We start from the raw sequence: 72089 nt of genomic DNA, 5'->3' as shown, positions 1-72089 counted from the left end.
GTGGTTTTTACCATGTGCCTGTGCCAGGGTGTTTGGTGGAATGGGTTGTTTGTAGCCCTGCAGTTGAATAGCTGTTTGCACGGCCGTCAGTGATCATTACTCAAGTTAATGTTTGACATGTTGGCGACTGAGAATTTTTTTTATATTGCATAAAACCTCAAAACTGCCTTCTGCCTATTTTGATTGGCCTTGACAACTCCCTAAAACCAAACAGGGATCAATATAGGCTGATGGGACTGTTGGTTCGCTTTTAATACTAGTCTCCCTAATGTGGGGGTGGCAACTCTTAGGACTACCATGCTTTTCTTAAGTCACTGAATAATTTTGTGGTTTCTTTACAGCAAAGCCCAGATGAACCTATGCGCAGCCGTAAAGTGTTTGTCGGCCGGTGCACTGAGGATATGACGTCTGAGGAGCTTCGCCAGTTCTTCACACAATATGGAGAGGTTGTAGATGTGTTTATCCCGAAGCCTTTTAGAGCATTTGCCTTTGTAACCTTTGCAGATGACCAGGTAAGAGGACGTTGACTGTCAATATTACATGTCTGTATGAGTGTGTTAGTCAGACTCCCTTGTGTTTAAATAAGAAACAGAACAGATAATATAAAACAGAACTGAGGCAAGATCAGTAGTACCAGCCGGGCATAAGAGGGTGCATGTGGTCACATTATTTGTCTTTGCTTTCATATCGGATAGCCAGTCATTGCCATGAAAAGTCAACTAACATTGCATTGCTGAGTTCTAGCAGTTTTGTTGCACACGCCAGTGATGTGTATATAGAAATGAGCTGCCCCAGTTTCTTTGCTCCTACATGCCAGCCATTTTTCACTGGTTACCTAGCCTGTTCTGTTGGCACTGTACATGGCTGAACTGTTTAGTCCAGAAGACTGCCGGCCTGTTCATGAACCTGGTGCTGTGTGGGTGTTTATGGAGCAGAGATGGCATTGTCCCCACAGAAGTGATAGGTTTTGATCCTTGTATATATTGTACTGTCATTACTATAACCAGTCTATTGTATCCCTTGTGGGCACTGTGAGACATTGCAGGTGTGCTAAGAATTTTTTCATTACTTACTGGCAGCTAATATTCAAAAACTCAAACTGCAGTTTTTCTAGTTAAAGGAAAAATGCTATGCATGCTGCCTGTCTGCATTGTCTGACTCCACATGCGGGCACAGTGATGTTTTACAGACCTGGAACTCATTGTGGACTGAACACGCATGCTCCTTTACCACTGCAGCTACATGCCTATCCTGTGGATAGGGGACAAGTTAATTTTTTTTTTTTTTCCCTGGACAACCTATAGGGTATGTTCACACTGAGCAAAATCGTCAATTCCTATAGCGGAGGTGCGCAGTGACATTTTGACACTCATTTTGACACTCAGAATTCCAATTTTGCTCAGTGTAAACATACCCTAAAGGTTGAACAGGTCAAGCAATATATGGTCGGTGTGGCAACTTGTTTAAAAGCCAGAAAGTGCAAAGACCTTTTTTATCTCAAATTTAGTGCTAAAACTTCAATTTTTCTCTTTCCTAAGGTTGCCCAGTCTTTGTGTGGAGAAGATCTCATTATTAAAGGAGTCAGTGTTCACGTATCTACGGCAGAGCCTAAACACAATAATAACAATAGGAGCCCATTGGAGAGGGGTGGCAGATTCCCGGGACCCAACTTTGGCAATCAGGGGTACCCTAATAACAGGCCAAACAGTGGTGGACTTGGTAACAACCAGCCTAATAACATGGGGGGTGGCGGTGGCATGAATTTTGGGGCATTTAGCATTAATCCTGCAATGATGGCTGCAGCACAGGCAGCTTTACAGAGCAGCTGGGGGATGATGGGCATGCTCGCTAGTCAGCAGAACCAAGCTGGTCCACAGGGTAATAACCAGGGCCAAGGGAATCAGCCAAGAGACCAGTCACAGAGCTTTGGCTCTGCCAGTAACTCCTACGGCTCTAACTCTGGAGCAATAGGCTGGGGTTCTCCTAATGCAGGCTCTGGTACCGGGTTCAATGGAGGCTTTAGCTCAAGCATGGAATCAAAGTCCTCTGGTTGGGGCATGTAGATAGTATGGCTTAGTAGGGGTTAATTCATTTCCTAATTTTATGGTAAGTACAATGTAAAATGAATCTACAGTCCTTTCTCCGTAGAAGTTTTCTTCAAACTTGCAGATGGTTCGGCTGTATATCCTCTATGAAGGAATCTGGGTGGTGTGATCCCATAGCTAAGTAGTTTATGAACCCTAACTGCACTTTGAAGAAAACCACTTGCCTTTGGCATTGCCCAGTTACTAACTTAACACCATGATATATATATTTTTTTCTTTCTCTTTTGATGTCAATGAGAATCACGTCTTGTTTAGAACAGTCTTCCTCCCCTCATTGTGTTCACTGCTTCAACTACTGATCTCTGCTCCGCACATTTGTCTCTCTGGGACCTGGCACTCAGTTTTATATCCCGCCCTGGAATCATTCCTTCATAATTTCCATCAAGACGTCTTCTGCTGCACACGGCGATTCTTAAGACGGTGGGTGATGCAAATTTTTGTCCACTACTTTATTTCGTGGAAGTCATACCAGCGCTTTGAGAACGCACGGCTGTGAGATGGATCCAGAAGGCTGTTTGAACTGTGGGATTGTTGGTACCGAAGCATGAGAGGCTTGAGGTATGAGCGAGATCCAGAGAGCGTGCAGAGACCTGGTGGTGCATTATGGGATTTTTATTTTTTTTTTCTAAACGTTGGAGATGTGTCTCGCGATCCAGTGGCCATAAGTGAGCGTGTGCAGAGAGCAGTGGGAGCAAGTAACGTACGAATGTTTCTTGCATTCAAAGGACTTGTTCATTTGGAAGACTGGAGCTTATTTTTTTTCCCCGCCTAAAAGCTATAACTGTTTGAAGTAGGTTTGTGTACAAAAAAGTTTTTCCCTCTCCTTGAAATGTCTACTGCTGTGAATGCTGTATGAGGTGTGCTTATTTTCTGTTTAATGACAATGTGAGTCCTTGTGAACTGCATATGATGCTGGTGGGGGTGGGTGGTGAACGCTCTGGAGTGAAATGAACAATGCTCCTGTTCCTAGAGTGTTGGGACTGTTTTGGTTTGTAAGTAATAACAAGAATGCTGTTTGCTGCAGTCATGTGTTCTGTGTTTGGATGCTTTTTACAAGACTTGTCAATGTAGGATTCTTAAATAAAACAGTTTAACTAAGACGTGTTGGTCTTTTCTTTTGGATGTTAAAAAAATAAATAACTAAATCGCACTCCTCTAAGGGCCCTTTTTACATGGCCTAAATTAACCAGAGCCTTTATGGGGCTCAATAAACTGCAACATTTACTTAGGATAGTAGCCTACACATTCCTGTTCATACCAATTTAATGCCCTCACAAAAGATGTGAGAATTTTGACCACTGGCCAATTGCATCTGTCATTACATTGCCACAAACCTTTGCTCTTAGCATATTAATACATTGTGCTGTTTGGGGAATACTCCAGGACATAGATTCCAGTTTGGTACCCTCCATTCACAGAGTAAGCATGGGTCATTTGAATGAGACCTTGCGGTGCGTTTACACAGATTCTGACAGATTTTTGAAGACAAAGCCAGGAATAGATTTGAGAAGGGATAGATCCCAGTCTTCATTACCTGTTCCTGTTTATAATCTGTTCCTTGCTTTGGCTTCAAAGATCTGTCAGAGAATCTGTGTAAAGGGCCTATTACACGGGTCGTTAAGAGGAGCAAACGAGCGCTCTCAGCTCTCGTTTGCTCCTCATTCCCCGCTCGCTGCCGCCGCTATTCGACGCGGCTGCAGTGGGCGGGGTGGCTGCCCGGATGATCGCTGATCGTCTGGGCAGCCCATAGGATATAGCGGCATCTGCTGCCGACGCTCTTATTCAACAGAGTGCCGGCAGCAGATCGCTGCTATATCGGTCGCTTGTTTTTCAACATGTTGAAAAACAAGCAACTGCAATGATCAGCCGACATGAACGATGTCGGCTGATCGTTGCACTCTATTCCACGTAGGGCTGGGCGATATGGCCAAAAAATAAAAAAAATTTTTTTAAATTTTGGACTATTCTCAATTTAAATCTCGATTTTTTTTTTTTTTTTTATTATTTTTTTTTTCTCTTTTTGCTAAACAGGACATTTTTCTCCCTGCAGCATCAGAAACTATTTTATAGACGTTTGAGACAACAACCATATTGCTTCCCAGTGTAACAGTGCTCCTCCCGTGCCGCTATGTAGTAGACAAGCCCATTGTGTGCCCCATATAAGTAGTTTTCCCAAATATGTGCCCTATGTACTAGTGTATTAGTAGTACAGATGAGGGGATTAGCAGTACAGGTAAAGATGAGGGGTGTAGTAGTGGTACAGATGAGGGGTGTAGTAGTGGTACAGAAACAGATGAGGGGTGCAGTAGTGCAGGTACAGATGAGGAGTGTAGTAGTAGTACAGGTAAAGATGAGGGGTGTAGTAGTAGTACAGGTATAGATGAGCCTGGTGTAGTAGTAGTAGTACAGGTATAGATGAGCCTGGTGTAGTAGTAGTAGTACAGGTAAAGATGAGGGGTGTAGTAGTAGTACAGGTAAAGATGGGTGTAGTAGTAGTACAGGTAAAGATGAGTGTAGTAGTAGTAGTAGTACAGGTATAGATGAGGGGTGTAGTAGTAGTACAGGTACAGATGAGGGGTGTAGTAGTACAGGTAAAGATGAGGGGTGTAGTAGTAGTACAGGTACAGATGAGGGGTGTAGTAGTACAGGTACAGATGAGGGGTGTAGTAGTACAGGTAAAGATGAGGGGTGTAGTAGTACAGGTAAAGATGAGGGGTGTAGTAGTAGTACAGGTACAGATGAGGGGTGTAGTAGTAGTAGTACAGATGAGGGGATTAGCAGTACAGGTAAAGATGAGGGGTGTAATAGTAGTAGTACAGGTACAGATTAGGAGTGTAGTAGTACAGGTAAAGATGAGTGGTGTAGTAGTAGTACAGGTACAGATGAGGAGTGTAGTAGTAGTACAGGTACAGATGAGGGATGTAGTAGTACAGGTAAAGATGAGGGGTGTAGTAGTAGTACAGGTACAGATGAGTGTAGTAGTAGTACAGGTAAAGATGAGGGGTGTAGTAGTAGTACAGGTACAGATGAGTGTAGTAGTAGTACAGGTATAGATGAGCCTGGTGTAGTAGTAGTACAGGTACAGATGAGGAGTGTAGTAGTAGTACAGGTACAGATGAGGGATGTAGTAGTACAGGTAAAGATGAGGGGTGTAGTAGTAGTACAGGTAAAGATGAGGGGTGTAGTAGTAGTACAGGTACAGATGAGTGTACAGATGAGTGTAGTAGTAGTACAGGTATAGATGAGCCTGGTGTAGTAGTAGTACAGGTACAGATGAGGAGTGTAGTAGTACAGGTACAGATGAGGGATGTAGTAGTACAGGTAAAGATGAGGGGTGTAGTAGTAGTACAGGTACAGATGAGTGTAGTAGTAGTACAGGTAAAGATGAGGGGTGTAGTAGTAGTACAGGTACAGATGAGTGTAGTAGTAGTACAGGTATAGATGAGCCTGGTGTAGTAGTAGTACAGGTACAGATGAGGAGTGTAGTAGTAGTACAGTTATAGATGAGGGGTTTAGTAGTAGTACAGGTACAGATGGGTGTAGTAGTAGTACAGGTAAAGATGAGGAGTGTAGTAGTAGTACAGGTATAGATAAGCCTGGTGTAGTAGTACAGGTACAGGTGAGGAGTGTGGTACAGGTGAGGAGTGTAGTACAGGTGAGGAGTGTAGTAGTAGTACAGGTAAAGATGAGGGGTGTAGTAGTAGTACAGATGAGGAGTGTAGTAGTAGTAGTACAGGTAAAGATGAGGGGTGTAGTAGTAGTACAGGTATAGATGAGCCTGGTGTAGTAGTAGTACAGGTATAGATGAGCCTGGTGTAGTAGTAGTAGTACAGGTAAAGATGAGGGGTGTAGTAGTAGTACAGGTAAAGATGGGTGTAGTAGTAGTACAGGTAAAGATGGGTGTAGTAGTAGTACAGGTAAAGATGGGTGTAGTAGTAGTAGTACAGGTAAAGATGGGTGTAGTAGTAGTACAGGTAAAGATGGGTGTAGTAGTAGTACAGGTAAAGATGGGTGTAGTAGTAGTAGTACAGGTAAAGATGGGTGTAGTAGTAGTAGTAGTAGTACAGGTAAAGATGGGTGTAGTAGTAGTAGTACAGGTAAAGATGGGTGTAGTAGTAGTAGTAGTACAGGTAAAGATGGGTGTAGTAGTAGTAGTAGTACAGGTAAAGATGGGTGTAGTAGTAGTAGTACAGGTAAAGATGGGTGTAGTAGTAGTAGTACAGGTAAAGATGGGTGTAGTAGTAGTAGTAGTAGTACAGGTAAAGATGAGGGGTGTAGTAGTAGTACAGGTAAAGATGAGGGTCAGGGACATAGCTAAGAGCATGGGGTACACTGGGCTGGAGAGCATGGGGCACACTGGGGGGAGTAAGGGGCAGACTAGGGGGCAAAGGCATGGGGTACACTGGGGGAAATGCATGGGGCACACTGGGGGGAGTATGGGGCAGATCGGCAGGGGCATGGAGCAGACCGGGGCAGGAGGAAACATACCTCTCTAATGAGGGCTGAACGTTCCCTATCCCTGCTGTAGACGATAGTCATTCTCAAACCAGATCCTGCATTTCAACCTAAGGGTCCTATTAGATGAAGCGATTTTTAACGATAAACTATCACAAATGAAATTGTCGATAGCCTGAAATCGTTCACCATACTACACAGAATGTTAGTTGCGATCGTTAATACAATCATTTACTCCATTTGATCCCAGCAAAAGAAGGAACGATTTGTAATTGCACGGAACGATTATTGTTTAAATTCGAACAATGTAACGATTTTCCGCAGGAAGATTGTCCCGTGAAATAGGGCCCTAAGGTTGTATTTGTTTCCACAAGTCAGGAAATCTTCCCTTCTCCTGTCAAAACACTAGCAATGAAAAGAGGCGGTTCCATTGTTTTAGATGTAGAAGAGCTATTTTTTTGTATCTAGCAGTCACTAGCTCTTGGCGGGTAGATGACAATCTGCAATATCAAGATGCAAAAAAAAAGTCTATAAAGACGCCATAGTCAATAGGCTAAAATCAGGTATTATATAATCTTAGGAACTCGGGGCAAATCTGAGCCTGTTGTCGGGATTCATTGAATTGAACTAGAGATTAGTGAACTTACAGTACAAGAGAATTGCTTTGTTAGCTTAGCAGTCAGCTGGCGAGTCAGTGCTGCTTAGCTCCAGGTGCCTGGAAAAGCTGGATCCAGTCCTGGGAAACCTAGTTTTTTCCAGGACTGTCGAGCTAACAAAGCGACTCGCTTGTAAATTTGCTCATCTGTAGCAGAAACCTCAACTGAACGATTTTGAACCACACGCGATATTGCGGCAATCTATTTCTAGAAAAGTTCTGGTCTAGCCCTTGATCCAAGATGAGGATCCTGCTCCATACATAAGAAAACCACCTCCAAACACGGGTAATAGGGGGCGGGTCCGACACAAGCGTTGGGTCTCTGCAATAAAGCACTTTTCATTTTGTCCTACGGCAGCACAGTGAACAATAGGGTTAACTTCAATATCTCCTACTGCCAGGCAGAAGAAACAAACATAATTAGAGTAATTAGACCAATTAAACCGGCTCTATAATACGACTCCAGGGACCAAGAGACATTGTGTTTTTGTTTCTTTTGCTCTTGCTCCTGCTCTTCTACAGAAACATCTAAAGTGATTTTCAGGGTTCTGTTAATCAGCACTTGGCCCCTATGCTCCTGCTTTCTGTCAGTTGAGCTTGCTGGTATGTGTAATTCTATCATCTAGCATTAAGGGAGGCCCCAATGCCTCTAACTGCGGGGGTCTCCATTGTGATGCACCATCTCCAGAGCGGTTCTCGGTTCTGGGCTGCCGTCATCCCCGTTACCTGGCTAACATTGCTGCATCCTTGTTCTCATACTGCGCAGGATACAGATAAGGGGACTCCCGGTCACAGCTCCATTACGGCCCAGGTGAGTGCCACAGTCTCCGTGTACGGTCGAGAGTTCTCTTCCGGTAGTCAGCATGCCAGTGGGAGTGATGCGGGACTTCCAGGTCGTTTCTGTGGCGGCCCTGTTACGCTTCCGGCTTCCTAGTGAGGGTGGAGGTGACGCAACAGTATCCAGGATTTGTTCTGGGGCGCGGACGCTAACGTTATCCAGGGGGTAAGTTATTTAAATGTTTGTCCTGGCTGCTTTGCTGTAGCACTCTGCCAGGCAGCACATACTGTTGGATTCAAAGGTATGTTGGTTATTATATGGCAATCCTCGGCCTAGTACCTAGGTATACAAATACCCGCAAAACTATCAGATGCGTTTTCTCTTAATTAGCCGCCGCTGCTACAACTCCTCAAATCAGATATAGAGAGGTGGGAGAAGAAGGACTTCTCGTGGCTGGGATGTATCAATATAATAAAGATGAGTCTTCTTTGAGACATTTGTATAGTTTTCAGACTATTCCTGTACATCTCCCGAAGGTCCTTCTTCTCCACCCTCGATAAATTATTTTCTCACTTTGTTTGGGCGGGTAAACGCCCCCGCATAGCCAGAACGATCTTAATCAGGAAAAAAGCACACGGGGGACTGGCTTCACCTGATCCCCGCCTTTATTATTTTTCAGTTGCACATTCTAGGATCCTTGATTGCTTTCTTTTCCGAACTACTAAACAGTGGGTAGAGATTGAACGCTTCATTTCTGGTAGGGAACCAAGTACCAAGCCTTGGTTGCCTAGGCAGGCCACAGGGGATCGTCTGCCCCCGGTTTTGCGATCGGTCATGAAAGCACTTGCTTCTGTACCTGTTTCCTGCCGCCTTTTTACTGCAGGCCCGCTCTCGCCTGTATAAGGTAGCCCTGCGTTCCCCTCGGCCTTCGCGACCTCCTCATACCTAGGTTTCCCATATGGAAGTACGTTCAGCTGAGCCACTTCTTCATCAGAAATGAAAGACTGCTCTGTCTAACCAGATCCTTAACTTCTTTCGAACAGCTATGCCAGCAATTCACTCCATTGAAAGGGATGATCTCTGTGATTTATTCTTTACTATTGGAGCCCATTCATGCTGCATCATTGCCTTATATTGCAAAGGGGAATGAGGATCTGGGTAGAGATCTATCTGAATCAGATTGGGATAAATCCTTGGCTCTGTGCTTCAAAAAGTGTAAAGCAAGAAACTAACTATAAGCTTTTGACGAGGACAACGGTGCTTTTGGGACAAAGTAATCGGTATTATTCATAAACTAACTGATGTACAATTAGAACATGATCCCGCCCCCTTGCTTTTATCTATAATACCTCTACCAGACAGGCGTTTGATTAAGTCGCTCCTGTGTTTCCTCCTGATGGCTACACGTTCTGTCATCCCCCGATTGTGGAAATCCACTTCGCCCCCTCTATCAGTAGCTGGCTTGCTGAGGTGGCCAATTTCTATAGGATTGAGGAGTTGGTAGCTGACTCTAGACAACAAGCGGCGAAACTTACGAAAGTTTGGTTCAGATGGATCAAATTCACATCCTCGGATGACTATAAACTCCTCTGTGCACCGGAGGGATAGATTCTCCTCCTCTTACCTCTTCTTCCCTTATATTGATTGTGCACTCCGAGGATCTATGTCTCGCTGCTTATTCATATAAGTGGAATATCTACTCTTCAAACATAGCGCCAGGACAGCGATGGCTACTCTCATTAGTTTGGTTTTTACACTGATTGGGCTTTTCTTCCTTTCTAGTTTTGTTATTGTTTGTTATGGAAAAAATTCTTCAATAAATACTGAATGTGAAAAAAAGGTATGTCGGTTACTACTCTGTGGCTTTCCCTTAGGGGTGTTTTGTTGGCGGTCAGATATGTCCCCTGTATTGTGCTGCTCTCCTCATTTTCTCTTTACAGATGGCTAGTCACCATTCTGAGAGGAAAAAGAGAACCAAAACTAAGCACCGAATGTGCAAAAGATGTGATCAACCTGTATCTGATGAGGCTCATGATATATGCAATGACTGCACCTCCCTGATACCTGCGGGTGAGACTGGGAATCGTTATCGTTCAGAAGCTAAAGAATTCTTTGGTTGGTTCTAAAGGCCCTATTCCACGGAACAATTATCGTTCGTATTTGGCCGATATCGGCCGCTACGGACGATGATCGTCCGGTGGAATAGAGTGCAACGATCAGCCGACATCGTTCATGTCGGCTGATCGTTGCAGTCGCTTGTTTTTCAACATGTTGAAAAACAAGCGACTGATATAGCAGCGATCTGCTGCCGTCGCTCCGTTGAATAGGAGCATCGGCAGCAGACGCTGCTATATCCTATGGGCTGCTGGACGATCAGCGATCCCCCTGGCAGCCCCCCCGCAGCTCCCCGCCGCCCCCTCCCGCACTCACCCGCTCACTGCAGCCGCGTCGAATAGCGGCGGCAGCGAGCGGGGAACGAGGAGCAAACGAGCGCTGAGAGCGCTCGTTTGCTCCTCTAAACGACCTGTGGAATAGGGGCATAAGATGTCTCAAATGTTTGACCAAGCTGGCATCAGCAGTCCTGCTAAAAAAAAACGCAGAACAGAGCAGCACAAGCAAAAAGCTTTCCTGTTCTCCATCTTAGGAGGACATGGCATTTCATTCTGAGGCTGAGTGTTCCTCTTCCTCCGACTCTGATACACGGGCTCCTGAAGACTATTATATGTTAGAAAAGGAACAGGCCCATTCATTCATTAAAGGGAACCTGTCACCTCCCATGCCGGGGTGAAGGCCGCCCAACCCCCACTAGAGACCCTTATACTTACCCCTTCACTCCAAGTCCAGCGCCTGGAGCCAGTCCCGGGACGGAGGTATCCCCGTCTGAAGCAATGCGCGCGCTCCTGAGATGAGTCCAACGCCCATAGAGAATGAATGGCTCCATACATTCTCTATGGGTGTCAGACTCATCTCAGAAACGCACGCGCCAGGCTTCCGACGGGGATATCTTCGTCCCGGGACCAGCTCGAGGCATGGGACTTGGAGAGAAGGGGTAAGTATAAGGGTCTCTAGCGGGGGGTCGGGCGGCCTTCACCCTGGCACGGGGGTGACAGGTCTCCTTTAAGACTGTCAAAAAACCTATTGAAATGGAACCCTCTACTGATAAACCCTCTAAAAGAGAGTCTCTTTTTACTTTCCAAAAACAACATACGGTTTTGCCTCATCACACAAATTTTTCTGAATTTATGCGGACGGACTGGGCTATACCAGAGAAAAAAACAGTACCTAGTTCATGCTTTAGAGCAGTCTTTAAATTGGACCCCAGAGCTTATGAGTTGTGGGAAAATCCTCCTAAAGTGGACTCGGCAGTTGCCCACCTCTCCAAGAAATCTGTGTTTCCTGATGAGGAAATTACCCCTTTTGAAGGTAGATTCACCCCTTAAGCATTTGTATGCGACTGCATCTCTTAATACTAAAACTGCTACAGCTACTGTGCCGGTAGCAAAATGCCTCAGACTCTTGCTTAACCAACTCACAAAAGACAGGAAAAGCAGGAAAAGACTCCTTAAAGCGACTCTGTACCCACAATCTGTCCCCCCCAAACCACTTGTACAGATAGCTGCTGTTCGGCAGGTGATGCAGTTATTGTCCTAAAAACAACTTTTAAACTTGCAGCCCTGTGCCCAACAGCCGTGGCTTAGATTGTTTATGCATTAGGCTGGCACACCCTCTCCGTCCCTCCCCCCCACCCTCTTCATCATTAGGAATGCCCCTAGAACATTTTCTCCTGTCTGAACATTGCACAGGTGCCTTAACGATCCAGCCCATGTGCCGTACTAACACAGCTGATGAATAGTAGACAATCTGCTTAGAGCATTCCTAATGATGAGGATGGGGAGGAGGGACAGAGGGTGTGCCAGCCTAATGAATACACAATCTAGGCCACGGCCGTTGGGTACAGGGCAGCAAGTTTAAAAGTTGTCTTTTAGGACAATAACTGCATCACCTGCTGGGAGGACCGCCTGGAAAACTGAGATACAGCCATAACCATAGGCTGTATCCCAGTTTTCCAGGCGGACCTCCTGCTGTATCCACCCGCTGCACGGAGCGGGCAGACAGTGGGAATCTGATGCCGAGCGTTCGGGTTCATACGAACCCGAACCTCGGCAGATTCGGACTATCCCTAGTTACGGGTGTTACGAAAGGTTCATTTTGGATGGAATGGCCCAGCTATTCAAAGGTACAAGTGGTTTGGGGGGGTCAGATTGTGGGTAGAGAGTCGCTTTAAAGATATGCCAGACATTAAGAAGGCTGCTGACTTTCTTGACGACTTCTCCCTTGGCTCTTTACGCTTAAATTCTAAAGTCCTAGCCATGCCTACTACAGGTGGAAGAGCTTTATGGATCAAGGAATGGGCAGGGGATCAAGCTTCCAAAATTCACTTCTGCTCCCCTCCTTTTCAAGCAGAGTCTCTGTTTAAGCCCCAGCTAGAGAAGATTCTGAAGTCGTTAAGCAAAACTAAAGGAGTGGCTTTCCCGTTGGGAACTAAATCACAGAAGCCCTTTCGTAACCCGGGGCGCAGATCCCCAGTAAGTAAGCGCCCAGGCAACAAAATACGCAGAGAAATTCCAAGCCTAGAAGGAAGGAAGGATCAAAAAGCTTGACGCCAGGCCAACAGCCCTGGGCATGGGGGACAGACAGACATATTTTGCGCCCGCATGGATAGACACCATCTCAGATGTCTGGGTAAGGTCCGTGATTTCAACAGGCTATATGTTGGAGTTCGCAAGCCCTCCTCCAAATGTCTTCTTCAAGAACCCAGAAAAACGACTCCTCAAGACTCCTTCAAGAGTTCGTACAGAAAGGTGCATTGGAAGAACTTCCTCCTTATCAATGAGGTATGGGTGTATAATCAAGAATCTTTGCTGTTTCCGAAAAGGAAGGAGATTAGCGTCTAGTCATAGACCTCCTTTCTAAACAAATATATTACTTGCAAGCATTTCAAAATGGAGATGATAAAGTCTGTGGTCTCTATCCTCCAGAAAGACGACTTCTCTGCTACATTAGATTTGAAAGATGCATACCTCTACATTGCAAGGTGTCATCGGAAATTCCTTAGAATCCCCATGGTTTAAAGGAAAAATAACGATTTATTTTCAATTTACATGTCTTCCTTTTGGTCTCCACAGCTCCAAGAGTGTTTACAAAGACCATCGTCGTTTTGGCAGCAGCTCTGAGGACTCAAGGAGTGTTCTTTGTTCCCCACCTTGACGATTGGTTCATTAAGGCATCATCGAGGGAAGAGCTGAAATTGACAGTAGACATCTTGGAGAAGCACGGCTTCATTATCAACCACCAGAAATCCAACATAATCCCATCGAAGGCTTGCAAATTTCTGGAGTTTGTGGTGGATTCAGCAGTCATGAGGCTTTACCTGCCTTTAACAGTGTACTCCTCCAACAGGCGTCAGGGTACATTCTACCCGCTCTACTGCTACTTCGTGGGCAGAGTTGGCACAAGTCTAGCTAGACCAAATATGTGGAGCGGCAACATGGTCTTCGCCTTCTACATTTCTGAAGCACTCCAGAAGATTTTTTTCCCTCCCTATAAGTTTATTGCTTTGCTATTCCTATTGTTCACTGTGCTGCCGTAGGACAAAATGAAAAGTTAAAATTTACTTTACCGAAATGTGTTCTTTTTATCCGTAGGAATATGAGTTCGTAGGCAGCACAGCACCCCACCCTAAATAAAGTTTTTGCTGCATATTAACACAATGTCTTGGTCTCTGGAGTCCTATTATAGAGCCGGTTTAATTGGTCTAATTAACTAATTATGTTTGTTTCTCCGGCCTGGTAGTAGGAGATATTGAAGTTAACCCTATTGTTCACTGTGTTGCCTCCGGACCCATATTTCGGTGAGTAAATTTTAACTTTGTCTGAATATCCTTCCCAAAGTGGCTTGTGTCGATCCTGTGCCCTATTACCCGTGTTTGGTGGTTGGAGGTGGTTTTCTTCTGTTATTCCCTAGTGAAGATCGGAAGTGGCTGCGGTCTGCTCTATACATGCTCACGACAGTTGTGCCTCCTTTGTTAGCACAACTTGACTAGGTGAGGGTTGCAATACACTTTCCTTCCCTCACCTTTGTTTAGTTGATCCTCACCATAGAGCGCTGTCCATCTTTTTCTCTGCTCCATACATGGCCTAAGAGAGAGGTCTCCCTCACCCATTAAAGGACAAGTGCCATGAAAAACTTTTTCCCAGTAATTGAAGCACATTACAAAGTTATATAACTGTAATATGCTTCAATCACCTATCTGCCTCCCTTCCCTGTCTTTTCCCCCCTCCACCCCCCACCAGGAAGTGTCCTAACTCACACAGACCTAATTACTGTTGTCACCATCACCAAGCTCTTCTCTCAGCTCCTTCTCCTGTTACAGCAGCCCCCCCCTCCCCTGCCTTGTCAGGTGACTCAGCTTGCTCAGCTCCCATTGGCTGAACAACTGCAAGCCATCACTTGGACTGGGGAGGGGGGCTGCTGTAACAGGACCTAGAGCAGCCCTCCTGCTGATGACTCATCCTCACAAGAAGGAGCTGCCTGGTGACGGTGACGACAGTAATTAGGTCTGTGTGAGTTAGGACACTTCCTGGTGGGGGGTGGAGGGGGGAAAAGACAGGGAAGGGAGGCAGATAGGTGATTGAAGCATATTACAGTTATATAACTTTGTAATGTGCTTCAATTACTGGGAAAAAGTTTTTCATGGCACTTGTCCTTTAATTGCTGGGGTGTTCAAATGTGTCTTCTTCACTTTCGTTTCTGAAATAAAATGGTGTCCTGAGACTTTTGACTATTTATTATAAAATAATCCTGAAATCTTGCAGTTTTCATTCTTACCACTAGGTGTTAAACTAAGCTGAGACTTCTTGTTCTGTGTTTGATGAGAAGGCTGTAAAATGATCTGTACAGCACCAGGTGACACCAATACATAGCACCAGCAGAGGACAATAGCAGCTCCCTGTAGATTGACCTCTTTACGGGTCACAAAGCGCGCTCAGTAATTTTTTACATTCATCTCAAGGGGACAGGTGTCGTCTATGTCCATGAGGCTTACTGAAAAGCATGCCACTAAATACTGTTAAAAGCAGCACAGGCAAGATGGCAGCGCCCATAAAAATGTACGAAAAATGAGAATTAAAGAAAAAAAACTCAAAAGATTAGAAAAAAAGAAAATGTATCTGGAACTAATCAGTGAAAGAAATTTCAAGTAATACCTTCCCTTAATTCCTGTTATAATACAAGCATGTGACACCAGGCTATGGGCTGCTCTTCGAATGTTTCCTTTCCACTTCCTGTGTTACTGTGTGTGTTTTTTTTTCTTCTTCTAAACAGTCCAGTGTATCCCAGGTCATCTGCGTTCACAGAGAAGGCAGTCGTGTGATTGATTGACACATTGAGCCGTCTATACAGGCCTGACTTATATGTTTAGTCTTCTTTTTCAACCAGCACAAGACTGACAAGCTTCAGGAGACTGGACCTGGATTTCTGGTAAGTATAGCTGTTCTATAGCTGCCTTCAGGAGACTGAACCTGCATTTCTGGTTAGTATAGCTGTTCTATAGCTGCCTTCAGGAGATTGGACCTGGATTTCTGGTAAGTACAGCTTTATTTTACAGCATAACTAAAAAAAAAAATGAATGTATATTGCAAACTTGCTTTATTTCATATATACTGTTGATTTAGGCTTTGAAAGTTATAACGACGGACACTTTAGGAACACCAAACATTACCTGGCTAAAATGACTACTGTTCTAGACTAGAATTTTTTTTTATACAAAGTTCTCATTCAGGACAAGGCCAGCACAGAGAACTTACAGTCCATCAATGTTGTTTTATAGGGGGGGGGGGGGTATTTCTTAAGGGAGTAATGTGTCAGGCTAGCTGAAAGGTTGGAGGGCTTTTTTGTTACGCAGCATTTTTCTTGATTGTGTCATGTATCCAGTCAAGATAGTTGTTTACTTTAGTATATACACCATAAAAATCGATAGAGCCACAGTCATCTGCTCCCCAGGATACTATCCCTCCAATAAACCATTTTTTGGTGGGTGTTTCCTGAAATATCAGCGCTCCCCCACTGTCCCCTTCACAAGAGTCTTTACCTTCCGAACCAGCGCAGAACATATTGTCGGTGACTACAACGTTTGTATTATTTAGCTTCTGGAAGGCAGCCTTACATTGAGCTTGACCAACAACATTCACGTTCACATATTGTAGGATTCTTGCCTCCAATACATTCTTTGTTCGACCCCATCCAGCCACTTGCCCAATGCTGTGAGAATCATCGGTGTGGCCAACCTGAAATTTTTTGTCCTTGGTTGGAAGACAGATTGGCATTATGTTTTCACTTACCGGGACTTTGTCTTGCAGTTTAATCAGCGCAATATCATTGTTGTAGGTAGCGGCAACATAGTCTGGATGGATAAAAATGGACTGGGCAACTGCTTTATGGAAATTAGTGTCGCTTCTGTTTACAAATCCCATTTTTAAGGTTAATTCATTGGGATTTTTTTCTGAGATAACGTGAGCAGCAGTTATAATCCATTTGTCGTAAAGAAGTGCCCCACCTCCTTTATTGGACTCAGTGAGTATGTAAACCTGCCATGGAAAATCGCCCAGCTTGGCTCTTTTACCGCCGATTACTCTGCCCTTGACTTCTGGTTCTTGTATTTTTTTCTTGCCGCATTCTGAAATTAAGCATCAATGTACAAGGTGTAAAGCTGTGCCTTATAATGTTCATAACAGTTTGTATTCTAAACCAAAAGGGCAAAAGAAACATTTTCTCCTCGACTAGGAGTTGTATAAAAATTATAAATATGCTATACTCGCCTCCTCCAGTCCCCTACAGCTGCTGTGCCAATGCTTCTGATCACCTGGTCACCCAGCACCTTCTGGTTTGTGTGCTGCCCTGTGTCAGTCACTGATTTCTGGGACAGCAGTCAACCTGGAAGAAGCAAAGACCATAGGGCGACCAGGAACGTTGGCCCGGCAGCTGTAGGGGACTGGAGGAGGTAAGTATGATGAGTTTATTTGGCTCCAAAGATAACTACCTCAGATGGGAATACCCTTTTACCCTTTTAAAGCATTGTCATTTGAATAAACCTTAGACATGATACACAGACTAGAAATGAACAATTCACCCGCCTAAAAGAAGCAAAGAGCTTATCAGCTGCCTGCCTTTCAACTCTGTTCCGCTCCTCCCTGGGTGCTGGGAAAAGCTGGATCCAGTCCTGGGAAACCTCTCAGTTCTTCTCTGGACTGGAACCAGCTTTTCCCAGCACCCGGGAAGGAGTTGCAGGGGCGATTCGCTCATCTCTAGCACAGACTTAATTTGTTTGAAAAAAGTCCCAAGCTTTTATTACATTACTGAGAATACAGTAGCAACGTTTCAACCACAAAAGTCTTTATCATTGTTTGTGGTTGAAGCGTTGCTGCTGTATTCTCGGTAATGCAATAAATGCTTTGAACTTTTTGCAAACAATTGCATGCTGTTCGATTCCTTTTCTCCCGTATCGCTGGTCATCTAGCATGCATCCACTTTTACACCTGCCTTCAAAACTCCAATCCACAGGCATGTTGGATCCTACTTTCTTCTGGCATGGTGCACGTGGCTGTGTGCTCATCACTCGATCCAACTTACTGTGTCTATTAAGCCCAACTCTCTCACTGAGTCGGACTGAGCAACAAGCCTGGGAGTGGAGAGCACAGCTACTTGTTTCTTCCGGCTATACCTTACAATGAATGATGGTCTCCGGACTGAGGTCCCAACCTAACAAAACCATTGACATACACGTCAAAAATGTATTTAAATCCTGCCCGTCATTATTAAAAAATTTAGATATGCCATAGAGTTTTTATCACTCAAGGTGTAAATGTAAAAACCCCCCATGGATCCCTAAAATGAGCTGGGAGAAGTATATGCTTAAGGCTCTGCTTCACGTGACCTGGTTGGTCTCCCGATGTAAGTCTGTGGGGCCATCCAGGTCTCATAGACACAGAGCAGAGGAAGGGGTGCTTGTCTCTCCTTGTTCTCGTGATTGGTTGTGGACCTTTACATACCAGGGATACAGGTTGGGAGAGTTTTAGTGCCAGTCTTAATCTCTACCCAGTGTCGTCCTTCTCCACACCGATATTGCGCTGTGAAATAATAACAAAAATGTTGGCTTTGTTTCCTATCCGACCAACAACCCCCAGTTAAGAAATTGTTACAATCTGAATATTTGTGTGCTTGCATATTATATTACATATACATACCTATAGTAAATCGCCTTACCTAGATTTTCTTTCATCTTGTACATATTAGCACATTTGTACACAATTTGTGCATCGTACGTTGTCGAGTCGCTTTCATTTTCAAATGTAAAACTTCCGTTGTCGGGGACTTCCGGTGGGCCGCAGTCTATAACTGGTCATTGGATAACAATACATTAGTACATTGGTCAGTCTGTTCTTGTAATTTGAGGCTCAGCTAAGCCCAGCACGAGCCCCCAGGCCAGTGACGCGAGCCTGCGTAACCAGAGACTCTATCAGGTCTCTGTAAAGTCACCCGGCCGTCATCTTCTAGCCTACATGCTAAAGCGCAGTTCCTAAATACCAGATAGGTATTTATGAATTGAAACCATCAGATCTCTGAGATTATGGATCATAACCAGTAAACACCATGACACCATCACAGACTGGCTGGTACACAGTTGTCTATGGATCCCACTGGTGATGTTAAGCAACGTTATCAGAAAATGCTTTGGACTAGTCAGTAGAACTTACTGCTGCATTTCGGCAGAGGTTTAGACCACGTCCCATCGCTTCGGCACTCGGTAGTGAATGTATTTATTATATTCTCATTCTATGAAAGAAAAGGACAACCAAGGTTGTGAGAACTTCTACATGACTGTCATAAAACCTGAGTGACGATGAGAACCCGCAGACATGTTGGCCCCTTAGGGCAGTAATCTTTATTAATTTTTCCTCTTAGATTTTGGCCCCTATTTATCGACCTCAGGTGTGACACTTTATGGTTGAAATGCTTTTTATTTTTATGTTATTTTATGCACTTCATTGTACATTATTTTAGTGGAGCATTTATATCAATACATTTTACATTTATAGGAAAAAAAATAGAATTTTGAAAAATGTTTTTTAATCTATTTAATTTTTTTTATACATTTTCATAGCAATTTTACAAACTTTCAAGAAAATTTCCAAAGCATTTGTTTTTAGTTTCCAGTTCAGCTATGAAATAACAAACTTCCGAAATACCATTTTTTTTTATAACAGTTTAGGTGTCTCAAAGCAATTAAGGTAATTTTTGTTTTTTAGTTAATATTAAAGCAAACATTAATAATTTTTTTCCTAAAATAAAGGCAATTGTTTGGGTTTTTTTTTTTTTTTTAGGGCAGTCACCTTGCTGTACGATTACAGCAATATAATATGAAAATTGAAAGTTTAGTTTTTATGTTTTACTAGTTTTGCACCTTTTTCTTTATTTTTTTAAGAATTTTTTTATTCTATTACGTCATGGTGAGATGAAGAAAATCAATCAATTCTGTAATTAATTTTTTCTTATGATACTTTTCAAAATAATTTTTATATGTCGTGTTTGATGTTTTACTACTTTTGCACAGTAAGAACACGTAAAAAAATAATTTAATTTTTTCAGTTGACCTATTATTACCATAACTTTTTTTATGTGACAGGGCTGGTCAATAAACTTTCTATTGCATAGTCTGAGCTATAGTTTTTATAGGTACTTTTTGATCACTTTGTATTCCTGTTTTTTTTACAAGAGGAGGTGAAAAAAGTTGCAGTTTCTGTAAAAAGACACTGCAGCAGCATATACGTATACTAATAAGCTCAGCAATAATAATACCAGTTATATTCTGCCTGTCAGCATGAGGCTGAGCTCTTATTACAGCATGTAACTCATGTCTCTGATCTCAACAGAGTTGTTACCAGCCATATAATGCTGACATCTCTGTGATGTGACTGTACCCTCCCATGACTACATCTAATATAATACTGTATACTGAGGCAGCACATTGAGTAATGCTTACACCTGAAATAAATGAAGGTGACAACTTTTCAGGGAAGTTTTTGCAGAACTTTAAGCAAACTTGTCATTATGGGTATAAACCCACACACCGTATAAGCAGCGTATTTACTGCTGCGGTACGCAGCAAATACGCAGCAGATTAGATCTAAATAACTGAACACAGCATCAAATCTGTACCAACAAATCTGCTGCGTATTTGTTGCGTATCTGCTGTGTATACGGTGTGTGGGTTTGTACCCTATAGTTTGTTTCATAAGAGGAATGGCATTTCCTTCCAGAAGCCAATTCACCCTCTGTACCTGCCTGCAGCACCTCTCAATTTTAAGAAACCTCATTCAAAAAATTCACAATAAACAAGAGAGGGAAAAAAGACTGTGTGCTAGAGAAGGGAGGGAACCAGCAAGGGAAACATCTGATTCACTTAGAGGACAAAGTCTTGGTTTTGTCCATAGGAGGCAGTATTATAGTAGTTATATTATTGTATATAGGAGCAGTATTATAGTAGTTATATTCTTGTATATAGGAGCAGTATTATAGTAGTTATATAGTTGTTTTGCACTCCTCCTGGTGAGACCCACATGACCGCAATTAGCAGGAGACACCTGAGTGCACATGGTTTTAATCCCTCCTGTTTTTTCCCATTCTGTTTGCTGCAGCTATGGTGAGTGTAATATCTTATCCAGACTTGTGCTGCTTGGGGGCGACCTTCTCCGCCGGCTGTGCTGGCCGGGTTCTGGTGTGGTGTTTTTGGGTCTGGTCCTGTGGCATGGGGGTCGCAGGGCCGTCCCATGGCCCCCATTCCCTGGCTGTGCACGCCTGCGGGGTTGGTGGCCACTGACTGGCACGGTGTGGACTTAGTGTAGGGACCCATGTGTATCAGATACCGGCACGAGGTACATGGGGCAGTATGGCTTGATCAATTCATACACAAAATTCTGATGTGTTTTTTATTTAGCCAAGCGGCACTAGTATCAGCCATAGGTGTGAGGTGCAGCACTCTGTTTCTTCCCTGAACCGCATTATAGTAGTTATATTCTTGTATATAGGGGGCAGTATTAGAGTAGTTATATTCCTGTATATAGGAGCAGTATTATAGTAGTTATATTCTTGTATATAGGAGCAGTATTATAGTAGTTATATTCTTGTATATAGGAAGCAGTATTATAGTAGTTATATTCTTGTATATAGGAGGCAGTATTATAGTAGTTATATTCCTGTATATAGGAGCAGTATTATAGTAGTTATATTCTTGTATATAGGGGGCAGTATTATAGTAATTATATTCTTGTATATAGGAGGCAGTATTATAGTAGTTATATTCTTGTATATAGGAGCAGTATTATAGTAGTTATATTTCTGTATATAGGAGCAGTATTATAGTAGTTATATTCTTGTATATAGGAGCAGTATTATAGTAATTATATTCTTGTATATAGGAGCAGTATTATAGTAGTTCTATTTCTGTATATAGGAGCAGTATTATAGTAGTTATATTCTTGTATATAGGAGGCAGTATTATAGTAGTTATATTCCTGTATATAGGAGCAGTATTATAGTAGTTATATTCTTGTATATAGGGGGCAGTATTATAGTAATTATATTCTTTTATATAGGAGGCAGTATTATAGTAGTTATATTCTTGTATATAGGAGCAGTATTATAGTAGTTATATTTCTGTATATAGGAGCAGTATTATAGTAGTTATATTCTTGTATATAGGAGCAGTATTATAGTAATTATATTCTTGTATATAGGAGCAGTATTATAGTAGTTATATTTCTGTGTATAGGAGCAGTATTATAGTAGTTATATTCTTGTATATAGGAGCAGTATTATAGTATTTATATTCTTGTATATAGGAGCAGTATTATAGTAGTTATATTCTTGTATATAGGAGCAGTATTATAGTAGTTATCAATGGGGGGGAGGAGTGAACTGCACCGTCCCGGCAATCTCCGGCACCTGGATCCTAAGTGGAGATCTGTAGCGTATCACCAGTAAGGCTACGAAACTCAGGGTGCTCCGCTTGAGCAGATAAGTGGTATACAAGAAGGTAAGAGTAAAGAAGCGTGCACTCACCGATACTGTATCCCGTTGGGAATCTTTATTGGTGGTTACTTCCGAACATGCAGGGAGGGGGGTGTGCGGGCAAGTGTATCCTCACAGGTAGACAACCTGTAGTAGTAGTAGTCTACCTGTGAGGACACACTTGCCCGCACACACCCCTCCCTGCATTTTCGGAAGTAACCGCCAATAAAGATTGTCAACGGCATACAGTATCGGTGAGTGCACGCTTCTTTACTCTTACCTTCTTGTTTACCTATTATAGTAGTTATATTCCTGTATATAGGGGCAGTATTATAGTAGTTATAAAATGTGAAATGGAGAGAAGAGTGCAGCTGCACCTCACACCTATGGCTGATACTAAAGCCGCTAAGCTACTTTAAAAACAAACACCAGGAATTTGGTATACAATTTGATCAAACCATACTGCCCCGTGTACCCTGTGCAGGTACCCTGGTTCACACGGGTCCCTTTGCTAACTCTGTACCGTGTCAGTCAGTGACTGCCTCCTCCGCAAGGCGTGCACATGCTGGGAAGTGAGGCCATGGAATGGCCCTGCAACCCCACTGTCACAGGACCAAACCCAAAATGCACGTGGTACATGAGGCAATATGGTTTGGCCAAATTATAAACTAACTTCTGATGTTGGTTTTAAATGTAGCTGAATAAGCTTTCGTGTCGGCCATGGGTGCGATGTGCAGCCATTTCTGTCTTTTTGGCTTGTGCATATTATAGTAGTTATATTCATGTATATAGGGAGCAGTATTATAGTAGTTATATTCCTGTATATAGGAGCAGTATTATAGTAGTTATATTCTTGTATATAGGAGTAGTTTTATAGTAGTTATATTCTTGTATATAGGAGCAGTATTATAGTAGTATATTCCTGTATATAGGGAGCAGTATTATAGTAGTTATATTCTTGTATATAGGGGCAGTATTATAGTAGCTATATTCTTGTATATAGGAGCAGTATTATAGTAGTTATATCCCTGTATATAGGGGCAGTATTATAGTAGTTATATCCCTGTATATAGGAGTAGTTTTATAGTAGTTATATTCTTGTATATAGGAGCAGTATTATAGTAGTATATTCCTGTATATAGGGAGCAGTATTATAGTAGTTATATTCTTGTATATAGGGGCAGTATTATAGTAGCTATATTCTTGTATATAGGAGCAGTATTATAGTAGTTATATCCCTGTATATAGGGGCAGTATTATAGTAGTTATATCCCTGTATATAGGAGCAGTATTATAGTAGTTATATTTTTGTATATAGGGAGCAGTATTATAGTAGTTATATTCCTGTATATAGGAGCAGTATTATAGTAGTTATATTCCTGTATATAGGAGCTGTATTATAGTAGTTATATATTTGTATATAGGAGCAGTATTATAGTAGTTGTAGTCTTGTATATACGGGCTGTATTATAGTAGATATATTCCTGCTGTAAATGCGTTTTCATTCTGTTTCCCATCTAGTACAATGAGGAAAGGTTTCTAGGGATGTGTTAACTATGAAGACAAATCTTCATCCAAATCTATCAGATAGCACATTTGTTGAGTCAATGGCATCAGTTTTCCAACTTCTGCCTAGTCTTACCTCTTCCAATGCGTATCCTTTCTCACAGGAAAGCGAAAGATGATCCTTTACCACATAGGTCTTCTTGACAGGATTAAAACTACCTCTAGATGGCAGCACAGGATCAGGACACGGAAGAGCTAAAAAAAAGAAGAAAAAGAATCACATTCTTACTTTTTTCTTTTGCACTTGGCATTGAATCTCTCCAGCCACTGTGTGTCAGGCACATCTGCCGGGCGAGTAGATGCCTGATAACAGCATGGCCGCCTGTTTTTATTATCGCTCACATCTCCCGGGCTGGAGCCGTAATCTGAATATCTTAACGTAAATGTAATTACTGGTGTGGAATAAACCTTCGTTTTTGTATTTTTATTCCTGACCTTGGATTAGAAGACGCAGGGAGCGGAGCCAGATACTTATCATCAATCGCTGCAATTACAAGAGTAACCCTGGAAAGTTGCCAGGAAAGAGTGCGGCCTGTGGATCAAATGAATGACATGTGGGGGGCTGTGAAAACTCACCCACAATGGACGTGTTATAGAAAAACGTGAAAATAACCATAGAAGCATTGCTTTAGCAGGAGTGACCTTTAGAAGGCAATGACAACATCTATATAACCCACCACAGGGGACTGGCTAGTAAGATGGGGGGGAGCAGTTGGGGATAAAATCTGGTTCTTTTCATTAAAAGTTTACAGGCAGAGGCCAGTCATCGGGGTCAGGCATGTGCATTCAATTTAGGGTTCCCCTCCTAGTGTATGTTAATCCCTTCATCAAGATGTTGCTTCCTTTTCTATATTTTGCAGAGAGAAGCCATTGCGTTAGATTCCACCTATTTTATGTGGCCTTCTGGATAGGGATCACTGATCTATGGAATATGATCTTGTATTAATGAAAGGAAATGGTTACCCTAAGCACTGAATAAACAGGGCCTGCCGTATGGACTGGGCCCTCTGAGATCACTTGTAGCACCCGGCGGCTGAGTGGGCCTCCTGGGTGCTGAAAATGTCCGCCAAACAGCCCGGATCCAATTAACACTCGCAGTTAAACACAGGGCTCTGACTGACAGGGCGGGGAGCCAATGGCCAATAACTCTTGTGACTGCAGGCAGAATTCTGTCTCAAGCCAAAAGAGAGGAAGGAGACGCTAGAGGTCTGCTGGTCTGCAGCTTGGTGAGTACTGATTTTTGTTTTTTTTACACATGGATTGCCTACATAGGCAGAGGGGGTTAATTTACAGTGGTATGTGTACATGGAGGGAGGGGGTTAATTTACAGTAGGATGTATAGAGTGAGAGGGGGTTGCCTGCATGGTGGAAATTATTACCAGGGGAGATGTCTACATGGAGAGGAGAAGGGCTAACTACCAGGGTAGATGACTACTTAGGGGGAGGCGGCTCACTACGAGGGGAGATGCCTATATGGGTTGGAAGGGGGCTAAGTAGCAGGGGAACTTACCAACAGGCTCCTGCCTAAGGGGTGGCTTTTAACTAGCAGGGGGTATTACCTACAGATGGATGCCAACACTGAAAATACTACTTACTGGTGGGCTTTTTACTCGAGGTGTTATTTACAAGGGGATGGCTACCTGCCAGGGAGACTACCAAGAGGGAATTAGATATATATGGTATACTACCTACTGGGGAGGCTACCCGCATAGGGAGACCTAACTACTACATAGGTGCACAGAGGGTGGCCTGACTACTATATGGGGGGCACAGAGGGGCCTAACTACTATATGGGTGGCACAGATGGTTCTAACTTATATGGAGACAGAGAGGGCCAACTACTATATGAGTGTGCAGATGGGGCAAAATAGATGTGGAAGATAATAATGGCACATGAGTGAGAAGCCCAAAATGTTTATTTTTTTTTCTTGCAGATTCCATGGGGACGAGTCAGGGCTGAAAGAAGTTCTTATTATGGCCGGGTGGAGAAGAAAAGGAGAAGTGAGGAACTGCGATTGAAGAAGAAGCCCTATGTGATTTACTCAATGAGGATGCCCCTTCTGAGTCATTGGCTGTAACTGCACTGTAGTCACTTATGGTGTGCAGGGTCTGTGTAGAGCTGATATTTACTGCTATAGGGTCTGTGTAGAGCTGATATTTACTGCTATATGATCACTGCATGAGGTGATACTGGTCTTTGCACAGTGTATTTTGTTCAATAGCAGTGGTGATAATAGTCAGTGAGTGGTGGTAATGTTTGTCCCTCGTAAACTGGTATTCTCGGTATTATTGGCTTTAGTAAACTGGTTGGTCAAGAACAATATTGTGAGCCGGCCTGCCTCCAACATCAGTTTCTGACCTCACAAATTCTCTACCAGATGGCTAGGCAAACGTTCCCATAAACACCCTCAAATTATTACCAAAGTCTACCCAGAAGAGTAGAAGGTGTTGTAGTGTTATTCCAGCAATGGAGAAGTGACTTCAAATTAATGCCTAAGCACATAGAATGAGATGTCCTAAAAGCTCGTATAGGTGTAATTCTTAGGTGACCCAATACTTTCCTCCATATATGTTCCATTATATCCATACAAGAAAAGAAATCCACCTGCTAGTGAGATTGGAGTCGTGTGAGTGGTCTGTCTGTAGAATACAGTCGGCTTTCTGCTGATGGTGACAATCGTAAGGGATGTCCTTTTTGCCCTGTAGGTTTTATTCACATTGCTTCTAGTGCTCTATAAAGTAGAAATAAAGGACTATATAATATAATAACGGTTCTGACCTACGGTTGTATATTGTATTTTCCATCCAGTGTGATGTCCTGATCCATCCGTTGTAAATACAATGTCCACCCTTCTGCTCCTTGTGTCAATTTCTGATGGTAAAGTGTCACCGCAGAGAGGAGGGAGATCTTTCCCACCAGCCGTGATCTGAAAGAGAAAATTCAGATGTCTTGTGTAAATCATCTTATCAATGGGTCGATAATTCTGGCCATATGCGCTGTATACTTAAAAGAAAGGGATCTGACTCTTTATACACCGGTAGAGCATAGAAAGGTGAGTACTGATCAGCATTCAACTATTAAAACCTTACCAGTAGGCTACAATCACACTGCATTACAAGTTTCAGGACCTCCACCACAGTTGCAGTTCGGCACCAGTAAACAGCTAAAGGACCATTGCACAAATGGACGAGAACAGACTGCAGCAGAACTCTTTGACTTTAAGAATGGCCATGTTGTCAGGATAGTCATTTCTGACTGAGATATGATTTTCAAGAACCTGCATACACTCCTATGCTATGCCATGGCACAGTGCTTGTGAAAGTGCACTGAACAGGCTTGCACTATAGATGGAGGGTTAAGGGGTTACTGATGCACTGGTTTTTTTTGCAAGGTGCGCTGTGAGCAGACATGACAGCATCACAGCAAGGAAATGGTTATCCTAAGCACTGACCAAACTGCTCTGTACTAGGGGATGAGTTATACAGTACACAACTCTAGATGACATATGGGGGGAGAAGAGGATACAGACACACCAGCTTTGCAAGGTGCTATCAGCAGAAAGTAAATAAGAGATGAAAGGGAAGCCTTAATGTACCTTGTATAGATGCAGGTTCCAAGTCTCACTCTTCCCATTTCTAGCACATGCCACATCCCACTTCCTGTGTTGTGTCCTGCTCTACCTGTTACTAGAGACACATTTTTCCTGACAATAGACAGTGGACAGCAGATTACAGGGAAGGGAGACTCCTAGTGGCCAAGACTTTGCAGCTATTTATTTTGGTTAAGGAATCATTTTTTTTGTAAATGAAAGGAATTACAAGCTATTAGTTTTTTTCAGAAACTCGGGGGATACCTATATATATATATATATATATGGGCGCCATGTCAGATCTGTTACTGGGAAATCAAATGGGCTAATGTGTTTAGCGATACCTATGAAAGTGATCATAGTAACCATATTTGCTTTCACTCCGTTTTCCCCAAAATGGAGGAATTTTATATTTAGTGGTATTTTTTTTTTTTATTATTATTATTATTTTGGGAGGATAATGCTCTTTGGAATAGATTCATGTCAGCTGTATCTTGTCACAACAACGTATCCTGTGTTCTTTTACATGTAGGCTCAAGTTTGTGAAGGGGTTACAGGTCATACTGTGTCTCCTAAGTAGCAGGAGGAGAAACAAGGAATTCTGGCGTCTTCTGGACAGATTCTGTCAGGTCTAAAATGAAGATTAAACAGAGCGAAAAACTGGAAAATTACCAGGGTCCCCGAGGACACCGTATCAAATAGCAAAAGTGTCGTATTTATCGAATGGATTTTTCTGCGCTTATAAAGCTGAGGCCATTTCATCAGCGTCCATAGATCATGTTTCAAGCATTTAAAGACACGCGGCCAAGATAAATCTTCGACTTCACTGGCTTTCTCATTTTAGGTGAAAAGCAACAGAAACAGAAGCTAAAAAAACATTTTTTTGCTGTATGCTGGAACGCGATAACATCGCAAGAAACCCAGTGCACATTCCTAGCTACCAATAAACTAGGCACCGAAACCATACAAGTATCCATACACACCGTATACTACTAGAGTGAGGTCATGGCATTATGGGTTAAATATAGAAGGGTACTGGACCTGAAGCTGCCTGTATACTTTAGATAGCAGAGTGCGAATGTGGTTTCAGATAGGAGAGAGGAGTAAGCCACTGCCAGACTCCTTTGTATCTGTGCCCCTCTGTATTGTGTGGTGGCTTATCTCCCATGGAGTCACAGTGGCCCTAATACACAGGACCATTATCGTGCGGAAAGTCGTTACATCTTTCAAACTTAAACCATAATTGTTCTGTGTAATTGCAGACAACAGTCAAAAATTGTTTCCGTGTCGTTGATTGTTCATTTAAGGCTCTAATACACAAAGCAATTATCGGCCGTTTTTTCTTTTTTTTTTTAATTCTCAATTTTATTCAGTTTTCAAATGTTATAAAACCAACAAAACAGTATACACCCGGAAGGGTGCAAAGGCACATATCCAATGGAACATCGAGAACAAAACTGGAGCACTCCATATTTCCCGGGTTGGTCGGTATTACATGTGTTATTGGCCGTTTTAGACGATTATCGGCCATTACGGACGATAATTGCTTTGTGTAATAGAAGGCAACGATCAGCAGCCATGCATTATGTTGGCTGATCGTTGTTTTTTAACAACGATCTGCTGCCATCGTTTGGTGTACCAGGAGCGATGGCTGCAGACCGCCACTATCCCTTATGGGCTGCATGGGCGATCTAACGATCGCCCAAGGAGCCCCCCCATGCGGCCATCCCCGCACTTCCTGCTTGCTGTCTGTGTGTGTAATAGGACCAGCAGCGAGCAAATAACAAGGAGCAAGCGAGCGCTGACCTGATAGGTCGGGCGCCCTTGCGCCTCTGAATTGGCACGTGTAATAGGGCCTATAGATCTAAGCCTTAAATCATTGTTAATCGTTTGATAATCTTTCGCTGTAATACTACATTCGTTCACTAAAAGTTTAGCGTAATTCCAAATCGTTCCTTCTTTTGCTGGGATCAGACGGAGTAAACGATCGTTTTAACAATCGTAACTAACGACTATCGTTCTGTGTAATATGGTGAACGATTTCAGGTTAACGATAAACAGCTTGTTTGCTATCGTTAATCGCTAATGGTTAAAAATCGCTTTGTCTAATAGGACCCTTACTATTGCAAAGAACCCTAACCCCAAATCATCCTATATTATTTCTGCTACATTTACTATTGGTTTTTGAGACTTTTATTAACACTTTTATGATGGGAACATGACCTTGGTAAAAAGGGGGACGGGTTTAGGTGTTCCAAGAATTGTACTTAATTCTGGCACATTAAAGCTAACTAATATTTGGTCTAAAGTTAGACTAGACAGTCTTGGGATGTGCTAGATTCATCAATCAGCCTAATACACTAACAAATCTGTCATATCGGAAGGCTGTCCAGGCATGATGGGAGTTGTAGTTTTGCAACAGCTGGAGGGCCAAAAGTTCCTCCCCGGCTTAGAAGTTTGTTTTAGTATGTGTGATTTCAAGGGACACTTTAGGGCAAGCTGTGCTGTGTGTACATGAGGAGCAGCACAGTTATCTGCCCATTACACTGGTCAACAGCCAAAAAGGTTCCAACATGAAAACAGTTGATCTTAACTAATTTTGGGGTGCTGAGATCAAAAATGATGTTCAAATTTTGAAATTGGCTCTAATGTTCAAGATATTGACATACTTTCTATATTTCTCACAGCCTGTGATACAATACTGGGAAAGTTTGCATCATCAGTATTGCATCATCAACTGGTATATTGCATCATCTTATGCTGCGTTTACACGGAGCGATAATTCGCCCAATGGTACGATTAATGATTTTGAAGTAACAATTTTTTTTTATAATGATCAGCGTTTAGACAGAACGATATACGGAAAAATCGTTTTGCGATCGCTTAAGCCTATCTCGCACATAGGTTAAATCGGTGAACGACTGTTTACACGGGACGATCTGCAAATTTTTTGCTAACGACGAATGACGATTTAAGAACATGTAAGATCAAAATGAACAATTTCTCGCTCGTCGTTTGATCGTTTGCTGCGTTTACACGTACAATTATCGTTCAAATTCTATTGTTATCGTGCAAAATCTAACGATAATCGTTACGTGTAAACGCAGCATTAGAATGATCAAAATGGAAAAATGGTATCAGGGTAAGGCTAGGTTCACGCTGCGTTTTTGCAATCCGTTTTTTGCAAAAAAACAGATGAAAAAAGGAATGCATTTGTGTGCATCCGTTCTTCCATTGACTTCCATTATAAAAAAAAAACGAATCCGTTTTTTTATGGACACAAGAGTAGTGTCAGCTACGTTTTTGTGTCCGTTGCAAAAAACGGTTGAAAAAAACAGGATGCAGAAACGCAGTGTGAACCTAGCTTTCATGGAACCCATCAATGCTTGCAGATTACTGTTGGACAGTTATCAGAGACAATCCCATGTATGAATACAAAAGACGTGTAAATGCACCGAGTAGCCATTGAGGACCTACATTCCAGAGTTCAATAAACATAATTAATTTGTAAAAATTCTTGGATCTGCCTGTAAATTGTAGTTGATTTCACATAGTTTCCTATGAATATATTTAAAAAGTTTATGAACAGTAAACTTGCTTCCTTATGATTGCAGAAGTAATAAATATGTCGGCTATTATACTGTATTCTATACAATTCACAAAACAGTAACATGAGAACTCTTCCATATCATAGAAACTAGAGCCAATTCACATTTTTCCTTGTGATATTTGAATTAAGCACATAAAAATCATTAATTAATTAATTAAAATCATTAGTCTTGTACGGCTGTGTTCTCACAGTCAGGTTTCTAATTGCAATTATTAAAGCCAAAGCATGGAACAGATTACAAATGGAGGACATGTCATAAAGGAAAAGTATTTCTCTTCTTTTCAGATAGATTCCTGCTTATATTTTTTATTAATTCCGATTTAAAAGCTGAATGTGTGAACTTACCATAAATGACATTTCTATAGAAGAAAGCATTTTTGCCTGATAAGATATATTTCAAAGTTTCCTATATTTGCTTGTTCTGTCAATTGCTCTATACAAAGTTTGTTGAAACCACATTGCCTATTACTCCGAAAGGACTTTCTCGTTTGAAGCTGAACACTTCATAGCCGCTTATCTGATTTTACTGGAGAGATGGCGCTGTTGAGTATACATTTCAAGTTATAGAAATGACTGACCATGTACGCCAAGGGATATGGACTGGGCCTAATAGACACTGTAAGGTATCCTATCCGGCTTATGGAAGAAGGTTCTAAAGAGGGCATTGCACCCCATGACCTTTATACACCTTAATGTGGTGTATATGGATACAGATATCCGCCCTGTTTACAGTGATATAATGATATGTAGATCTGGGTCACTGACCCTCAAAAAATTGCCATCCTTCTCCTCTGTCACTGTCATATTTTGTTTCCAAAGTGATGGACAGATCAAAAGGACAAAACAGGAAGGCGCATAAATTCTAGTCAGCAGCAAACTCGAAGACAGGGATGGTGAAAACAATTAGCGGTCCTGCTGTCACAGAAACAAAAAAAAATCTCATTTTCAGTCAACTGGGGTGGCAGCCAGCGGGCTTCCCCCTCTATTTACTCAGGATCAGTCTCAACGGTGAACTTGTTAAACAGCTTCAGGGCCCTCTGTGGCACAGACTGAAAGTAGGACACACAAACGCCATGGAATAGAACTGCAAGCTACACTTACTGGGGGACTTAAAGAAACCCTCTGTTCCTGGTAGTAATTATCTTGGTATGGAGAATTATCAAATATAAAATGGATATTTCTGTGTACATTGGATCCTTTCTGGTGGAATTTTACAAACTTTAAAAGTTTTGAAGACAATGGTTCCCCTGACATCAAAAAGTTATACAGGTTTGTAAATTGCGCCTATTTAAAAATGTACAGTCTTCCTGTTCTTATCAGCTGCTGTATGTCCTGCAGGAATTGGGGTATTCTTTCCAGTCTGACACAGTGCTCTCTGCTGCCACCTCTGTCCATGTCAGGAACTGTCCAGAGCAGAAGAGAGGTTTTCTATGGAAGTTATCTTATAATTTGTCTCTTACCTGAAGGCGGTCATAAGGACATGCAACATCTGGATGTGACTCTACATCAAAGTGCAGGAACCTCAGGAGGATGGAGAATCCCTCTTCAGCCTGGATCTGATATCTGCAGTTGGTCAGTTTAGGGTAGATCCCGGGAAAGTCTGGACTTTCAATCTCTCCTGAACTTTTTGTATAGGTCACAGTGTCACACGAAACTAAAAGAAAGAGACATACCTTAATGATCAAGTTTTATATCAAGTCTTAAGTTTTGGTGAGAACCTTAAGTTAGTCATAGTCTTCAGAGCACCCCCTCCCCACCTCTACACGGCTTTCGGAAAGTTTTGCCCTAAACATGCTCAATCATTTTGCACAATATGACTCATTTTCTTTTTCTAAAACTATTGAATACACCGGTGTAACTGGCTGTACTGGGGCCAGATTATCTCGGAATAAACATTACCAATTTGTTAAATGGATCTTGACCTTTTTGCTTGGCTTTAATATTTGCGCTCTGGGATGGGAACGAAAAACATGGGTGTCCACTGATTTGGCCAACCTTGTCTAATGGCGACATCGAATGCCCTCTCTAAGTTTCTCATGGAAGAAACATTATAACATCTCACTGACAATATATATATTGAGAGGAAGCTATGGTTGAATCTTTGAATTATGCAGATTTTTCGTTTCCTGGATGGCTATCATGGATGACTTTTTTTCTCACTCTTCTCCAGTGTAATGTTGGCAGTCTGTACCGACACACCAGCGCTCCCGGTAGGCAGGGCCTCCAGGTTACCTTCTCTGCATCGATTCCTCACATGCTACTGTTGTTCCTGTTGTCTTTCCAGATTGGCCATAGGGTACACATGAGCTTTATTTTGGTGCCAGTGCACACACCCAAATCCTTCCCCTACCTTTCACCTGCAATCTTCTGGTGTATCAGGCAGCCTTACCTGCTAAACCTTACCCCGGAAAAAAGTTCCCTGTTCCCCTGCCTGCATTCCTGACTATTTTTTTTTTCTGCTTACACCTGTGCACTACTTTCGACTGCTCTGAGTATGACCCCGGCTTCATCAACTATAAACGTATACTGCCCACCATGACCCATCTGCCTGACTCTAACACGTACTGCTAGACCAAAACATTAGCCACTACCCAGACTTGTCTCCGACTGTCCTCTCGATGGCTCGAACCAGAGTCTCTCGGTCCACTGAGCCAAGCACCACCATCAATAGGACCACCTTAGTAGTGATAGTGGCCCCTGCAGCAAAGACTAGCTGCTTAAAGGGACAATGCAATTCCTAACCCAATTCGTGGTACACCCAATCTATATAAAGGTTTTGATTTATCAAGGCACATAGAGATGTCCCTCTCAAAGCAGTGTATAAAGCCTTTATTAGCCATTGGTTGGCAGTAGATATGAGCGAACCGGGTTCGAGTCGATCCGGATCCGAACTTTTGGCAATGGATTAGCGGTGGCTGCTGAACTTGGATAAAGCCCTAAGGATGTCTGGAAAACACGTATACAGCCAATGACTATATCCATGTTTTCCACATAGCCTTAGGGCTTTATCCAAGTTCAGCAGCCACCGCTAATCAAATGCCGAAAGTTCAGGTTCGGATCAACTCGAGCATGCTCCAGGTTCGCTCATCTCTAGTTGGCAGCTATTCTACCCCATACATAGTATTCTTGTACTGGCCTGGTGCATATGTTTTCAGTGGGGAAATAGGAATTAGTCACTGCCAGACTCCTCTAACAGCAGCTTATCTCCCTTTCCCAGATATCTACAGGGTCAAGACACACCCATACCCATTAAATTAGATGTGTTATGCCAACTTTTGCCCAATAAAAATGGCCACCTTAATGCGAATGTACCAGCAGTACATTGCTTTTCCGACCAAAAGTTATAAGATGTACCTTAGTTCTTTTACTCTCTCAATCTGTGTTGGTCCAGGAGGTCAGAGTGACACTGATTATGTTATGGAATATTGAAGCGAAATGCCTCAACATGACATGATAATGATACTAAGACAATGGTAAGATATGCCAAATAACAGCACCTTCCTGGTATAACCAACAAGACTGTATCCATACCACAGGCGTTATCCTGTATCATTGCTTTGATAACATGGAGGAGAGGAGAAACTATTTATTAGGCAGATGAAACACACGTGATATAATCAGATGATTTATTACAGAGTTACATAGTAGCAAAGATCAAAGTTGTGATCTTATGATTGTGAAGCATGATTTTCGCAGATTTGGATGGTTGGGCGTCAGTTCTGACACTTTCTTTCTTGTTCGAAGGGGTTTTACTGCTCTATAAGACAGAAAAATGACAATATTCAGGGGTGTGATCCGTACCCCAACTGTCCCTCATTTTAGGGGGGGGGGAGTTCAGATCCTATCTAGGCCCTTTATGATTCATATTTATGTATCTAAAATATTTTCTAAATAAAAGTCGTTTTCCATGAGGGGCACCGGGCACCCCGCCAGTCAGCCATTCCCACCACTGTAAGGCCTATTACACGGCACAATATTAAGGGGAAAGCGGGCGCCCACCTGGCTATTATACACACAGACAGCGAGAAGGGAACAGAAGGAGACAATCCTTAGACTAGCCAGGTGGCCCTGTGAAGTCAGCCGCAGTCTGCTGCCGCCGCTCCGATTGGCCAGGGTGACGATTAGGAGACCGACGCTGAAATGATTGTGCCGTTTCAACATGTTGAAAAACCACAATCGGCTGACATTGTGCATGTTGACATTATGCACATTGTGCATAATCGGCCAAGTACGGCTGAGAATCGTTTGGTGTGATAGGGCCCTTAGAGTGAAGCGAAAAGCAGTCGGTTTTCTAATCTATTTAGAAGTAGCAGTAAGGTTCTGTAGCCGCTACAAAGAGAAAGAAGCCAATTGTTTCTGGCTCCGTTCTCAGTGCAGTGCAGGTACCGACAAGCTAGGTGGCAGGGGTGAGGATGGGCTATTGACTTTTCCTGGAGAACTCCCTTTAATCTGGATTTCCTTATGCCTAATAGATAAGCATTAAGTTTTAAAGAGGGTTTTCTACCCTGACAGCAGAAAAAGGCAGGACAAAAACTTCCCATAGGCCATAGGCAATGATAGGCAGGACCTGTCCCATATAGATAAATCAGAAACACACCAGGGCATGTTCAGTCACCCTTATAAAGGCCATTCTACAGGAAGCAAGAGTTGTGAACAACAGTTATGTACAACTCTGTTATCTATACACTGGTGTTACTGGTCACTGTACTTGTGTCTTTGTTATCTATATACTGGTGTCACCTGCCACACATTTCCCCATGTAAACAGGAGTTTTCCGTCCAATAGCAATACACTTAAATGGCCGTATGAACAATACAGCGATGGTCATGCAGCCCAGCCACACGATCAACGCTACTTTGTATTCTTGCAGGCCCCATATCAGGCCATGTAAAAGGACCGTAAATTGAGCCATCTTGCCCGACTTTATGCATATACGTATACAGATACTTGGATACTATTTAATACTAAATAGGATCCAACACTTTTTTTTATTCCATAATGATTCCACAATGACGTTCTCATACTTACTGAGGCAGGTTTTCTTGTCTGTGTGCAGTTTGAAGCCGGCTCGGCAGCTGCAGTAGTGTCCCCCAATGTGATTGTGGCAGTAGTGGTCACACACCTCCGTGTCTTCATCAGGTTTTTCACATTCATCGATATCTATAGAAAGTCGTATAATGAAACAAATGAAACATTACTTTTCTAGCCTCACTGATTTGATCTCCATGATGATCTTCACCTCCACAGCCCAATTTATAGCTGAATAAACTACTGGCAGCAGTGTACTTGACCGGAGAGGGAATGAGTTACAAAACCTGCACCCAAACTGGAGACCATCGTGGTGCTTACTCTGGAAGAAAGTGGCCATGTTTTTTAGCACTGGATAATTTACGCTTCAACATAAATTTGTATTCACCAATGCGGCCGAAACCGCGCCAACAGCTACTGGTTAAGAAACAGGGATGTGGAAATGTGAGAACGCGGCCTTAGGTTTTCACTCCTAGTCATTACCTTCAGCCGCGTAGAAAGCTTCAAAGCCGCTGAACTCCTTCTCATTGGAGTAGTCGCTTACGAAGGTCACGGTCATCTTATTATCCAGGGAGTAGAAGTTAGAATTTTCCGGGGCTTTCTCAGTATCTGTAGACTCCGTGCCGCAGAATCGAGACACCACCTTCCCCTGCGATTTAAGCTGAGGATGAAGACAGTGACTGTTACTATTACACAAGCAGATCAACATACCTCATTTCATGTGTAAGAACTGTGAGTGCAATATAAATGTGCTATACGGAGTCAACAGAACCGGGCACTTCAATGCCAAGCCTGATGAGGAGCGGCAAGACTCCTTTACTTCCTATTCCATTCTCCGACAGCCACCCAGGACCATGCACTAGGCATAAAAGTTTTGAGATTTCATACTTACGGCTGCCATCCATATGGATAAAGTGCACAAGTTTGTATGTTAGCCACAGCAGCGTTTAAACTGCACAGTTTGAACAAGTGTGAATGGAGTGCTGGCTATTCGTTTGTGGAGGGGCTGCCTCCTTTTAGCCATACACTCCACCCAGATCTTGTGGGTGTTTTACACAGAGTTTAGTTAATCCTGTATGCCCAGTTTTGTAGACTTATAGTCCGAGAGAGGCCAGTAGCTAGTATAGGGTTCAACTCTATATGGGGTCACCTTAAAATGGTGAGTTGGTACGTTCTACTTGATCAAATGGTTTGCTATGAACCTGATTTAAAAAAAAAATAAAAAAAAATCTTTAGAACAGGTTTTTATCGTATGTATGCTGGGGGGAGTATATGTGGTGAGTCCTGACACTTGCAGTTTGCTGTAGCAATTTTTCTATTTTCTTCTGTGTGTTACACAGACATGTCAAAAGTTTTTTGTTTTTTTTTGTGATACTAATTTTACAGAATCCCATGTGCATTGCAGAAATTCGAGAATCGGCAGATTTACCTAAAGACTAGACCCTAATTATCAGCATTTCATCTTCATTAAGGCCCCTTGTACATATCTGTAGAAAAGAGTGCATAATCTCTACAACTGCGGACGGTAAGGAACACATTGTATTCTATTACCATGACCAGAGCTCCTAGGCTTCTATTGGTCTTATGGTTCAGGATTGTGGGCAGCCAACACTCAGTGAGCTATCCATGAATTGCAAAACTGGGTTTTTGTGGACTACAAAACCAATATGGACGTGTTCTGGAGCCACGGTGGATGTTCTTCTGCCCCACCAGCAAAGATCTGCTTAGAAAATTTTTGTTGCATCCCATGCACGGGACACCAATTTTTGTTGGATTTGGAGAAAAATCTGTACCAGGAAGCACATAGGTAGACAGGGCTGGGACCGTCCTGAGCCCCCTGTGGATATTCTATAAGGCATTTGGTTGAGTGTATACAGGCTACTGCAGCTGAGATGTCCTAATTTAAGGGCAGTTTGTCTCGCTGTTCATTCCCAGTAAGAAATGGATACAGATGCTTGATGTGTTCAGTTAATTGTGCTAAAACACAAATAGAAATGGAAACTTTGTGGAACGTAATTCATTCCGATGGTTTGACTGGCATGAAATTGAGACACATCTAGTCGTGTACAGTGGATTTTGCGCCTAGTCAGTTAACTCTTTTGGTCTAATGATTAGCCGCTTATAATCGATCGGTCACGGGGTGTTACTGGCGGAGACATCGTGCATATAAAATGTAAAATGAAAGGGGAGCAAATTTGCAAATACTTTGCTTTACTGCTTTTGTACAGTTGTTTTAGATGGTTTACTCCTTGCATATCAATCAGATGGAAATTTAGCCCCACCTACTTTACCCATATGGATGGCAGTAATCTGAGGTCCCATGATGCACTGCTCCACGGCTACAGAAAACCGGCAGTGCCGCCTTACAAAGTGAGAGTGTTCTTTGTTATTAGTTTTCCACTGGTTAAAAGAAGGGGCTTTTAAGTAGAGCTGATCAGATGAGACAGCCTGGGTACCAGCTGAGGAACCCCCTCCATTACATCAGCATACTTTAATAAGGCATATGGAAATGGGATGGAATTAGAGATAGTATACCAGTCTTGAATAAACCTCAGTTCTTTGTATGATTTCCTGAACATTTTCAAGATTTCTGCAATTTTTCAGTAGGGATCATCAATGTTTACTACCAATAAAGTAGAAGGAAAGGAAACTTGTTGGTGCCACCCATTGGAGTAACATCCCTCAATTTTAACCCATAAATGAGCCTTCAAACAGGACTGGGTATTATCAGCCAAACCAGAATCTCCTCCAAAAGGAAGAGTCATCAACTCTAGTGATGAGCAAATTCGCCAAACGTACGGTTTTGCCAAACCCGAGCGCTTGGTATTTGACCTCCGATGGCTGAAGAACTTGGATGCAGTCCTAAGGCCTATGGCTTGATCAATGTTTTCCCCGGTAGCCTTAGGACTGCATTTAACTTCTGCAGTCCAATGCCAAGTGTTCAAGTTCAGCAAAACCAAACGTTTTGATGACTCTTCCTTTTGGAGGAGATTCTGGTTTGGCTGATAATCCTGAGTCAAGTTTCAAGGCTCTTTTGGGGGTTAAGAATTGACATTCAGGGATGTTACTCCAATGGGTGGTGGTTCGCTCATCACTAACTATCTGTAGATTGTGGCTGGTGGTGGAGAGTGGGGCCGAGAGGGTAATGTTTCTCATTGGGAATAGACGATGCAAGGTTACCTGGAAAAGAAGTATGCAACCTCACCCCAGCACCTGGCGGCAGAGCCCACCCGACCCCCTGGTAGAGCCCCAATACTTACCCACTCCCAAAGCCGGTCCTGCCATGGAGAAATTGCGGTATGACAGTCTGTGCGCTCACTATGTAAATGAGAAAAGATGAGTCCAATGTCGGACTCATCTCCTATCATTTACATATTGAGCGTGCAACCATTGGGCGGTGATTTCTCTCTGCAGTGGGACCAGCTTCGGGAGCTGGACTGGCAGAAGGGGGTAAGTATCATCAGACTCTACCAGGGGGTCGGGTGGGCTCTGCCCTGAGTGCTGGGGTGACAGGTTTCCTTTAAGGGGTTGAACCCACTCCAGTAGGTGGCACTAAGGAGACAGCCCTTCTTTCCCTTCTAGAGAAGAGCTACTTAGCCTACTTTTTTTCTTGGATGCATTGCCTATTCCTATCCTGGCTTGGTAATCTCCACAATTAAACAAACCCACCACCTTGCAGAGAATAGATATCTGGCCTGGTCATGTAGGGCGCAAAGGTTCACGGCTGATACACTTTCCTGTAAATGTAAAGAGCAATGTACCCATGTGTCCTCCACAAGACAGGGCAGATTTTATCGACAGGAAGTAAACAGTGACGGTTCCTATGAATTTCATCCCAGCCAACAGTGTCCTTTGTACCTAGGCTCCTGTCCAACAAGTCTTCACCAAAGAGAGATGCCCAAGATTACTCAGGATCTTATTTGATCCTTCTGTGGCATCCATCTAAAGAGAGATGTGTCATCTCTACTAGTGTCATGTGCCTCATTTTCTGATCTCCGTACCTCCACATAATCGTATTCACACAAATATGACAATTCCAGGTTGAAGTGGCTGAAATAAAGCTTGATGCGATGTCCTTCAGGAACTCTTATATCCCACGTCATAGTCTGCTCATTGTGGTAAGGCTTTGGAAACCCAGGAGAGGAGATCCGACCAAACAGTCCGGTCAGCTCAATGCAGTATCCATTAGAGTAGAGGACGGTGGATATTACTAGAAGGTGCCAGAACCTGGAGACAAAGATACAGCCTGACAGATATGTAGCAGCAAAGAGCACTGTCAGACTAAAAGAATACATCATTTCCTGCAGGACATACAGCAGCTGATAAGAATGGGAAGACTTGAGATTTTTAAATAGAAGTAAATTAAAAATTTATATAACTTTCTAGAACTAGCTGATTCGAAAGAAAAACATTTTCACCTGAGTACCCCTTTAAGACGACTAATCAAAAATCCCAGTGATAGTCTTCTTCTGCAAGACGCGGGACAACATACATATAGTATACAAGGGAATAAATCACAGAAATACCGTGTCTGGGTCCTGGCTGCTCTTTCCAAAAAGGTAAAAATTTTGGGAGATTTTATATAAAACATAATTTCACCACAAATATCCAGATGGTGGCTAGATAGTAATATCATAATGGGTTAATACTTTCTGTAATCCCTATTGACCATCCTTTTCTCTGGATTTTAGGTCTTCAATATACTTGTTGGTAGTTCTCGACGCATCAGCAGAGTGCAGAACACTTTAGTCACCCTTAGGAGGGCTGTACATGTAACCTTGTGGGCCAATGCAAAGTCTGTAACCGGGCCCCTACATCCAAGGTTTGGTTGTGAGTGTTCCCTCTGCAACCCCTATAGCTTCACCCCGAGGGAATAAGTAAAGTCATAGTAGAAACTAAAGCGCATCTCTTGCCAAGTCAATAAAATCCTAATCAAATACTATAGTAGGAGACTGTATACAGTTTATATACAGATCTATAGATATGACTTGCCTCATGTCGACCGTTCTCCGTTGTCCTCCTCTCTGTTACTGCTCTTGTTTTCTCCCCATGATACCTTTGCTCCCGAGAGGTCAGTGACCTCCTCCGTTTGTTTTGTTCGGGATGGCTCTTTCCAAAGTTTACCTTCAGGTTTGTGATGTAGAATCCGGGAAATATATGTATAGCGTGATGAATAAACATTGGCTGGTAAATCTTTAGCCGTGTTTCCACAGAATGGCGGCAGGTTTCGATAAAGTAGTAAATGGGTCAATAAGGTGACCTGTCTTCTACTGGAGGCTTCACGGGACACGGCAGGGACTGCTGTCCAGCTGTATTATCCGATTACTACTAGTCATAATTGGAGACATCTCCAAACATATGGGATTTGCCATGATGATCAGCTGATCACCAAGGGTCTGCCACCCACAACCATGGAGATCATGGGCATAAGTGCACCTCTCCATTCTGGCTCATAGAGCGTGAACGATCTCTACGACATCCATACGGAAAAGATGGGTGAAGGCAGGGAATGTTTCCATGAAACGTCTACTTTAACGCCTTCTTGACAACTTCATAAAATAACAATATTAATAATTTTTATTTATATAGCGCCAACAGATTCCGCAACACTTAACAATTCTGGGGTACATACATAGACAAAAAGCAGACATTACAGAGATACATATAATTATCCATACATGAGGAGTGAGGTCCCTGCTCGCATGCATCAGCTTACACACTATCAGGAGGGGGTGCGAGACAGAATGGCAGAGGGGCAAAGTGCTTCATTGTTACAATTGTCCGGCCATCTTTATAATTGAGGCAGTGCAGGTAAACCAAATTAAGTAACCTGATACGCCTGCTTGAACAGGTGTGTTTTGAGGGCACATTTGAAGCTTTGGGTATTGGAGGTGACTCTGACAGTCTTGGGTAATGTATTCCATAGAACTGGTGCAGCTCGGGTAAAATCCTGGAGACGGGTGAGAGGTGCGTATTAAGGAGGATGTAAGGTGTAGGTCGTTAGCGGAGTGTAAGGGCCCTATTCCACGGGACAATTATCATTCAGATTATCGTTAAATCGTTCAAATCTAAACAATAATCCTTCGTTTGAATAGCAGTTAATGATTAATGACCGAACGAGAAATCATTGATCGTTTAATAAGACCTGGACCTATTTTTATCTTTGCTCGTTTGCATTGAATAAGACGTTCGGTCGTTCGCAGTAGTGACAAACGCAATAGCGACGACAAGACGACCGCAAGAACGATCATAAGTAACGATTATCGTTCCATGTAAATGGGTGAACGATTTCAGGTCTTTCGCAATAGCGGTCGTTTGGATCGTTTATCATTAACGATTATGTGAACGATAATTGTCCCGTGGAATAGGGCCCTAAGGCACAGGTGGGACGGTAGACAGAGATGAGGGAGGAGATGTAGGGAGGTGCAGCACTGCCCATTGCTGTGTTTAATCTGGCCCTCCTGACGCTGCAGCAGATTATAATATGGGTAGTCCGGATGGCGGCTCAGACCGCCCATATTATAATCTCGTAGGCCGCAGGCTACTATATAGGAGACTATTTTAGGGACTGGCTTCTATATAAGACACTGTTGGGAGGGCTGGCCACTATGTAAGACACTATTGGGAGGGCTGGCTACTATGTAAGAAACTTTTGGGAGGTGGGCTACTACTAAATAAGACACTATTTGGGGCTGGCTACTATATGGGGCGCTATCGGGGGGCTGGCTACTATATTGGGCACTATTAGGTGCGCTGGCTACTGTATGGGTCACTATTGGGAGGGCTGGCTACTATGTGGGGCTCTAATAGTAGGCCTGGCTAGTATGTGGGGCACTATGGGGGGGCTACTACATGGGGCACAATTATGGGATTACCTACTGCTTGAGAAATGTAATGGGTAACTACCCTGTGGGGACAATCACTTTAGGATAGGCAGTGCCAGAAATGCCACATGCAATTTTCATTAAATATTAAGGTTGGCCTGCGACTGTCCAATTTTTTAATTTTGGCCCATTGTGTATTTGAGTTTGACACCCCTGGTCTAGAGGGGAATGAATCTGACAATGAGAGTTTTAGCAGATTTGATAGTAAGGAAGAGACAGATTTAAGAGATGTTTTTAGATGCAAGTGACAAGAACTTGAAAGGGATTGAATATGGGGAGTAAAGGACAGATCAGAGTTAAACATAAGCCCAAGGCAGTGTGCACATTGAATTACAGGTCTCCTGAGACTGCTATACATGTATGGCACTGTGATGGTGCAGGCTCAAGAACTGACCCAGTGCCACCAACAGCCGGTATCAACATCAGTAGAAACCGCAGCATCTAAGGGGTTGCCAAGCAGAGGGTGTTTCCGCTCTACCCCTCCAACATGATGTTGAGATCAGGGCTCTGTGGGGGCCATATCATCACTTCCAGGGCTCCATGTTCTTCTTATGTTGAAAGTTCTTAATGATATTGGCTGTCCAGGCTAATTTATACACGCAGCAGCTTTCAACCAAAAGCCATGTAGTAAATAGTAATAAATAGAGATGAGCGCAACCCAAGCATGCTGGACTCCGATCATTCGACATTTGATTACTGGTGGCTAAAGGGGTTGGATGCACCCCTAGAGAATCTGGAAAAACATGCATAAAGCCTAGGGATGTATCCAGGCTTTCCAGAACTCCCTAAGGCTGGACTTCTTCAGCTACCAGTCATCAAATGCTGAATGATCTGACCCGAGCAGGCTTGAATTTTGCCCACAATCTGACCCCTCCAAACCACTTGTACCTTCGGATAGCTGCTTTTAATCCAAGATCTGTCCTGGGGTCCGTTCGGCAGGTAATGCAGTTATTGTCCTAAAAAACAACTTTTAAACTTGCAGCCCGTGCCAAACGGGAGTATCTGTGCCTTAACTTTGCACCATCCCTCCTCCCCGCCCTCCTCATCATTAGGAATGCTCCAGGCAGATTGCCTCCTATTCCCCACCTGTTTAGCCCGGCACATGGGCTGGATCGTTAAGGACCTGTGCGATGTTCAGCATGGAGAAAATGTTCCAGTGGCATTCCTAATGATGAAGAGGGTGGGGAGGAGGGATGGAGGGGTGGTGCAAAGTTAGGGCACAGATACTTCCGTTTGGCACAGGGCTGCAAGTTTAAAAGTTGTTTTTAGGACAATAACTGCATCACCTGCTGAACAGACCCCAGGACAGATCTTGGATTAAAAACAGCTATCCGAAGGTACAAGTGGTTTTGGGGGGTCTTAAAAGAAGGCATGCCATCACACCTGTGTGCCCACCAGGCACTGGTGTCACTTGACAAAATCATAAGGTCCGGCTGTATCTAGGCCATCCATCACGGTAGTGGCGCCACCCTACAACACCTAGCAAGTGACCAGCCGTCCCTCCGATATAAGACCATCCGGGGGCTCACCACAGAACTGTGCTGTTCTGGTCTCTGCAGTTACTTCTAGGTTGGAGGTCGTAACCTTACAGGCTTTCCCAACCAATCAGGGACTGAGGCGCAGGATACTGTCCTAGCTGCTGGTCTGCTGAGCAGGTCCGAGATGTCATGATCCCAAACCCAAATGGTACCGCATAGTGGGGGCTGGAGCAGCAGAATACCAGCGGCATCTGGGAATGTTCATTTTTTTTTATTCCACACCCCCTCCCCCCTCCCAGAACAACCCCTTTAAAAAAAAATGCAAATAACAGGGTAATAATAAAATCTTTATTGAGTGATGAGATACACAGAACGTTACAATGGATTCTTGTATCTTTTTACATAATGTTAATTGAAATCGATTGATGTAGAATTATGTTTATTGATCATTAAAAAGTGTTCTCCTACAGCTACAGAGGCAACTTTGATGCACGTCCTATATGAGAGATATAGACTTACTAATCCCCTATGTGCCTGCGTTGTTTTGATGACCTACTGCCCTTGGTTACAACCCACCTTTGGGCATCTAATAAGATTATCACACGTTCATGTTCAGTTCAACTTCAGTCTCCTGTTAGTATTGGCAGTTAGTCTTCACTGCACATGCAAGCAAGGGGGATTGTGGGAAAGCATCTGTACCGTTATATGGGAACAGCAGGGTCACAGATCCATGGTGGTGAAGAACAGTACAGGGATGTAAGTTATTTTACTTAAAAACAGCACCTTTGCACTCTATTGCATATATGTATGTGGTACCAAACCCCTTTAAGTGTCTTTTATTACTTCTTACTGTCACACAAAGAAGACTCTAGAATTCCTTTGTATTAGACATAACTGAGACAGTCTATCTTCTTGTTGTCCCTAATTATTTTGGACAATGTTTTCTATCCAGTCTAGGTAGTTGCTTACTTTGGTGTATACCCCAGGCTTACCCTTTACCCCACATCCAGGCCCTCCCCAGGATATTATACCTCCAATGAACCATTTGTTGGTTTTGTCATCTAAGAAGGCCAAGGCTCCCCCGCTGTCACCAGCACAGGCATCCCGTCCCCCTTCAGGGTGACCGGCACAGATCATGTTGTCGGTTACCGTTTCTCGTCCTCCATAGGCATCTCTGCATGTTTTCTGTTCCTCCACATATACCTCTGCAAACCGCAGTCTATGTGTAAGTGAAGTCTCGGTTCTACCCCAGCCGGCTATAATGCCAGCATGATGGTCTTCTTCACTGTGCGAAATCTGGAAATACGTCTCTTTGGTTGGGAGGCAGATGCCTTGGACATTGTTGCCTAATGGTATTTTATTTTTTAGTTTAATAAGGGCTATGTCATTGTCATAGTTTCCACTGTGTTTTTTGTAGCTTTCATGAACAAAAAATTTCTCGGCTTCACCCCGCACATAATTGTTTTCTTTCCTAGATATTATGCCCAGTTTTATCATCACTTTCGATGGGTCATCTACGTTATCCAACACACTTGCTGCTGTGATGATCCATTTGTCATATAACAAAGTCCCGGCGCCAACAGCTCGGTCAAACATTATGTAAACCGTCCATGGAAACTGTCCAAGCTGGGCATACGTTCCACCAATGATGCGTAGCCTTGCTAGGTCTTTCTTCAATGCACAATCTGCAAAAGTAGAAATGGATTTCAGTAGCTGAAAAAGCGAAAGACTGTAAATCTTTTCAAACTTTATCCTATCGAGTAAAATACAGTTAAGGCCAATGACCAATGAAACAAGAGCAGGGGAACTATTACATGGAGCAATAATCGGCCGAATCGGTCCTATCCGGCCGATTAACAGCTCAGACAATCACAGGCCGGGCCCGCCACGGCCAGTGATTGGCTGAGCGGCCTGTCAGTTAAGACAGGCCGCTCAGAAGCTGGAGCGTGCGGGACCCGGGGAGAAAAGGAGCAGGAGGAGCCCTGACCCAGGATAGGTAATGTATGCCAGTTTAGCAAGGGCTGCAAGGACATTGATAACGATGTCCCTGCAGCCCTTGTTAAACGATTATCAGGCCGTGTAATAGGCCCAGTAAACGAGCGCTGATCTAGCAGACCGGCACTCGTTTACTTTTATTATTGGGCCCCCATCGACCCGTGTAATAACACCCTAAGGGGGCTGACAGTATCACTTCAAAGATCCATCTAGAGTAAAATGGCCAGTCGAACGCTCAATCGGCAGACAGTTATCTCGCCTGTCCTTTCTCCATCCTCAACATACACAGGATTGTTCAGCACAGCCAAGCATTCCTCTGTTCTCTCTGGGGAGGGGAGGGTGAAGCCACAGCCAGACTGCTCCGATGGCGGCATATCTATATGAGAATAAAGAGGTCCGGCAGTGATTGTCCATCACGCCTGACTCCTATTTGCACAGACATCATCTGGCGGTGGATGGTTGGAGTAACCCTATATACCTTACACTGACGGCCAAACCCACAGCGAACAAATGTATAAAGTATATGGCAATCTTAAGACTGGTAGGAGGTAGATGCAGCTGCAGCTCTCTGTGTGTGTCTGTGCCCTTTGCTAAAAATAAAAGCTGAATGTGTACATTGCCCTTTGTAATAGTGTAAGTCATGAGCCGATGAATGAGCAAACTCAAGCCGAAAAATTATCTGACAGAAGTCTTGGCAGACGGGCTCGGTCTGTCTAAAGTCCTTAAAGGGTACCTGTTCTGACGGCCTCAGCTGTGCCAGATCAGCTGTGAATTTCACTCTTCACCTGGAAGTTCGCCTATCTATGGCTGCAAACACACCAAGATCCTGATGCATGTGGCCCCCATTCTAATCCAATGGGGGTCGCATACGTTACTTGTAGCCATAGATACCCAAAATTACGAGTGAAGAGTGAAATTCCCCGCTGATCAGGCAGCGGCCATCTTGACAGGTACCCTTTAAGGGTATTCTCACCCGCCCGCCTTCAGCAGAGTTTTCATTTTGGCTGGACTTCACCTTTAAGTACCGTTATCTGCTCAGTGATGTTCATTGATTTATTACCTACAGAGCATATCCACCATTCTTAGCTGCCATTATCATACAGTACAGTATAACAGGTCTCCGTGTCATTGACAGTCAAGGAAATACCAATATGTTACCAGGAAGGCAAACAGGGACGTCGCTACTCAGAGGGACAACATCTTCCCAGACTCCGTCCTCTCCGCATCGGTACGTTCCTAAGATAACAAAAAAGGAAACGTCTGGTATTGGAGCATTTGGTTTTATGTAATAAAGATCAATGAAACTTTCTACGACTGTGTAATACACTTAGGGGGAGATTTATCAAACATGGTGTAAAGTGAAATAGGCTCAGTTGCCCCTAGCAACCAATTAGATTCCACCTTTCATTTTCCAAAGAGTCTGTGAGGAATTAAAAGTGGAATCTGATTGGTTGCTAGGGGCAACTGAGCCATCTCACCATTAGGGTCTTACATAAGGCTGTCCGTAGCGGCTGACTTGTAGTTACAGACAGCATTTCGGATCCGTCGCTGTCCACAATGCACTGACCCACTCATTAGTCAATAATGATCCGTGCCGTAGGTCCGTGCCACAATTGCAGTGCGTACTAGGACCTGTGAGGTGTTTTTGAAGTACGGATCAAGGCCCAGTGGACATGAGAATGGGGCTATTCAAAAGTATGGGTCTCTAGTCTGTCTGCAATTGAGGACAGTTTTTATGGACGTGTGAATGCAGCCTTACACTAAGATTGTCCTCTGTTGCCCATAGCAACCAATCACAGCTCAGCTTTCAAATATGGTGTAATGACACCTGTGGAGAAAATGATTTGTCAGCCATCTCCCTGCCTTTGGGCCTATCACAGCCCTGCCTGAAGTCTCCTCATACTCCGGTCCAATCCTGTGTTGAGTTACTTCAGACTTCTCTCCACCAATAGGAAGCCACCTAGAAGTCTTTATGTAAGGGTGCCTTTACACAAAGAGATTTATCTGACAGATTTCTAAGCCAAAGCCAGGAATGGATTTAAGACGAGAAGAAATCTCAGTCTTTGCTTTATGACCCGTTCCCTATTTATAGTCTCTTTCTGGCTTTGGCTACAAAAATCAGTCAGATATATCTGTCTGTGTAAAGCAGAGACAAGGAACCTTCGGCCCTCCAGCTGTTGCAAAACTACAATTCCCATCATGCCTGGACAGCCAAAGCTAAAGCTTTGGCTGTCCAGGCATGATGGGAATTGTAGTTTTGCAACAGCTGGAAGGCCGAAGGTTCCCCATCCCTGGTGTAAAGGCACCCTTAGGGTGGGGAGGACCATGTGCTCAGATCCAGTTCTAGTTAATTCTCAGTCTAGTCCTGCACTGGTCTATGGAGTAGTGTGTGGTGGAGATGAGTGCAGTGTGGAGTTTATTCTGGTTTTCCTTAGTTCCTGTCTGTCTGGCCATGGCTGGCTATACCACCAGGGCTTCACTTGTCACCATCTATCTTATATAGTCACAGGTATATCTTCTTTATTGTTGTAGCATTTTTTGGCGCATTAATGACTGTATTTTTTTTCTGTATCCAATGTTTTATGTTGCACTTTGCATGATTGATTATGTACATCTTAGTCTCTACTTTAGTCACTGATTGTCCGAGCCGCCAGTCCATCAGCCGGGACAGGCCTTTTCCCCCGCATCGTGACATCATCACAACTAGGGGGGGGAATGCCCTCCAGTGGGTGTGGCGCGGCTGATCCCACCAATCACCGTGGTCATGAGGAGAGATAAGTTAGCACTAGTAATCGATTTTCCCCCTACCGGCTGCCGGATCTTACAATCCGCTGGACTTCTCCTTAAAGCGACTCTGTACCCACAATCTGCCCGCCCCCCAAACCGCTTGTACCTTTGGATACCTGCTTTTAATCCGAGATCTGATCTGTCCTGGGGGCCGTTCAGCAGGTGATGCAGTTATTGTCCTAAAAAATTACTTTTAAACTTGCAGCCCTGTGCCAAATAGGCGTGGCCTAGAGTACCCATGTCCTAGGATTGCGACGCACACATCTCACCTTTGCTGTTGTTCATATAGTAGTACGGTTCTCTGCACACATACTGGATTGTCGCGTTGTATTTTGTTTCATTCGTTTTTGTTATAAAGGTGAATATTCCGTTGTCTATCTGCGGTGGCGTCTCACAGACGATAACTGGTGAGAGATAACAGAGCGCACCTTATATTCAGCGGTAATACCCTCATATACCAGCAAATACTCTGTGCATATAGAGGAGCGGCCCCATCATATAGAGGAGCAGCCCCATCATATAGAGGAGCCGCCCCATCATATAGAGGAGCCGCCCCATCATATAGAGGAGCCGCCCCATCATATAGAGGAGCCGCCCCATCATATAGAGGAGCCGCCCCATCATATAGAGTAGCGGCCCCATTATATAGAGGAGCCGCCCCATCATATAGAGGAGCCGCCCCATCATATAGAGGAGCGGCCCCATCATATAGAGGAGCGGCCCCTTCATATAGAGGAGCCGCCTCATCATATAGAGGAGCCGCCCCATTATATAGAGGATCGGCCCCATCATATAGAGGAGCCGCCCCATCATATAGAGGAGCCGCCTCATCATATAGAGGAGCCGCCTCATCATATAGAGGAGCCGCCTCATCATATAGAGGAGCGGCCCCATCATATAGAGGAGCCGCCCCATCATATAGAGGAGCCGCCCCATCATATAGAGTAGCGGCCCCATCATATAGAGGAGCCGCCCCATCATATAGAGGAGCCGCCCCATCATATAGAGGAGCGGCCCCATCATATAGAGGAGCCGCCCCATCATATAGAGGAGCAGCCCCATCATATAGAGTAGCGGCCCCATTATATAGAGGAGCCGCCCCATCATATAGAGGAGCGGCCCCATTATATAGAGGCGCCACCGTCAGTCCCAAAAAGGTTAGGGGTCATTCACACAATCCGTGCACAGTCCGTAATTATGGATGATGTACCATGGAATGGACTTCGGAATTCCTGACATCATCATTCATGATGATATCGGGCACTCCGGAACTGTTTAAATCTATGCACTACTGTACTGACACAGGACTGTGTCAGTACACTAGCGTGAAGTTTTAAACGGTTTCAGGGCTTTAAGCCGATAGTTGTGAATTCAAGTCTGTAGCACATTGTCCGCGCACAGGCCGTAATTGTGGAACGTGTGACGGCCCCCTTAGTCTTTTATATCACTGTGTAACCTCCAGGGCTCCGGTTCCAACCGGGTTTTTACGTTTTCCTATGCCTCCCGGTTTCCAAGATGTAGATATTGTTACTATTTAGTTGACTATCTGTGCTTTTCACTGAATAGCCAGATGGGGACGGTCGGACTTTATTGGAAAATGATGTGTGAAATCTAATGTACTAATACAGACAATCCTCGTCGTATAACTATATTAGTTAGGATAGGAATACCCCTTTAAGTCTGGTTTTCAGCCAGTACAGACATAACAGGGTATTCCACAGCTAATATACTTGTATGACAGACACCTAAGGCGCTCAGCAATCTTGCGATACACCCATGTGAGACCGGTGTATACAGGTGTGTACTGGATACTAGCGGTATTGTTTCCTTTGACAATGAGAAAAGATAACGTAATTTCCTAATTAAATATGCTCAGAATCCTATCTTCCAGCAATATTGTGAAGTCCTCTCAGGATCTTTTAAAGGGGTACTCTGGCAAAAATCTTTTTCTTTGAATTCAACTTGTTTCAGAAAGTTACATAGATTTGTAATTTACTCCTATTTAAAAATATCAAGTCTTCCAGTACTTATCAGTATTTTTTCCACATAATTTCAAAAAAATAACAGCAAAAATGCAACACAGCCTTATAGTAAGGAATTGCTATTGATCCATCACCTTGTTTTACAGAAACACAGCAGCCATGCTGCCCCCCTGGCTTTCGCGTCCCGTGTTACGCACGTCTCCATCTTTACAGGCCCCCGTCCTACCCTATATATAGCAGGCTAGGGTTCAGCGAGGGGCTGCTTCCCAAACCTCTTATCTGTCTAGCGCGGTCGGCTCTCCATATATAACACTAATATCACTTGATGATGCGCAGCTGATAGATGGAAGCTGCTTCTGCAGATTTTAATCTGTCTCATGGGCACTCGCCGGCGCAAGTACGTGCACATGATTTAATTGTTGCAGCTATTTACAGCGACAAAGGCAGCGGGGAAATAAAGAAAGCGTCTCTCCCCGAAGGCCGACGATTACAAAGTCAAGTAATGCAAACATAAAATGTGACCTGGAAACCTTCCCCAATGAGAGTTAGTGTTTATGGGCGGTGTCATAATCCACAGGCGGGGGGGATTATGGAGGGGAATAAAATTTCCTTCATTGTTATGACAATTTAAATTGCCTAAATGTTTCTAAAAAAAAAAAAAAAAAAAAAAAGTCTTAATAAAAAAACTGAACTCAACTGAACTTGTGTCCCTGACAATGGTTCTGGCATAAGCAAGGCCCTGGCCTATCTTCTGCAGGAACTTGTTTTTTGCGTGTCCTCCCTCCTAAGTACAACTAACTCACTTACTCTACCAGTGTAACTCCTCCTACAGGCTACAGGGTGCCTTCCTGTGAGTGGTGGGGATAAGTGCGTGCAGGAGAAAGAAGGAAGAGGATAGGTAGAGAAGAAAAGAGCACCTCCTAGTGGTCAGCATATAACACATGGTATAATAGACATTAACCCATTACTTCCTTCAGCTGTGCATGGAAATACATATAAGAATACAAAAAACTGAGACCTAGTGGGGAAACATAATACTTCAACCACCACTTAACCTGAGAGAAAAGCTCTTTGACAGGTGCACAGGAGAAGAGAAAAACACCTTTTCCAAATAAAAAAAAAATCTCAAGGATCAGAAATTGGAGATTTTTTAATAGAAGTAAATTACAAATCTATATAACTTTCTGACACCAGTTGCGTTGAAGGAAAAAGATTTTCACCAGAGTACCCCTTTAATAATAATACCTCTCTACAGCAAACCATGTGGCCAGGGGTGGCATTGCGAGTCAAAATTTTTTTTTAACATGGAACATTATCATTTTAAATGATTTAGGTGACTGAATTCTTAAATATTAAAGGAGAAGTTCGGCCAAAAGTATTTTTTAATATGTTATTACTTATGGAAAGGTAAACAAATTCCTAATGTACATTAGTTATGGGAAATGCACATATACTGCTATTTCTCTTAATTTAGTAGATCGTGGAGACCTCAAATTCTCTGAAATACCGCGACATCACGAATCAGGTGTAATTCCAATGGAGTGACCAGCAGGTCAATGAGTACCATTGACTTCTATATATAGTGTGCCCCTGCTGGACACTCTATGGAATCAATGGCTGTCGAGATCAATGGAATCAAGGTCTGTATGCAAACATATACACTGTATTACTCCCCCATTATCTGCTCATAGTATGAGCAGATGATGGGGGAGTAGTACCAGGGCCATCCCCATCACCAATCCAGCCCCCCCCCCCCGCTGCCGCCATATATGCTCTGTACTACTTCCCCATCATCTGCTCATACTATGAGCAGATGATGGGGAAGTAATACCAGGGCTATCCCCATCGCCGCCGCCCCTGCTGTCATTTGTACGTCCGGCGTGCCGGGCGGGTCCGTTGCTTCCTCCCTGAGACCAGGGCCTCAATTACAGCAGCAGACCCGCCCGGCACGCCGAACGTACGAGTGACAGCAGGGGCGGCATTGGCGGTGGCGGTGATGGGGAAGTAGTACCAGGGCATATGTGGCTCCAGGATCAGGTGCAGTGGCAGGCTCAGCATCGGCAGCAATGGGGATAGCCCTGGTACTACTTCCCCATCATCTGCTCATAGTATGAGCAGATGATGGAGAAGTAGTACCAGGGCATATGTGGTTACAGGATCAGGTGCAGTGGCAGGCTCAGCATCGGTGGCGATGGGGATAGCCCTGGTACTACTCCCCATCATCTGCTCATACTATGAGCAGATAATGGGGGAGTAGTACAGTGTATATGTTTGCATACAGACCTGGATTCCATTGATTCCATAGAGTGTACAGCAGGGGCACACTATATATAGAAGTCAATGGTACTCATTGAATTCTGCTGGACACTCCATTGGAATTACACCTGATTCGTAACGTCACAGTATTTCACAGAATCTGAAGTCTCCATGATCTAATAAATTAAGGGAAATAGCAGTATATGTGCATTTCCCATAACTAATGTACATTAGGAATTTGTTTACCTTTCCATAAGTAATAACATATTAAAAAATACTTTTGGCCAGAGTTGTCCTTGAACTTGATACCTTGAGTTGTATATTCAATCTTCCATCTCTTGTGGTCGCCATAGTTGCTACTTGTGAACAGAATCTCAGCCTTATTGCCGGGAATTTCAATGTCAGGCGGTAAGATGTCTCCGCAGAGCGGAGCTAGAGCCTGCTCCCCGGCTGTGATCTGAAAGAAAGGTGTAAGCTGTGAGGGAAGCTCCCCTGGTGAAGCAGGGCTGCACCTCCTCAGAAGACAGGGACACCTTACACAAGGCTGCAGATGGCTCTGAGATCACTATAGCGGCAGCCAAGAATCAGTCAGGGCTTAAATGAAGATTAAACGGTGCATCAAGTGGAAAATTGCAAACACCACTCGAGATAGAGAATCGCATAGCAAGACCGGTGTAATTCTGAAATGGGATTTCTGTGATTATACACAGACGGTGATGGCAGGAACCTTCCCTTGTTTAAGTTTTAAGGGCAAAAGTAATTGTCATTCTTAAGGTCCCCATACACTTTATACATAAGACAGCTGAACCCACCGCTCCCAAGCTCCACCGACAAGTGATGTAAGCGAGGATAGGTGTTGGGCACAATGTAATTTCACTGCCAGACCTCTTTGTTCTAAGAGAGATAAGCCGCCTCCAGAGCTGTATGGTGGCAACTTACCCCTCCCTATACAGAACACAGCAACTTTGGCCATCTTGCAGTTTTAATTCTCACCACTAGGCCTAATACTAAGCGGAGACCTCCTGTTATGTCTGTAATAGAGATGAGCGAACCTCAAGCATGCTCAAGTCCATCTGAACCCAATCGTTCAGCCTTTGATTAGCGGGGGCTGCTGAAGTTGGATAAAGCTCTAAGGTTGTCTGGAAAACATGGATACGGCCAATGACTATATCCATGATTTCCACATAGCCTTAGGGCTTTATCCAAGTTTAGCAGCCACCGCTAATCAAATGCCGAACGATCGGGTTCAGATGGACTTGAGCATGCTCGAGGTTCGCTCATCTGGGGGCTATGTTCACACTACGTAAGTCTCCGGATGTAGCGCGTTCCGTGAATAAGCGGCCGGAGACTTATGTAGTTTGCGTATAATGGAAAGTATACGAAGTACGGCGGCACAGTTCACACTACGTACAAACTTACGCCCGGATCGTACGCGGCGGCGTAAAAAATGAACCAGACCATTGTTTGAGGACGAAAATGCCGTAGCTTACGCCCGTAGCGTAACATGCGGTCCCGTACGGAGTGGTGATTTCTTCATTTTTGCAGCTTTTTGTGCCGATCCAAAAGGTTCTGTGGGGTGTCCGGGGCTAGGCGAAGATTTCCAAGTAAAAGACCGCTGTCAGATTGCTACGTAGGGCACTCGGGAAGCGTAAGTAGACTTCGGGCGTAAGTTCGCGGTCCGTACGTAGCCGGCCGCAAGTAGCGTAAATCTCCGGCCGGAGTTTGCCGCGTATATGTCCGGCCGCGAAAATAGGCGGCCGGACATATACGTGTAAAACTCCAGCCGGGATTTACGGCTACGTACGGTCCGCGAACTTACGCCCGTAAGCTACGTACGCTTCCCGAGCGGCGTATGTAGCGATCTGACAGCGGTCTTTTACTTGGATATCTTCAGCTAGCCCCGGACACCCCACAGAACCTTTTGGATCGGCACAAAAAGGTGTAAAAATGAAGAAATCACCACTACGTACGGGACCGCATGTTACGCTACGGGCGTAAGTTACAGCATTTCCGTCCCGAAACAATGGTCTGGTTAATTTTTTACGGCGCCGCATACGATCCGGCCGTAAGTTCGTACGTAGTGTGAACTGTGCGGCCGTAGATCGTATACTTTCCATTGTACGCAAACTACGTAAATCTCCGGCCGCTTATTCACGGATTGCGCTACGGCCGGGAAATTACGTAGTGTGAACATAGCCTTAATCTGTAATCATAAGGAGGAGGCCACTATAAAGTGATCTGTACAAAATTACAGCAACAAGTGCCACCAGTAGATAGACAAGACAATGGATGAAGCTCACAGCTCATGCCCCCCCGTGTGGAATAACCTCTGTAAAGTATGAACAGACACCTTTCCTGTTCATGTAAATGGTACAGTTTTTCTCTATTGCTGTTTATGTCCATGAAAGCTGTAAAACATATCTCTAAATGTTGTATAAAACAGCTCAGGGAAGTTAGCTGCCCCCATAATAATGTACAAGTAATGAAATAAATACAATCAGAAAATAAAGATGATAAACAACAATATGTTTCAGTATCTAACTCTAATCAGTCAAAAAAAACAAAAAACTTTAAGATATTACAAGATACTATTAGATTTTTACAGAACAATAATGAACATTTCTGCATTTCACATTCCTACCAGTAGGTGTAACACTATAGTAGCGTATGCTGTACTGAGCATGGACAGATCGAATAGCACACCAGGTGGCCAGGCTTGGTACTGCACGCAATGCATGTAACATGACATTTTCTTTATATTCTTATTATTTATAAGCAGATAAAGCTCTGACCTGCAGGTTGTATGAGGGACATAACTTGTTGTCACCACCAGCATCAATGTTAAACTCCACAAACTTGAGCCTGATGGTACATCCCTCTTCCACATGGATCTTGTACCTACAGGCATAGTGCTTGGGGTGATTGGAATCATACGGTTGGCTCATTAGGACCCCCGATGGCGCCGTGTATTCAGTCGTAATACAATGTCCTGAAACAGGAAAGCAGATGACTGCATCCAGATACATAGCCATCCCATCTTGTGTTCGTTCATCCTTACTTTACCTTTTTAATCATTTTACATTTTGTACAGGGGATCCTGGGAGTCACACATTTTGCATTTAAAGGGGAACTCCTCTTCTGTTTAAAAAGGTTACTAGTTCTTTTCCTAGAAATAGCACCCCTCATGGGTTGTGTCCGATATTGCAGTATACATGTAAATGGGGTTGAGTTGCAATACCAGATCCCACCCAAGCCCGGAGTGGCACTGTTTCTTTTTTTGATTTAAAGTTTTTATTAGAAATTTGTCATATAAAATTTACAAACTCGGCCAAGAGATATTGGGCCTAAACACCAACATGTAGTTTTAATATCCAGTGTATTAACTAGAGTGGCGCTGTTTCTCAGACTCATAGACAACAGAGACTGTTGGACAGCTCTGGCCTCTGAATATAATCATGCCCTCATTCACTGACGGCTTTGAAATATATGAAACCTCTTTATTAGAACATATTAACTATGCAAAATTCATTGTTACCTTCCGCAGCAAAAAATGCTATAATGGTGGGTTTACGTGGACCGAATGGCTCGCTGACGAATTTAACTATCACCTTATGACTCTGGAAGTGGTATTCTCTGGAGATTTTTGCAGTAGGGCAGAGGTGGAGTGTTTCGGGCACATCGCCCCAAGAGGTGATCTAAGAAAGGTAAAATAACCTGGTGAGAACCAAACATAAACACTAAAAACAAGGGAATCGGTGAGAACCCATCATAAACACCAAAAACAAGTGAATCGTTGAGAACCCAACATAAACACCAAAAGCATGGAAATCGGTGAGAACCCAACATAAACAACAAAAACAAGGGGATCCATGAGGACCCAACATAAACACCAAAAACATGGAAATCGGTGAGAACCCAACATAAACAACAAAAACAAGGGAATCCATGAGGACCCAACATAAACACCAAAAACAAGGGAATCCGTGAGGACCCAACATAAACACCAAAAACAAGGAAATCGGTGAGAATCCAACATAAACACCAAAAACAAGGGAATCCGTGAGGGCCCAACATAAACACCAAAAATAAGGGAATCGGTGAGACCTCAAAAACAAAAAAAATAAGGGAATCGTTGAGAATCCAACATAAACACCAAAAATAAGGGAATCCATGAGGACCCAACATAAACACCAAAAACAAGGGAATCGGTGAGAACCCAACATAAACACCAAAAACAAGTGAATCCGTGAGAATCCAACATAAACACCAAAAACAAGGGAATCCTTGAGGACCCAACATAAACACCAAAAACAAGGGAATCCGTGAGAACCCAACATAAACACCAAAAATAAGGGAGTCCTTGAGGACCCAACATAAACACCAAAAACAAGGGAATCCGTGAGAATCCAACATAAACACCAAAAACAAGGGAATCCGTGAGAACCCAACATAAACACCAAAAATAAGGGAATCCGTGAGGACCCAACATAAACATCAAAAACAAGGGAATCCATGAGAACCCAACATAAACATCAAAAACAAGGGAATCCATGAGAACCCAACATAAACATCAAAAACAAGGAAATCGGTGAGAATCCAACATAAACACCAAAAACAAGGGAATCCGTGAGGGCCCAACATAAACGCTAAAAACAAGGGAATCCGTGAGAACCCAACATAAACACCAAAAACAAGGGAATCCGTGAGGACCCAACATAAACACCAAAAACAAGGGAATCCTTGAGGACCCAACATAAACACCAAAAACAAGGGAATCCTTGAGGACCCAACATAAACACCAAAAACAAGGGAATCCGTGAGAACCCAACATAAACACCAAAAATAAGGGAATCCGTGAGGACCCAACATAAACATCAAAAACAAGGAAATCGGTGAGAATCCAACATAAACACCAAAAACAAGGGAATCCGTGAGGGCCCAACATAAACGCTAAAAACAAGGGAATCTGTGAGAACCCAACATAAACACCAAAAACAAGGGAATCCTTGAGGACCCAACATAAACACTAAAAACAAGGGAATCCGTGAGAATCCAACATAAACACAAAAACAAGGGAATCCGTGAGAATCCAACATAAACACAAAAACAAGGGAATCGTTGAGAACCCAACATAAACACCAAAAACAAGGGAATCCATGAGAACCCAACATAAACACCAAAAACAAGGGAATCGGTGAGGGCCCATGATGAGAGGGGTCACAGGTTGGTTATCATCTGGCTTAAAGGGGGTCTTCTGGGCCTATCCACTCAGAATAGACCATCCATGTTTGATCGATGGGGTGCCAACACCCTTTATCTAGTGAGCAGAGCCTGAATATTTGTTACTGTAGCTCAACTCCCATTTATTACAATGGGAATTGATCGCTCTGGAATTAAGGGTGTTTTGAAAATAAAGCATAATAATAATAGAGCTTTGGTAACCCAGGACCACCACAACTCAATGAATGGAGCCATTTGCTTCCAGCTCCATTCACTGTGTGTATGCTGGCATTGGCTGATGGTGGAGCTCCAGGGAGTCGATATCAGGGACTGATGGTCTACCTGGAGGAGTGACTGAGTACAATTTGAGGCTCACCTTTAGCTATACCCCGCTATCAAAACAACTTTCATCGGATAGAGGTTCAGAAGACTTTCTCCTTTGGTCAGAGGGTCTTGTTTAGCTGACATTTTTCAGTCTAGGTGGAGTGACCCTTTAAGTATGCCAAGTTCCTTACCTGTAAGTAGTTCCTGTCACAGGATTGTGATGGGTCCAGACTCCAGGCGATGTCATAGATCTTCACCTGATACCATTCAGGGACTGTTATGATCCAGGTTTTGGACACTTTTTTAGGGGGTCCCTGAAATTCAAGCTTTCCAGACATCCCACTTAGCTCCGTGGAGTCGCCCCCAGAGGACAGCAGAGCCACACAGAGGAGAATATACCACATCCTGCAAGAACAAGAGAGACGTTCCTCCACCGCAGTCCATTCACTTCCTTACTATTTTCTGTTTGTAGTTTGTGAGTAAATGGTCCAGTTTATAAAGACTAAAAAACCCATAGTGATCGAATTCCACATATCTGAGTATTTGTTACTATGTATAAGTCTAGGGTACCCTGCACCCCCCTTTATTGCAAGTCCTCTAATCCCGGTACTAAGGCTGTGTTCACACTGCAGTGAGGTTTACATCTAATCTATATGTTAAAGGACAACTCCGGCCAAAAGTATTTTTTAATATGTTATTACTAGACAAATTTCTAATGTACATTAATTATGGAAAATGCACATATACTGCTATTTCTCTTAATTTTAGTAGATCAGGGAGTCTTCAAATTCTCTCAAAAAACCATGATGTCACAAATCAGTTGTAATTCCTATGGAGTGTCCAGCAGCGGGCGCACTATATATAGAAGTCAATAAGTACCATTGACTTCTATATATAGTGCGCCCCCTGCTGGACACTCCATGGGAATTACAACTGATTTGTGACGTCACTGTGCCCCAGCCTCCTGCCGACTTGTTTCCTGATGTCACCCGAGCTGCCGGGGGTGATATCAGGGAACAAGTCAGCAGGAGGCTGGGGAGGCTGTGAGCTCTGCAGTCAGTCCCTGGCAGGGCATGTGAACAGAAGAGCATCAGCGGCGGCAGGGATGTGCAGGTGATGGGGATAGCCCTGGTACTACTCCCCCATCATCTGCTCATACTATGAGCAGATGATGGGAGGAGTAGTACCGTGTATATGTGTCCAGCACCAGGGAGGGAGGGGGGAGGTAGTTAGATGCACAGGCAACTCTCTCCCTTCCTGCCCGGTGCCCTCCAAATGTATTGATTGACTAAATTTATGGAATACTTTAGGGAGATAGGACACTTGCTCCCCAAAGTATTCCATGATTGTATTTAATTAATAAAACCTACTGTACATTACATTACTTTTTACATAGACATCCATAGAATCCATAGTGTCCAGCAGGGGGCGCACTATATATCGAAGTCAATGGTACTCATTGACTTCTATATATAGTGCGCCCCCTGCTGGACACTGCATAGAAATTACAACTGATTCGTGACATCACGGTTTTTGACAGAATTTGAAGACACCCTGATCTACTAAATTAAGGGAAATAGCCCTATATGTGCATTTCCCATAATTATTGTACATTAGAAATTTGTCTAACTTTCCATAGGTAATAACATATTAAAAATACTTTTGGCCAAACTTCTCCTTTAAATGCAAAAGTATAGGTCCAGCAAGAACCTCACTGTCTATACTATCCTCTCAACCCTCCACCCCACCAGCAAGAACCTCACTGTCTGTATGATCCCCTCTACCCACCACCAACAGAACCTTACCATCCAAACTATCCCCTCAACCCTCCATCCCATTAGCAAGAACCTCACTATCCATACTATCCCCTCAGCCCCTTCCCCTCCTAGTAGATGCTATACTGCTTTTTATTGAAGCCCCCTGCTCCCCTACCTGTTACTATTATGGTAAATGCGGCTTGAGACTATTTCCCAGTGCTATCTGTGGACCTCAAGGTACAGTAAGTAATGGCCGTAGTAGATGACCCAATGCGAAGGGTAAGTGTTAACTTGCACCTCGGCTGCTTACTGTCTCTATTACACGGGGAGATAGCGGCCTGATTCAGCATAATCACATGTAATAGGGCCTTAAGGTTAGGGACCACTGGTCTAGATAATCGTCTGCAAGATACACAGTCTGGACTCCAGACTCATTGATTGTGCCGGCACCGATATACCGTATGGCACAGGACCTGAGATAGTGCTGCTGAAGGGTTGATCTCCGAGGGACTGTCTGCACTGGACACAATGGTATTATACACTTTTCACCTCTGGATATAAATTTTGTTTCCATTCACTGACAACAAACTGAAACTGATGATTTCTCCTTTAAGAAGCAGCACCTCCATGGTGAAGATGGGAGCACTGGTCAGAGCGCGTCTCTTACCTTCTGTCGTTGTTTGCTCTCCACTGTCTGGTTCTCTACTCCACGTCTCTCCATTATTATACTCCAGCTGTCTTGTGACCTTTGTAACTTAGCACCACCTCCTGGTCATGGCCTCCAGGTTACATACAGCGGTGGGGACGACGAGTACCAGGTTACACACAGCGGTGGGGGCCTGGAGTACCAGATTACACACAGCGGTGGGGGCCAAGAGTACCAGATTACACACAGCGGTGGGGACGACGAGTACCAGATTACACACAGCGGTGGGGGTGAAGAGTACCAGATTACACACAGCGGTGGGGGTGAAGAGTACCAGATTACACACAGCGGTGGGGGCCTGGAGTACCAGATTACACACAGCGGTGGGGGCCAAGAGTACCAGATTACACACAGCGGTGGGGTGAAGAGTACCAGATTACACACAGCGGTGGGGGTGAAGAGTAACAGATTACACACAGCGGTGGGGGCCAAGAGTACCAGATTACACACAGCGGTGGGGGCCTAGAGTACCAGATTACACACAGCGGTGGGGGCCAAGAGTACCAGATTACACACAGCGGTGGGGGCAAAGAGTACCAGATTACACACAGCGGTGGGGGCCAAGAGTACCAGATTACACACAGCGGTGGGGGCCAAGAGTACCAGATTACACACAGCGGTGGGGTGAAGAGTACCAGATTACACACAGCGGTGGGGGCCAAGAGTACCAGATTACACACAGCGGTGGGGCGAAGAGTACCAGATTACACACAGCGGTAGGGGCCTAGAGTAACAGATTACACACATGGAGGGGGCCAAGAGTACCAGATTACACACAGCGGTGGGGGCCTAGAATAAATGATTACACACAGTGGTGGGGGCCAGGAGTACCAGATTACACACAGCGGTGGGGGCCAAGAGTACCAGATTACACACAGCGGTGGGGGCCTAGAGTAACAGATTACACACATGGAGGGGGCCAAGAGTACCAGATTACATACAGTGGTGGGGGCCAAGAGTACCAGATTACACACAGCGGTGGGGTGAAGAGTACCAGATTACACACAGCGGTGGGGGTGAAGAGTACCAGATTACACACAGCGGTGGGGACGACGAGTACCGGATTACACACAGCGGTGGGGGTGAAGAGTACCAGATTACACACAGCGGTAGGGGCCTAGAGTAACAGATTACACACAGCGGTGGGGGCCAAGAGTACCAGATTACACACAGCGGTGGGGGCCAAGAGTACCAGATTACACACAGCGGTGGGGGCCAAGAGTACCAGATTACACACAGCGGTGGGGGTGAAGAGTACCAGATTACACACAGCGGTGAGGACGACGAGTACCAGATTACACACAGCGGTGGGGGTGAAGAGTACCAGATTACACACAGCGGTGGGGGCCAAGAGTACCAGATTCAGGGGCGCCGCAATCATGAGGCGACCTGAATCGTCTGCCTCAGGCGGCGCCACTAGCTGTCACCATGGGGGCGGCATTCAGTGGCAGATTATAATATGAGCGGTTCGGCGGCCGCCCACATTATAATCCGCCACTGACTGTACCATGTACTGGAGCCCCCCCGCCCCCGGACAGTATCTGTAATGAGATGCTGTGAGCGGGGGGGACTGTATTCATAAGCGCCGCGCTGTAATGAATCAGCCGCGCGGTGCTGATACTACAGTGCGGCGCTTATGAATACAGTCCCCCCCGCTCCCAGCATCTCATTACAGATACTGCCCGGGGGCGGGGGGGCTCCAGTACATGCATTCCACGTCCGTGATCCGTCAGGATCACGGAACGTGGGAATGCAGCCTTTAGTCCCCCGGGTGATGTGCGGCTGCCGGGGGTGTCCCGTCCTGTCCCCGGCAGCGCGCGCATCAGAGAGCTCCCCGTGCGCCGGAAGTCACAGCCACAGGCGCACGGGGAGCTCTCTGTTGCGCGCGCTGCCGGGGACAGGACGGGACACCCCGGGCAGCCGCACATCAGCCGGGACAAGACCAGAGAGGCTCGACGGGGGAACGGAGGGCAGGTGAGTTGTGTGCTGTTTTTTGTTTTATCTGCTGTGCAGGGGGGGGGGGGGGGGAGAGGGGGACCATCTATAAGGGAGGGGGGAAAGAGGGGGACGATCTATAAGGGAGGGGGGAAAGAGGGGGACGATCTATAAGGGAGGGGGGAAAGAGGGGGGAAAGAGGGGGACGATCTATAAGGGAGGGGGAGAGGGAAGAGGGGGACTATCTATAGGGGGGAGAAGGGGACCATCTATAAGGGAGGGGGGAAAGAGGGGGACCATCTATAAGGGGGGGGCCATCTATAAGGGAGGGGGAGAGGGAAGAGGGGGACTATCTATAGGGGGGGGAAGGGGACCATCTATAAGGGAGGGGGGAAAGAGGGGGACCATCTATAAGGGAGGGGGGAAAGAGGGGGACCATCTATAAGGGAGGGGGACGATCTATAAGGGGGGGGGACCATCTATAAGGGAGAGGGAAGAGGGGGACCATCTATAGGGGGGGGAAGGGGACCATCTATAAGGGAGGGGGGAAAGAGGGGGACCATCTATAAGGGGGGGGCCATCTATAAGGGAGGGGGGAAAGAGGGGGACCATCTATAAGGGGGGGCCATCTATAAGGGGGGGGGGCCATCTATAAGGGAGGGGGAGAGGGAAGAGGGGGACTATCTATAGGGGGGGGAAGGGGACCATCTATAAGGGAGGGGGGAAAGAGGGGGACCATCTATAAGGGAGGGGGACCATCTATAAGGGGGGGGGACCATCTATAAGGGAGGGGGAGAGGGAAGAGGGGGACCATCTATAGGGGGGGGGGAAGGGGACCATCTATAAGGGAGGGGGGAAAGAGGGGGACCATCTATAAGGGGGGGCCATCTATAAGGGAGGGGGGAAAGAGGGGGACCATCTATAAGGGGGGGACCATCTATAAGGGAGAGGGACCGTCTATAAGGGGGGGGAAGAGGGGGACCATGTATAAGGGGGGGAGGGTGACCATCTATAAGGGAGGGGGAGAGGGAAGAGGGGGACCATCTATAAGGGAGGGGGGAGAGGGGGACCATGTATAAGGGGGGGGGAGGGGGACCATCTATAAGGGAGAGGGGACCATCTATAAGGGGGGGAAGAGGGGGACCATCTATAAGGGGGGAAGAGGGGGACCATCTCCTAAAAGATCAGCACCCTCCTCTCCTGACATCCTCTGTGCTGCTGGGACCTCTCCTATAGGATTAGCACCCTCATCTCCTGACATCCTCTGTGCTGCTGGGACCTCTCCTATAGGATTAGCACCCTCATCTCCTGACATCCTCTGTGCTGCTGGGACCTCTCCTATAGGATTAGCCCCCTCCTCTCCTGACATCCTCTGTGCAGCAAGGGACCAAACATTATGTTTATTGGGGACAGCAGTGGGGGGGGCAGTAGTGGATTATAATGTGGGCGGATTGACGGGGGGGGGGGGGGGCGTCATTCTATAGTTCGCCTCGGGCAGCAGAGAGGCTAGAATCACCCCTGACCAGATTACACACAGCGGTGGGGGCCAAGAGTACCAGATTACACACAGCGGTGGGGGCCAAGAGTACCAGATTACACACAGCGGTGGGGGTGAAGAGTACCAGATTACACACAGCGGTGGGGGCCAAGAGTAACAGATTACACACAGCTGTGGGGGCCAAGAGTACCAGATTACACACAGCGGTGGGGGCCAAGAGTACCAGATTACACACAGCAGTGGGGGCCAAGAGTACCAGATTACACACAGCGGTGGGGGTGAAGAGTACCAGATTACACACAGCGGTGGGGGCCAAGAGTAACAGATTACACACAGCTGTGGGGGCCAAGAGTACCAGATTACACACAGCGGTGGGGGCCAAGAGTACCAGATTACACACAGCAGTGGGGGCCAAGAGTACCAGATTACACACAGCGGTGGGGGCTAAGAGTACCAGATTACACACAGCAGTGGGGCCTAGAGTAACAGATTACACACAGCGGTGGGGGTGAAGAGTACCAGATTACACACATGGAGGGGGCCAAGAGTACCAGATTACACACAGCGGTGGGGGCCTAGAGTACCAGATTACACACAGCTGTGGGGGCCAAGAGTACCAGATTACACACAGCGGTGGGGTGAAGAGTACCAGATTACACACATGGAGGGGGCCAAGAGTACCAGATTACACACAGCGATGGGGGCCAAGAGTAACAGATTACACACATGGAGGGGGCCAAGAGTACCAGATTACACACAGCGGTGGGGCCTAGAGTAACAGATTACACACATTGAGGGGGCCAAGAGTACCAGATTACACACAGCGGTGGGGGCCAAGAGTACCAGATTACACACAGCGATGAAGGCCAAGAGTACCAGATTACACACATGGAGGGGGCCAAGAGTACCAGATTACACACAGCGGTGGGGGCCTAGAGTACCAGATTACACACAGCGGTGGGGGCCAAGAGTACCAGATTACACACAGCGGTGGGGGCCTAGAGTACCAGATTACACACAGCGGTGGGGGCCGTTTCTACACTATTTGTGAGTGCTCCAGTCGTATCCTTCTTGTGGAATATTTGTACTACACCGGTGGACCCAGGTGGGACAGCTGGCACCCGATATATAGCAATACAAGAGTGCTGCGGCCTTATCTTGTATATACTGGATAGGACAAAGCTATCAAGGAAGGTCTATGTATCCTATCTCGCAGTGCAGGTAACTGGGACACCTCAGGGAACTTAGCTTCACCCAGGTAACCACGGCTGGGGCTTATATCATCCTATTAGGATGGGTCACTCAACACTGTAGGGCGTAAGGAGGTCAGACCAAAGTCTATACACAGGTACCGCTACAATTACCTCTCTTCTACTTTTCTTCTCTGAGCACCTCCTCAAGCACAACACGTTTCAGCACTAAGGTTTATGTGAAGATCTATCTATTCTGCTAAAGTGCATTGTACTACTGAGAGACTGTCCAGTAAAAGCTGTTTTATTTTCGATATCACTGGGACTCAGTCATCCTTTCCTCCGCACCAGCACCCATGCACACTAACTGCACACCTTGGGTTATTTTTCCCCTTTCTGTGGGTACTGATAGTCCGGGTGGGTCAATTGCCACTCAGGACTACTGTGATAAGAACCCAAGGGACCCGAACAAGCCCGGCAGGTCACCGACCATCTTGGGGACACAAACTGGCCACACACTACAAAGCAGGTACCAGCAGGTAAACTAGCACTGGCGTCACAACACGACCATCCCTGGCCGAGTACCACATATGTCCTGCAGGAAGTGATATATTCTTTCCAGTCTGACACAGTGCTCTCTGCTGCCACCTCTGTCCATGTCAGGAACTGTCCAGAGCAGCAGCAAATCCCCATAGAAAACCTCTCCTGCTCTGGACAGTTCCTGACATGGACAGAGGTGACAGCAGAGAGCACTGTGTCAGACTGGAGAGAATACACCACTTCCTGCAGGACATACAGCAGCTGATAAGTACTGGAAGACTGGAGTTTTTAAAATTGCAAATCTATCTAACTTTCTAAACTTTCTAACTTTTTAAAAGAAAACAATTTTGCTGGATAACCCCCTTTAAGCACTACACACTATTTTTATAGTGGTATGGGGTGTAAGGGGTGATATGGGGTGTGCCGGTAGCGGTGTTACAGGACCGGTAATGCTTATCTGTCACCGCTGCCTCCTCTGCATGGAGATGACTGATACAGTGTAACACGTAATATCGTATATCCATAATATATCCGCATCCTTGTACTATGCCGTGTTCCTTATTACCAGGCTTAGTTGGGTTTGTCATGGGTGAAATAGCAGAGCGGGGAAGCGATCCGGGGCTTATTACAGGTGAGGACAGGGACATAACTCTCCATGAAATCAGATTAATCTTTCTCTGCGGGTAAACGGCGTTATAATCGGCTGAAATGTGAAGTGATGGATGAATGGTGAGGGGCGCGGGCGGCCCGCTCACACCTCATCATTCTTATTAGGGCTCCTGTATATTGTCTCATCTGCCAAGTACTAAACTTGTACAGCTTCTCCCCACTTTCTCAATTGTTAGTGGCTGTGCAGACATGAAAGTTGCAGAAAACCTGCAGGAAACAGCCCATAGAACAGCATGGCCATTAGTGATCGATAAATAACTGCACCAAGAAAGTTCTCTGCTGTATCCTAGCAGTCTGCACACTCAGCAGTGTTTTGTATTGAGCACTAATATATTAATAACTTGTCATTCTTCTTCTCCATTCCTTCCTAGAAATTCATCTATTCCTCCCCGTGATCACCTATATGCGATCTGTAACTTATTTGTAAATCACTTCCAAAAATGACTCTTTAAACAGCTCCAAAGTCTTGGCCACTAGGTGTCTCACTTCTGTGCAATTTGCGTCCACTGCCTGTTGTCAGGGCAAATCAGTCTCTGGTAACAGGTAGATCAGGACAGGACACAGGAAGTGGGGGAGAATCTTTTCATGTGCTATGTGCAGGAGATATAGAGGGAGCATGAGAACAACTGTGACGGCCAACTGCCTGCTCCAGATTATACATACCTTTATAAAACCAAGGCTTTCTTCTTATCCATGACCACACATAAAAAGCAGGGCAGCTGTCCCTTGTGTAAATATTAGTGTACCAGTGTGTGTGCACAGTGCTGTGGTTTCCCCCTTCCCTCTCCCTTTAGCTTCCCAGCAGCAGTAGTTCGGTGTCTATTGTAACCCTTTCTTTGCCGTGCCGCCTAACCTTTCATTTCTGCTCACATAGCAGATTGCAGTCCCAGTGCATCAGTAACCCATTCTCCCTTCATCTATAGTAGTATACTGTACAGGTGCACTAGCACTATGTCATGCCATAGCAGAGATGAGCACTGGTATCTATTCTGTTCCCTACCCTTGAACTGGAGATAATGAAAAATAGCTGTGCACCAGGGGTGTAACTAACTACCACTATAGCAGCCATATCGGCTGCTACAAGGCCAGGCTAGCTTAGAAGTTCCCTGAGCCCAGCTACTTAGTATACTCCTTCCTGTCATCCCAGTCACAAGCTCTGTACAGTAAGCTGGATATATTCCAGCTTACTATATAGAGACAGTGATTATGACATTCAGAAAGGTGCAGAGAGACAGGGCCCCCTCCCCTGTAACCCGGGCCCCTCCCACTATGAGCTCAGACTTCTTTCTGCTCCCCTCTGATGTCGGAACAGTGGAGGAGGGGTGAAGAAGTCGCACACTGACAGCTGCTGCTGCAGGGGAAGAGGAGGCACTGTAATGAACTTGAACACCCCAGAGCTTCCCTACATAACAAGTGAGGGTACTTGGGTGTATTTGTGTATCTATTGTATGTAGTGTGCCCATTTGTGTGTGTAGCTGGGGGGAGTGGGGGGGCAATGGAAAGTTTGCTATAGGGCCGAGGCATTTCTACTTACGCCCCCGCTGTGCACCATGAAGGAGACTCAATAAATGAGTATGTGACATGAGTGAACTCTAAACTAATAGAACAACAAAGAGTTGGTAAAGTTTTAGTGCTGACGCTCCATTTGCATGTCAGTTCAGCCAAACATTAGAATGGGGGGGGGATAAGTGGCTGTCGGACCCTCTGAAGCCACTTATCTCCAAGGAGAACTGGATCTGGAGTAAATTTCTGATGGTGGATGTTAGGGAACCTTTACCATAGATACCCACCTAATGTCTAGGGGCACATAGATGCTGTAGGGGGCGCTAGAGTCAATGACTCCTACCCTGGCCACTGGTATTGGGACACTGTTACCACATTTGTCTGTTATTTCTGTTTTTCAGATGTGGGACGTTTCACTGATTGTTACAGTACGTTTTACAGCGCTCCATATAACCGGCCGACGCGTTTCGGCTCCGCTACTGTTCCTTTGTGACATCTCATCTCTCGCCTGTGAAATGTAATTATCAGCTTGGACCGGGGGAGGGGGGCCTCATCAGCTTCTCCCGGGGACCATCAAGACTCATTAGACATCCCACCCAGTGATGAGCGACAGAGTCACGGCTGGTTGGTTCTGCTTCACATCTGCAGGTGACATTAGAGAGAAGAAGCTGGTGGGAGCGGTGGACCTGAATCTGCAGCCCCTGCCCGTAAGACTGAGGCAGAACAGATGGCGGATGGGATCACGGCCAACACCTCTCTCCTTCTCTCTAGTTTATTCTCTTTAGTTATAATCTCCGTCATCTCTACACATAGAACACATTTTTGCAAATTTTCTAAAAACAAATATTTGGCATATGGTATCAACCCCTTTGCGGGGTGACACGTTAAGTTACGTTGCCTCTTCGTCATCTTCGCTTGGGGTCACCTGTGGTGACTGTATCTAATTGGACGGGATCTGGTCTGGCTTGCCCAGGGACTGAAATGGCTGCCGGGCTGCGTATACTGCATCACCTCCCCACCGCTGCTTCCTCCTCTGGTCACTCTCCCGCTGCTTCCACCATGGCTGTAATCCAGGTTTGGCCTCTAGGGGTCGCACATGTGAACTGGCTGCAACTTAAAGGGCCGGTGAATGCTTTGCTAATGTGTCCTCTACCTACCACTGCTTATAACCTAATTAAAGGGGTTATCCAGGATTAGTAAAAGCACAGCTACTTTCTTTTAAAAACAGCACATCCCTGTCTTTAGGTTGTGTTTGGTATTACAACTCAGCTCCATTCACTTCAATGGAACTGAGCGACAAAAAACGCTCGCAAACCAAGGATTAGATTGGTGCTGTTTCTGGAAGGAATCAGAAATGTTTTTCTAAGCCTGAAAACACCCTTAAGCTGCTCTAGCCACTTACTTGTGCCTAAGCTGCCTATTCTACGGAGCGATAATCGGACAAATCCGCCCGATTCGGCCAATTATCCCTCCGTGGAATATAGACAATGATCAGCTGATGCTCGTGTCATCGGCTGATCCTTTATTTAGGTTCAAACCTAAAATCATAAGGCACCGACCGCACATCGCTGCGCGGCCGGCGACCGACAATTCCACAAACACAACACTTTACCTAAACATGTTGCAGGGCTTCTCCTGCGCTCCTTATTCCTCCCAGTTCCGTACACAGCGGCAGCTTCGGTGCGGCCTGTCTGAGCTGACAGACCGCTCAGCCAATCACTGGCCAGGACCGCTGCGGGCAGTGATTGGCTGAGCGGTCTGTCAGCTCAGACAGGCCGCACCGAAGCTGCTGCTGCGCGCGGGACCGGGAGGAAGAAGGAGTGCAGGATAAGACCTGCAACATGCTAGGTAATGTATGGTGTTTAAACAAAGGCTGCATGCACATCGGTAACGATGCAGGCAACGATCGAAAAATCTCGTTTGAGATCATTTATTTTTAGTCGTTAAGAATCGCTCTGTGTAATAGGACCCTCAGACCGTCCACATTGACCTGGTACCTGTAACTGGCTAACCGCTACCTGAACACTTCCAGCTCTGCTACATGAACATTTCCAGCTCTGCTACATCACCCCCTGAGGCCTTTACCTTTGCTGGGTGGAATATTCTGCTATAGACCAGCGCCACCTACTGGATCTGCTTTGTGTCTTCTGCTACTTCAGTAAGCTCCTGGCCTGCTGCATCGGCCTGTCCTCGGACTGTGTCCGCAGTGTTCGGCACTGGGGCTGTCAGGCCAGTCCTTACCTTACTGGGACCAATCATATGGTAACGATCAGGTGTCCTCCAGCCGCAGAAGTCCAGCGTCAGCATCCTGGAGCAGAATAAAGGATGAAAAACTAGAGAAGACTCTGCCTCCTTGGCCCAAAGTCAAATTGGCAAGAAAATATGGTGGCTCCGCACCCATTGGGGCGTTACAGTGTGCAAAACAGATAAAGGGGAGCAGGATCCCCCTCCCGTTTGTGAGGCCAGATATTACAAATAGAGGGCTGTACTCTGCTCTCTTTCTGGTGTCTCTATTCAAAACAAAGGAATCAGGGTGCCGATACAGAGATCCCCAGGGGGCCCGGAGGTCGAACCCTCCGCAATCTCATACATATCCATGAGTATGCAGGCATTGGCTGGTGACAGGTTTACCCCCCCTTACCCGCACTGCCTTATTTATAAAGATGGCTGGACCATAAGAACAACGATGCACTTTGCCCCTCTGCCATTCTGTCTCGCACCCCCTCCTGATAGTGTGTAAGCTCATGCATGCGAGCAGGGACCTCACTCCTCATGTATGGATAATTATATGTATCTCTGTAATGTTGATTTTTTGTCTATGTATGTACCCCCAGAATTGTAAAGTGCTGCGGAATCTGTTGGCGCTATATAAATAAAAATTATTATAAAAATTATTAAATTATTATTATGAGTATTTTTAAATCAGATGATCCCTTTAAAGGAGAAGTCTGGCAAATTTTTTTTGTTTTTTTAAGTATTGTATTGTCCCCCAAAAGTTATACAAATCCCCATCATACACTTATTACGGGAAATGCTTATAAAGGGCTTTTTCCCTGCACTTACTACTGCATCAAGGCTTCACTTCCTGGATAACATGGTGATGTCACTTCCTGGATAACATGGTGATGTCACTTCCTGGATAACATGGTGATGTCACTTCCTGAATAACATGGTGATGCCACTTCCTATATAACATGGTGATGTCACTTCCTAGATAACATGGTGATGTCACTTCCTGGATAACATGATGATGTCACTTCCTGGATAACATGGTGGTGTCACTTCCTGGATAACATGGTGATGTCACTTCCTGGATAACATGGTGATGTCACTTCCTATATAACATGGTGATGTCACTTCCTGGATAACATGGTGATGTCACTTCCTGGATAACATGATGATGTCACTTCCTGGATAACATGGTGGTGTCACTTCCTGGATAACATGGTGATGT

General features: G+C 44.7%; 3 protein-coding genes across 5 annotated transcripts in view; 1 reads left to right on the top strand and 2 right to left on the bottom strand.

Annotated features, from left to right (window-relative positions):
* The window catches only part of TARDBP (TAR DNA binding protein), an 8273-nt gene extending 5068 nt beyond the window's left edge, over positions 1-3205 (top strand). For both annotated transcript variants that reach the window (XM_069947883.1, XM_069947882.1), the window contains 2 exons: positions 342-512; positions 1539-3205. In XM_069947883.1, the coding sequence (XP_069803984.1) occupies positions 342-512; positions 1539-2063 (696 nt within the window). In that variant the 3' untranslated portion in view covers positions 2064-3205. The remainder of the gene's footprint in view (positions 1-341; positions 513-1538) is intronic.
* A 12478-nt stretch (positions 3206-15683) lies between these two features.
* Positions 15684-40983, bottom strand: LOC138769452 (mannan-binding lectin serine protease 2-like). Of its 2 annotated transcripts, XM_069947947.1 has the most exons (11): positions 40904-40983; positions 39913-40138; positions 36395-36572; positions 35912-36043; positions 32344-32537; positions 26463-26610; positions 23760-23878; positions 18805-18883; positions 18314-18445; positions 18100-18177; positions 15684-16727 (listed from the first exon to the last, which is right to left on the bottom strand). In XM_069947947.1, the coding sequence occupies exons 1-11, from the start codon at positions 40906-40908 to the stop codon at positions 15949-15951; spliced, it is 2070 nt and encodes a 689-aa protein (XP_069804048.1). In that variant the 5' UTR covers positions 40909-40983; the 3' UTR covers positions 15684-15948. The 2 variants fall into 2 exon arrangements, with proteins under 2 accessions (XP_069804048.1, XP_069804049.1); XM_069947948.1 differs by lacking the exons at positions 15684-16727; positions 18100-18177; positions 18314-18445; ... (2 more) ...; positions 26463-26610; positions 32344-32537 and adding an exon at positions 34493-34640.
* Positions 40984-44602: 3619 nt separating this feature from the next.
* Positions 44603-61320, bottom strand: LOC138769453 (mannan-binding lectin serine protease 2-like). Its single transcript, XM_069947949.1, has 8 exons — positions 61262-61320; positions 59029-59242; positions 56829-56988; positions 56086-56282; positions 53603-53750; positions 49325-49459; positions 47427-47504; positions 44603-45958 (listed from the first exon to the last, which is right to left on the bottom strand). The coding sequence occupies exons 2-8, from the start codon at positions 59239-59241 to the stop codon at positions 45195-45197; spliced, it is 1695 nt and encodes a 564-aa protein (XP_069804050.1). The 5' UTR covers position 59242; positions 61262-61320; the 3' UTR covers positions 44603-45194.
* Between the last annotated feature and the right edge of the window lie 10769 nt (positions 61321-72089).

The sequence above is a fragment of the Dendropsophus ebraccatus genome, chromosome 12 (assembly GCF_027789765.1).
Source record: "Dendropsophus ebraccatus isolate aDenEbr1 chromosome 12, aDenEbr1.pat, whole genome shotgun sequence".
NCBI lineage: Eukaryota > Metazoa > Chordata > Amphibia > Anura > Hylidae > Dendropsophus > Dendropsophus ebraccatus.
Note: the sequence above shows the minus strand (reverse complement) of the source record. Positions and strands in the feature narration are given on the sequence as shown.

Coding starts and splice junctions, on each gene's coding strand:
- LOC138769452 (XM_069947947.1), bottom strand. Junction 36,044..36,394: donor AGCTTTCTACGCGGCTGAAG/GTAATGACTAGG, acceptor GACTTTCTATAG/ATATCGATGAATGTGAAAAA. Junction 26,611..32,343: donor GTCCTTATGACCGCCTTCAG/GTAAGAGACAAA, acceptor TTTCTCTTTCAG/ATCACGGCTGGTGGGAAAGA.
- LOC138769453 (XM_069947949.1), bottom strand. CDS start 59,241: ATGTGGTATATTCTCCTCTGTGTGGCTCTGCTGTCCTCTGGGGGCGAC. Junction 56,989..59,028: donor GTGACAGGAACTACTTACAG/GTAAGGAACTTG, acceptor TACCTTTCTTAG/ATCACCTCTTGGGGCGATGT. Junction 49,460..53,602: donor GATTGAATATACAACTCAAG/GTATCAAGTTCA, acceptor ATCTCTCACCAG/TTATCGTCTGTGAGACGCCA.